Here is a 72,089-nt window from a genome sequence, read left to right as displayed (position 1 = left end):
ACTTTCTTTTTTCAACAACAAGGTCAAAGGTTTTGAAACCTTTGCATAGTCATTCATAAATCTCCTGTAGTAACCTGACAATCCAAGAAATGACTGAAGCTGTTTTCCTGTTTTTGGAAGTTTTTGAATGGTTTCAACCTTGCTTGGATCGGATTTAACGCCTTCTTTTGTAATGATATGTCCTAAGTAGGCTACTTTTTTTAAAAAAAAATTGCATCTCCTTGGTTGCAATTGTAATCTTGCCTATCGTAATCGTTCAAATACTTCCCGTAATCGACACATGTGTTCCTCCAAGTTTTGACTAAAAACCACGATATCATCCAAGTATACCAGACATTTTAAACCCTGTAATCCAGTCAAAACGGAGTCAATTGCACGTTGAAAATGTGTAAGACCGCCTCGTACTCCAAAGGACATGAAATTGTACTCATAATGACAATACGGTGTGGAAAAGCCGTTCTACATTTGTCTTCTTTTTGTAACGGGATCTGGTAGAAACCAGATGCTAAATCCATTGTAGAAAAGCTTTGCTTAATCGGTCTAATATATCTGAAATATTTGGTAATGATAATGAATCACTTATGGTGATCTCATTTAGGCGCCTAAAATCTACCACTGCTCTCAATTTTCTTTGACCGTCTGGACCTGGCTTTTTAGGCCCGACTCATAATGGTGCATTCCACTGACTTTTCCTTGGACGAATAATACTATTTTTAAGCATCTCCTTGACTTGCTTGGAAACTTTTTCTCCATGAGCAGGAGCTACATCAGCTTCGCCATGAAGTAGATCTCCTGGCAGAAAAAATATGCTATAATTAGCTAGTAATTCAGATAACGGTGCCTCTTCTTCTCTGTTTAAAGTTTGCGTATCTAAGTTTTCCCGCAGCACAGCCACTCTTTGCTTTCCGGCAACTTCAGGGCTCAATTGCAACTTTTCACTATTGTAGGGTTAAACTGTTACCTTGACTCCATTAATTGTTACATCATTTTCAGTAGTATTAACTATACATACGATAGCCTTTTGCTCAAGCTTTATCTGTGTCAAACACTCACCTAAAAACACGCCATCAACAAGTTCTTTCTTTTCTACAAACCCTTTTTGTTGTCCAGAAGCTTGAACAAAAAATAAGGACTCGGTTCTAGCTGGTATGTAAACACTATGCTTTGAAAAGTATTTTATTTTTCTCCCATTAATTTTCACATATTTGCCGGAATGCATGCTCACATCCAAGTTTTTAGCTTCGAAAAAATCACCCCCAAGAATTCCTCCATCACATGGAAAGTCGTTAGATACAGAAAAAAACACTTCCCTAACGGTACGGTCCAACCCCTCATGAACCGTTATCAAACGGTTGTCTCGAGGTTGGAATGTGCGCAAAAAAAACCGAAAACAAACCCTTCTTAAACCTAAAAATAACCAAATGAGAACTAACTGTTAGTTAACTGTTGATAAACCTTGTTCAAACCCGAATATTTTGGATTCAAATAACTCACCAAAAACTAGCCAGAAACTAACTCTTTTGGGTCACCATTTATGGTTTACTCATAGTTTATTTAGGGTTCGTTGGCGGTTAATTAAACTTAGTTTATTTGTAAATGGTTAGCGGTTCGTTAACGGTAATTATATGAAAAGTAGTTACGGTGAGCAGTGGGGGTGGTATTTCTCAGCGGCCGTCCGCCGCGGAAGGAAACCTAGAACACCTATGTAACAAGCGGTGATCAAAAATGCGTAGGATTATAAATGTGTGAATGAACTGGACAATTTTTTTTTTTTAATTAAGCATGTGTATGTGCGAGTTTGTATGTGGTTCTCCATGAGCCAAAAGAACACAAAAGAATACATAGATTGTCATATCATGAAAATATTCAAGCGATGAATAAATACTTCTAGTTTGTCTGCTCAAAAATAGTCAAACAGATGATCTATTAATAACAATTATTATATTTTCTCCGTCACCGATCCCATGCCGGAAAAATTTCTCCGCCATCAATCTCACGCTGGAATAATTTCGCCGGAAATGGGCCAACAACGGAATAATGCCGGAGAAAGCCGGAGTAATGGCGGAGAAATAATTCTACTAGGGATAGGTCGTCTGACATTAGTAGATGTAATTCAACCACAAACAAACCCTATAAAAACTTCAAACCTCAGAATAACCTGATTCTAACCCACGAGACTGATTGGGTCATATCGTTGCGGCAACCTCGAAGCAAACGAAATCCAACCGAAGTTATTGAACGGTTAAATAACGGTTACAGCAAACTGGTCTTCGGTTCATATAACCTTAGAATAACCATTATACAACGCGGTTAAAGACGGTTGTTTTTGCGCACATTACAACCGTCAGGTAACAGTCTTTAACAAACCTTAGAAAAACTTAACCCTAAAATAATCCGATTCGAACTGACGAAACGGGTTGGGTCGTACCGTTAGGGTTGTCGTAAAATTTCTTTCTCAATTTTTAATCCCACCACGACACGCTCTAATGTCTTTATTTCTCGATTCCCAATTCCTTTCAATTTTTATTTGATGGCAAACGTTTTATCCCTTCTTTTAAACATCCTTCCTTGATAACTGAGACTTCCTTGCTCCCGTATAAACCAAAAATATAGTAGGTTCGATAAGTTCTTCAACTGTTAACATAATTTTATTTTTCAACTCGTTAGGCTGAGTTATCTCAGAATCATCATTGTGGTAACTCCACGTTTATTATAATATTTTCCTTTTTTTCGCTCATCATTATTTGATGAGCTCCAACCAGACATTCGGCTTCATTAAAATTCATATTACTACCTTCATTATGATCCTTAGTCGTGTCACTCATCACCATATTAACGGGAATTAAGTGGAATTTATATATGCAATGTCAGGACGGTTATTAAAATAAAGAACAATAACATTAGCAGACGACAGTGATTATGAAGTAAAATAAAATTTAAATGAAAAAAAGTTTGATTAAACTAAACAAAGATAATAAATTTACCAAAGGAAATATATTTTAGATTGAACTAACTTTATGGAATGAAGAGGCAGAAAATTTCTAGGGAAAAAAGGGTGATGTGATAGCATTAAAGGAATTGAAAATAAATGAATATAAAAAAATTTAAAATATAACGACGACTTCAGCAACAACTAAAATGTTAAATCCTGATTCATCCGAGAGAAAAAAGTAAATAAAATAAATACAATCGAACTCGACAATTTTGTAATAAATATTTAACATTGACAGGCTAAAATCATAGTACAACAAAATGAATAAAAACGGAGAGTTTATAAGGTTAGAAGAAAGCGATTCTGGACATGGAGATGACCCATTAGAAGGAACAAGAAAAATGAATGAAAATTAAATAAATTTTAGTTGTAACAATAATCATTGTAACGATAGAGAATGAAATAAATTTGTAGTCACGAATTTCGATATATATTAAAGAAGAAATTAAAATCCCCCCTGCAGGGAAGGCACAGTTACTTCAGCAACTGTATGATCATTTTTTTTTTACTTTTAGAATTGCACGAGCGATGTCATCAAGGGTAATGTGTATGAGGTAATTATTATTTGAGTAAGTGGACATGAGCCGATCAAAGCTGGAATAGTTATTACTATTATCAATTGCCATACTATTATAATTATTGCTATTGTCACTAAGAGTACCTATATTACCATTATTATCAACATTATTATTAATAGTAAATACTTCAGCAAAGAGTGAAGCAAATGAGTTTGAGATAGTTGATGAATCATAAATTACATTATCATTAATTAGCAGACAGTTCATTGTCGAGAATTGATTTTTTTTTGCGTTTATAAAGTTCCAGAATAATTCATGGTTAAGTTTGAGGTTGGACTCAATACTATTGTTGTAAGACAAAAGATCTCTATGAGTTATACGTTTAATAGACTTAATAATTGCTTGTAATCTTAGATTATTAGTGACTGATGCATTGCGTTTATATAATTTATAATATTTATGTTTAGATAAAATGAGGTTAATAAGTTCAGTTGAGTACCAGCATGGATAAGATAATGACTTGTGATTGGGTGATTTAGGGTGGTAACAACTGTTCAATATACCAAAAAGTGTGTTGTAAAAAATATCACAAAGATCATCAGCTGTTGCCATGCTGTCACCCAAGACATTATGCCAATTAACAGATCTTAAAATATTCTTAAAATTATCTATATGAACATATTTAAGATTATATTTTTTGATTTGATTATATTGATTGATTTGATTTATATTCTCAGTAATTTCATCTGTTGTATGCACAGAGAGAATTTGTGTATGGCCGCTGGCAAACGTTTCCCTGCTAGAGTACTTAGGCGTAATAGGATTGTACGCTGTCATGAAGCTGATCGACTTATTCGTGAAAAATCAAGGTTTTTTTTACAGCTTTTCAGGAGATGATCACATTTTTTTGGATCATTAATTGCAGTTTATAATGAATTAATTGAAAAGTAAATATATATTCGTTTTATTTAATTATTGATGATATATTTAATTTGTACTTCTTGACATTTTGTTTTTTATTTAAAGCCATACAAACATGATGCAAGCAGTACCTTTTGCCGATCTTCAGTCAAGGATGATGCGTTTGGAAAATACTATCAGACCATCTGAAATAAGACAATATGAGAGACTGTCCAATATTGTTCAATCACCTGAATGGAATGAATTATTACTTCATGAGAGAGGTGTTATTATTTGTCTACAGTAACTGCAGCAAATGGTCAAACAGCTGTTGTATATGGTGACATACAATTTGTTGATCGTATTGACGTTCTTGATAATCTACACTGAAAAAAAAAACTTCTGTCAGATAGAAGTTTTCTTCTTGCAAAAAAATGGATTTGGATTAAGAAAAAGTTGATTTGGATTGAGACAAAGACTTCTTAATCCAAATCATAAAAAACTTCTTGAATCATGAAAAAAACGTCTTGGATCAAAACAAATTGTTCATGTTTTTAGAAGTATACTTCTTGGATTATGAACAAAAGTGTCTCGGTCCAAGGCAAATTGTTCATGTTTTTAGAAGTATACTTCTTGGATTATGGATAAATGTGTCTTGGACCGAGACAAACTGTTCATGTTTTTAGAAGTATACTTCTTGGATTATGGATAAATGTGTCTTGGACCGAGACAAACTGTTCATGTTTTTAGAAGTATACTTCTTGGATTATGGATAAATGTGTCTTGGACCGAGACAAACTGTTCATGTTTTTAGAAGTATTCTTCTTGAATTATGAATCGATATGTCTCGGTTCAAGGCAATATTGTTTTTATTTATGAACATTTATTCTCAATAGGATTGAAAATAAAAAAAATAAAAAAAATTTTTCAATTACAAACTTGTAATTTGTAATTTTTTTTTTCCTGCAATTTTTATTTTATAATTTTTTTTCCTACAATTTTTTTTTTTTTTACCTAACGCGGGACCCGAACCTATGACCGTAAAACCTATCTAATCTAAACCTGTGCCTTAGCTCGCTTAACCACGGGCGCGATATGGAAACGGAAAGTTATTTGTATTACTTTAGTGACAAGATATTTTTTTTTAAATTTATTATACAAATGAACTGAAACTACACGTATATATATATTTTTTTATAATTAATTATTAAATTACTATAATATCATTCTTTTGTTATATCGAAACATTTTATGTTTTCCAAATAATTGTGAAACATATAAATAACATTATCATTATTATTATTTAAGAATATAAACAACAATAATATAATAGTTAGAATTATTGAAAGATTTAAGATTTACTGACTGTAAAGAAAAACTAAATTATAATCGAAAATTGAAAAAAAATGTATTATTTTTTTTTTAAGTTTTATATCAGTACATTCTAAAAATAAATTAAATCAAATAAATGTTAAATTTAATTTATTAAAATACAAAATGTGTCAATATTGAATCGACTCAAAATACTAGCATTTAAATTGTTTATATTCTTAAATAATAATAATGATAAAATGTTATCTAAATGTTTAATAAAATTTAGAAAACAAAATAATACAATAGTACACTAAAGTAATACAAATTGATACGTGGTAGTTTTAGTTCATTTGTTCATGTAATAAATTTAAAAAAAAAAAAATATCTTGTCACTAAAGTAATACAAATAACTTTCCGTTTCCATATCGCGCCCGTGGTTAAGCGAGCTAAGGCACAGGTTTAGATTAGATAGGTTTTACGGTCACAGGGTCCCGCGTTAGGTAAAAAAAAAAGAAAAATTGTAGGAAAAAAAATTATAAAATAAAAATTGCAGGAAAAAAAAAATTACAAATTACAAGTTTGTAAATGAAAAATTTTTTTTATTTTTTTTATTTTCAATCCTATTGAGAATAAATGTTCATAAATAAAAACAATATTGCCTTGAACCGAGACATATCGATTCATAATTCAAGAAGAATACTAAAACATGAACAGTTGTCTCGGTCCAAGACATTTATCCATAATCCAAGAAGCTTCTAAAATAATGAAAAGTTTGTCTTGGACCAAGACACATTTATCCATAATCCAAGAAGTATACTTCTAAAAACATGAACAGTTTGTCTCGGTCCAAGACACATTTATCCATAATCCAAGAAGCATACTTCTAAAAACATGAACAGTTTGTCTCGGTCCAAGACGCATTTGTTCATAATCCAAGAAGTATACTTCTAAAAACATGAACAATTTGTTTTATGATTTGGATTAAGAAGTCTTTGTCTCAATCCAAATCAACTTTTTCTTAATCCAAATCCATTTTTTTGCAAGAAGAAAACTTCTATTATTAAGAACTTTTTGTCTTAAAAATAGAAAAAATTTTTTTCAGTGTAGACTTGACATTATCAACACATGTACTTCCTAAACTTCACGGAAAACAAATGATACTCTACATTACTGCTCAGTACAGAAAAATTGTAAGTATTTTATTTAAAAAAAAAAAATAGGCTTTTATGTTTAAAATTTCTTGTTTATCGATTCATTCTTTATTATTAAGAGGCATTTGTATTTAGATATGACTTAATAAAGAAATCATCCTTGGATAATTCTCAAGAAATAATGAGATTTACTCATCGGAAATTTCTTATTAATATTTTACCTGCATCATCAATAAGTTATTTACCTGTTTATTTACTTTTATTATATACTATTCTTTTTAATATCGACCCAATTAATTTACAATACGAAAATTAAGAGAAAGTAAAAATCCTTTTTTTTCTTGTTGTTATTTATTTTTATATTATACATTCAATAATTTATGTATTTTTTTCGATAATCAAGATAGTTTAGTAATTATTTATAATTTATTCAATGAATTTATTGTTATAAACGTACGTGAAAAAAAAGTATGTTTTCAGCAATATTTATTCCTTAGCTGCATCTTTTTCTTAGCTACTGGTCGTCATTGGGACTTTCATTTTAAAAAAATAAAATGACATGTACCTTATCGATTAAATAAATAAATAAAATTTTTTTTGGTACCAATATTATTGTGGCAACCCGTATTAGATTTTCTGTAATTATAAAAACTGAAATATCGTAGCCGGATTATTTATTAGACAATCAATATTGCCCTATAAAATAATCCAACTAGATATGTAATTAAATTTAACCCTGTTAATCCTGCCCAGTGAAGGTACATTAGAAGGGTAGGGAGACGATTTTAAGTAATGTAGGGAGAGGTAAAAAGGAACCTGAAAAATACGCGAGAATGGTACACAAATTAAACACAAATAATTTATAAAAAACTTGAGTCAAACACAAAAATTATAATGTTAAATAAAATGGTAAATTTATTATTAAAATACCACAACTTTACCAATGGTATTGATGTTCAGTAACAGATAGTTAAATTTGGACCGACGTGGACCTTGAGTTAATTGATGCACTTGTGTAACACTGAATTTACAATAAAAATTATAACGAAGATCACTTTTAAATTTGTTTGATTTAATAATTACATAAACTCTTAATATACTTTGCAGGTCGTAGCTAAAACCAAATTCATGACCACGAGGTCGTTGATTGTTATATTTAAAATAATTAAATATTTTTAACAAGCAAAATCTCGCTTAAATCTGCCAACTATAATTTACTTTATTCAATATTTATTTGATTAAATAATTTAACACAAAACTTGCACTCGAATTTAAATTCAAAAGAACAAGCCAACTTAGACCATGTGGTCGGAACTTATTACAAGTTAAATCCAGGATGATTTTAATGAGTTTAATTTAATAATTCATGTAACCAAATATTATGTGAATTTAAGTGAGAATATTTAAGCAAAATAAATCAATGAAATATTGGATAAATATAACTTACAGTTTTCGGCTGGTGATTCTTAAAATTATTCTAAGACTTTTTAAAGCACTTATTAAAGCAGTTAGAGCAGTTAAAGCAATTAGAGCTGGTAGTCACGGGATCAGAGATCCCAGTGAACTGATCGATATATTGGGTCAGTGGCACAAGCTAACCGTAGGGTAGGTCGGAAATATTCGGGGGTGCTCGGGGTTGCGTTTGCTCCCTTGAATGTTACCCTTATAATTCATAAGATGGAGCTAGGGGTATCCAATTGGACCCTGAATATATAATTTTATAAAATACAATTTATATGAAATAAAAAAAAGTTCTGCGCTTACCGCAGGACATTACACCCCCACAGTAAAACCTTTCGTTCAGGGAACGCAGTGTACGTAAACGAAAGGCTTATCGTCCGATTCCGTAATTATTTACGTCCATATTTTACCTTAATTCTAGGTTACATTTTTACTTAGTATCTATAGTTGAGTCTAGAAGTTCTCGAAGTTCTGGACGTTCTTGAAGTTATTTTCTTTTTTTTTTTTTTTATATTAATTCATTAGAGGTCACGAATTCCATGGTGCAGATTTTACAGTGATTAGAATTGCTTTTCTTGGTGATTCTTTGGCAGTTGAATGGTAAATAGTTGTTCCACTTTTCTTGCCCCTTGACTTGTTGGATGGCTATTTCACGATTACAAGTTGTGCTGTTCCAGCAAAATTGGATTCATAGGCATTTGCTACGTTGTTGGCCTACTCTCTGGGTAATAACTTTTTTTTGTAAAATTTTTTTTTTTTGGGTTGATTTGTGGTTTGCTTAATATTTAACAGCTGCTGTTCATATTTAGCAGTATGATCAGCACCACAGAGTTGACAGTTAATGTTTGATTTGGCTTATATTCGATCTCCAATCATTATTTTCATACACAAATTTATACATAAATTTGCCCAGTGAAATTTTGCCACTACCTTTTTATAGCTTACACAATGCATGTCCACCTTGTCGTGATTGATCGCCTACCAAGTCAGGTTGTGGATGACATCGTGTTTTTCCTTTGACGATGTCTTGCTTCACTCGAAAGTTCTTCCCCTCTGGTGCATAGACTAAATCGCCGTCTGCAACCGATTGTACCTGTGTTACGAGGTAGCACTTGACGTATTTTGTTGACGTCATCTTGTTGTCACCTCGTTCTTGGTGTTTGATGAATTGTTGACTGATGCTGATGATCTCCATTAAACATACATATAAATTTTATTATCCTACTTAACGACTATTTCTTGTCTTTAGAATTATGATTTCCCGATACTTATTTCTACATGCTTAAGCTTTTTATTGCGTAACATTACCCCACTTGAAGGGATAAATAATTCAGAAATTATTTATTCCTCCAATTTGGTTCTTACTCTGTTTCTAATTCAGTTATCAATTTATCTTCATGTTTTGCCTATTTATCTAATTATTTCCGAATATTCTTTTTTAGTTTCTTCGTAGTTTCACTATTCTTTTAATTGTTCAATTGTTTACTTGGCCACTATCATTATTATTTACCTATTTCTTATTTATTTATTTAATATATAGAAAAAAAAATTTCGAAGATCAGGGAGTTTATCAAACCTGATTACCGTTCATATTTGTTGTTACTGCATTCCTAAGAAAGCAGTAACTATTCGAGAGACCACAAAAAAAATTTTCAGAAAGATTATTTCTAATAGTAAACACCCGAGACGAAATTTGAGTTCTCAACTTGGCCTTATAGGACTGCTTTCTATTGTTCTCTAGATAAAATTTTAAATATTAGTCCTCAATTTGGCCTTCTATACCTTATGTTAGGACGAGGAGGACAAAATGTGAGTTATTTTGTGTTTTTTTTTTTATTTTTAAAATTTTTTTGAAATAAAAAAAAAAATAAAACCTCATTTCGACCTGAAAAGCCTCATACTGAAAATTTTTGAAGTATTGAAAAAAAATATGTCCTCAGAAAAATTCAATTAAAAATATATATAATTTTTCAAATAAAAGTTATTCAGTTAATTATAAATTATAAATAAATTTATTCCTTAATATTAATATTCGTTTTATTACAACGAATAAATATATTACTGATGATAAATAAATTTATTGTAATGTATTATTAAAGCCATAGTTATTTCAGTCAATTTTAGTTGAGTAACATAAATAAACTTAAATTAAAATAATCGAAAAAATTATGAAAATTTTAAATAATATTTTCTTTATTCAGTTGACTTTCATACAAAAAATCGTATTTGGTTTATTGTAGAACTTGTTTTTATTCTTTCTCTTTTTCATTTACTGGAATTCCTAAGTACAAAGTGTTTCCAACATTAACTTGAACACATACAGCTTGAAGTCTTGATACTCTGATGGCCATATATCTTTCTTGTTTAGTGCATTCAAACAAAATTGGAATATTACTTGTTACTCCTTGATCACCAACAACATTAAAAGCTTCTTTATATTCAAACAATCGTCCCACAGCATAGTGGATTGGATCACATTGACAATTGATTTCTTGACATTGACATTTTGTTACTTTCCAAAAGCATACAATTGAACAGAAAGAATTCTGTAAGGCATTTTTTTTGAACATTGCACATGAAGAAGATGTTTTAGTATTTCGTTTATACAACTCAGATATATAAAGTTTATCTTTTTTCAATAACCTGAAGTACCTTTCAAGTTTCTGAATAGGCTGCAAGTGGTTGATACACTGAATATAAGCAGGAACAGGATCTCTGTTAGTGTATGAACTATACGTACCAACACTGTAAGTGTTGTCAAATATTTTTTCATTTAGTTTAACACCATGTCGTCGGCTAAAACAATAATCTCGTACTGGCCCTTCAGGAAGATTATTGAAAAAACGCTGAACTCTCAAAATACGATAATGAGCATTGGCAATTTGTGATTCAATATGACGAGTACCATGAACTAATCGTAAAAATTGTCCATTTAAATCTTCATAGTTATAACATGAGTAAGCCCACAAAGGCCCTATTAATCTAACGCAATGAGAGAGATGAAGGAGTACATGTATGTTTACTGAACAATATCTTAGACCATATTTTAATTCAAATTCATTCACAAACTTGTGCAAATAGTTTTCAGCCATGTTGATATCAGCATGTGTCATTATATCTGAATCTAAAATTGTAATTCCAGCAACAAGTAAAATAAAATGTTGAAAATACTCTTCTCTCATAATTCCTTTCAATAAAGTCAAAGCATAATAATAAAACCACATTTTAAATTGTGATGTTTTCCAATGTAAAAGTTCATCAATTGTACTTGGCATACGATGAACAAAATGTGGTGGTTTAATTTTTTTCAATCGTTCATCTACAAGATTTTTGGCATAAACCAATGAGTATGGTTCATTTTGATATTTATTATCAAACCATAATGTGACAAGTTTTTTTACTGTCCCAGCATCAACAGCATGCATCCTGTCACTTGCCATACCTTTTATATGATCATACATTATTGATGCCAAAATGCAGTGACCTTTTACCCCTTTGTGAGGTAAATTTGGCAATGCTCGTTGAGCATATTTAATTGTATTTTTTTTTGTTCTTAACTTTGGAGATTTAATATAAGGGTAAACGTGAGTATGTGATGTAGGTGTTAAATTATATGTTTCTCCAGGCCATATATAGGTTGGACAACCATAAAGTCCATTATAAGACACTAAATTCCAAAAATGAACTTTAGCAGGAATGTCACACGTACCAATCAACAAAAAACCTTTCACTAGAAGTCTAGACCCATCATACAAGTTAAGATTAATTCCTCGTTTGAGTTTTTTAAATTGTGCACGAGTTTGATAAATAAAATTATCAGCTGTTGGTTTGCCTGTTCCAGACCATAATGCCAACAATAATAAATTTTCACGTTTAGTTCTTTCTTTAAATGGCAATTCATTTATAATTAAATAAATAGGCCACAAACTGATACGTGAACTCTGAAAAACAGGGATCCCATCCGTATACCATGTAAAAGAAATATTTTTTTTATCTGCCAAGAGACCTTTGTTAACCAACGACTTATATAACATTCCATCATAAATATCAGAAATTGTGTCTGGTACCACAGTCCTTTCAAATCGATGATTTAAATTATCATAGAAATTTTGTCTTTTATACAATTCTTTTAGCTGACTTTTTAGTGGTAGCTCAATGAAATATGATTTTTCTTTTTTCCCCAGTTGTGTACATTCAATGCAATTATCATTTTCATTTTGAAGAGCTTTTTCACATGTCATGCAATAAAAATGTTTAATAATATCATTTTTTACATTCGTTGTCAAGCCAAAAAATTTTTGAAATTTAAATAGACTATTTTTATGATGTCCTTCTGGTATACAATGACAATTAATAGCTTTGATTATAGCTTCTAAACACGTTTGTGTAACATTTTGTTCCATTAAAATAGAAAAAATAACAGCCATACTTTGTGCAACAGTTATTGGTGCACCTACATATAAGGGCTGATTGTAGTTACATGCATTTAATGGTTCTTCGTCATCACTATTTTCAAAATCCTCTTCATTTACAGTTTGGTTGTCTTCATTCTCACTTTCAGAACCATCTTCACAATCTTCTGTTTCAGCTTCATCACTGTTTTCGTCACTTTCAGTATCACTACTTGTATTGTCATTATTTTGATTCTAAATCCAAAAAAAAAAAATGATTGTAATAATTTATAAAAAAAAGTTTAAAAAATAAATTAATTAAATAGAGTATTGAAAATTCTAAGAAGACAACACATACTTGAATTACTCTTTCCAGAATTACATTTTCAATTTCATGGTTTAGATATTCAGGATCTGGTGGTATTTGATGATTTAGTCTTTCCTATGAAATAAAAATTAAGTCAAAATTTCTACACATAAAAAATGTTATTAAAAATAAACTATTACGTTTTCATGTTGATCATGTTCTTGGTCATCAGGTTCCAGTATTTGCTCATTGTGTACTTCAGCCATAACCTATGTAAATGAAAGTTTTATAATTGTAGTAAAAGAGAAATTTCAATGTTGTACATAATTATTCATAAATAATCTTCAATTTTAAAATATTAATGGTATTAGTGACATATAATGTTTGATATAACAAACATTAAATTATGATAATAATAATAATAAAACAACAAATATTTAAGGTTCATACTTACATGTTGTTGATTTATCATATTTAAATATTTTCTGCGTCGAGCACGTTTGCCGTTTGTAGTAAGATCATCATACTTCTTGCCAACTCTCCCCATGATTGATCAGATATAATATTTAATTGTAAATTTATAAATTTATTTGTTTACTAAATTATTCATTTACTCCTTTTATTGACATGTGATCTATAATGTCGGTAAAAAAAAAAACACGATTACCATCATGATCACATGACACATTTCCAAAATGGCCGTGTACTACCTGACCACGTTTAAGAAATAATAAATTACATCAGCTTTTACATTGAGCACATGTGAATATAGGTTTACATCGCGGATTTTTGTAAAAATAATTAATAAATAAACATGTCAACAAAAAATAAAATAAGTGACGATATGTACGCACTTGTGCAATATATAAGTGATTCCACAGTGGACGTTATAAAATGTGAAAACATAGCAATCACACGAAGAAAAGTGGGAAATATAGTGAAGGTTATGAATGTGAATTCAACCACTGGTGATAAATCTTTTAAAAGAGGAAAAATAATTGAAATTGATGGTAAGTAATATTGTCATTTTCTATAAATAAATTCATCATGTCTAAAACAATTAGGTTATTACTTCGAAATATTTTTTTCAGGCAACAAAGAGCTTCTTCTCCAAAATGAGACAGTCAATCAAAATACTGACTCAGGTTCACAGAAGACAAGTAAAGCCAAATCTTTTGCACTTGTTTGGTACGTAGATGAGCCATATAAAGATGTATTGGACATTAAAAAAATTCCAAAATCACAACGTGAAGTGGGTAAAATAGTAAAAATTAAATGGCATAATGCATCAAGTGGAAAAGATTCAATTGTACATGACAAAATTATACGGATCAGTGGTAAATAGAACTTTTATATCCAATTATTAGTCAGTGAAATAAATTAATACATACCTATATATTTATAAATCAGTATATTGATACAAATATTAAAGTAATAATTTTTTATTGGGTGTTTTTTTTCAGATAATGAAAAAGAGCTAAATGAATTAGCTCTCGATGAAAATGGTATTATAAGAAGTAATGCTGTTCAACTTCACTCATCTGAGGTAATTGATGATATAGCAGAACTAAAAAAAAATAAAAAACTGTTGACTGTGAATATTAAAAAAAATAAAATAAATTCAAATTCCATGATTGGTCAAGTATCACCATTGTTTACTCGAACCAATGGGCCTAAAAATTCATTATTAAAAACGAAAAATCATATTGCAATCAATAGCTTGGTAGAGTTTGTTCCACCACCACCACCAGGATTTAATGATGATTCCTGTCGTGAAGCAGAATTGAACTTGTCACAAATTAAAACTTTTACAAATGATTTTTGTGTTGAAACATCATCAAACTTGCAACAAATTAACACGTTTGAAGATAATTTTTGTGTTGAAGAATTAAACTTAAAACAAATTAATACATTCCAAAGCAATGAAGAACCACCTTGTACTCATGTGGAACAGCCTATTTTGTTGGGCTCATTATTATCAGATACAAATACGATTATCTCTGATCAACAAGATTTTCCAGCTTCTTCACAACTGCTTGAAAGCTTGATTATCCAAGAAAATCCTTGTTATTTAACAGGTTCTTGGGATCAATATGATGTATATGATCATCATGTAAAGGATACGTCATCAAATAGAAAACCATGTATTAGTGATGAAAATGAAAAGACTCTGTATACATGTGATTCATCAAAACATAGCTATACAGAATGTCAGACACCAAGTTCTTCAAAAGTGATGGACTCAAAGATACAGTCAGAAATTAAGAGACAATTACTGGATGATAATGATGAACCTGAAGAAGAACAATTACTGAATGAAATTGATAAACCTGAAGAAGAACTTGATAATTTAACTTCTGATGAAGAAACAATATCAGAATTATGTAATCAAGAAATTGAACCAAGAGAATTATGCATGTTGCTAAATCACGAGAGTAAGTACTTTTATTTTTTATATTGAGACTTGTTTTAAAACGTATATATATATATATATCTATTTACAGTACAAGAGTATGAATTGGATACTCTTAAAAAATTTTCATCATTCATAGAAGCTGTATATGAATCTCAAAAAAAAAGTAAAACTGAGGAAAAAAAGGTAAAAATAATCAAATAAACTTTTTAATTTTTAAGCTAATTTTCGTTTGAATTATTAACCTTACACAATATGTTTTTTTCTTGTTTTTAGATAGAACACTTTTTTTCACCAGTAGAGGATAACTGGGTAACTATTTATTTTATAATTAAATTAAAATATATTTTATAAATTTATTTGATCACATAATAATAAAATGCATTCTTTCCAATTAAATTTTCAGAAAGAAATATCTCCAGGCAGTGGTGTTTTTTTGCCACATGAAAAAATTTCATACATTGAAAAAAAATTTCTATTAAACAAAAATAACTTTGTCAAATGGTTGTAAAAATAATCTACACTGCAAATTTATTTATTCTGCAACTTCCTTTCCTTAGAAAAGTTTGCCAATAGCTAAATAGCTAATTATGGCAAATGTTTTTAAGGAAACATAGTTGCTGAATAAATAAATTCGCAGTGTAGATTATTTTTACAGCATTTAAGGGGACATGAAACTCGATTTTGATATATGTCGGGTCGCCGTGCGCTCCATCTATAGATTCTCAGTCGTATGACTAAAAATCTATACTTCGATAGGTAAGACCAAGTACCGATCGGAAAATGTAGTTGTCATGCAAATTGAAAATTAAATTCATCAATTTGAATTGTTTTCCAATTTTATTATTTAAAATGATAATTTATCATGTTATTTATGAAAATGGATTTTTTAATTCAGTAATTAACAAAAAACTGTTTTGTTACAACAATTAAAATGTTGATTACGAATTAAGAGTCACTTTTGTTTTTTTATATTAGGAGAACCAGTGTTTATCTCACAATTATAATAAATTTGATTAACAAATATTTTTTAGGTTTGATTTACCATTCTGTTTCATCACTTCGTCATAATTCAGACTTGTCTAGGTACTCGGTGTGTCTAGTTAAAAATAGTGTACTATTATTTTCTGTTGAATTAACCCTTTTAACATAAACTTTTATAAAAAAACTTTACAAATTTCATTTACTTTACAAAACATTTTTTATGTTTACTATTTTGTTCCATCACTTTATCATAATTCAAACTTGTGTAGGCCCTCTATGGGACTAGCTAAAAATATTGTACTATTATTTTCCTTCAAATCAACCCAATTAGCATACAAATTCAAAAAAAAAAACATCACAAATTTTAGTCACAAGTATTTATTAAGATTATTTTTAAAACAGCAAAATGTACCATTTTGTTCCATCAATTTGACATAATTCAAACTTGTCTAGGCCCTCTATGCGTCTAGCTAAAAATATTGTACTTTTATTTCCTGTTGAATTAACCCTTTTAACATACAAATTCAAAAAAAAAACATCACAAAAAACATCGCGTATACTTTGGCGTTTACTCTGGCGTTTACTCTGGCGTTTACTCTGGCGTTTACTCTCGCGTTTACTCTCTCGTATACTCTCTTGTAGACGTTCTCTCGTATACTTTCTGCTATACTCTCTGCTATACGCTCGGTTGCAAGCGGATAAAGAGATGAGAATTACATAGAGAGAAGGGAAGCCGGCAAGCATTATACATGCACTATATATAGCGTATAAACTTGGAGGGTCAGCTGCAATGTGTGTATGCGTGTGCGACTTTTTGTTTGTTTATTTATTTAAATATTATTAAACAGTTTAACTGAGTTTAATACTTAAATAATTGATTTTTAAAAAAAATTCATTTGAACGTATCAAGCAATAGTTATCTCGCGGGTTTAAAGAATCATTATTATGATAACAATAAAATTATTATAAATATATATAAATGATAATTATAACAACAATAATTTTGATAATATTACCAATTATTCACAATAGTATTGATATCAATAATAATATCTATAATAATAATATTTTTAATATCAATACTAATAATTATCAATATTTATATATGAATGTTATTGTCAATATAAAATATTATTATTCATATTATTAATATCACTGATATTATTATAAATCGATAATATTATTGTTATTATTACTAATATTATATTGATATTATTATTATCGATGATATTTTTGAAATTATTATTTTATTTATACTATGGTTATATATGAATAATATTATTATAAATAATAATAACTCCAATAATATTATGATTAACAATAAGATCAATATAATATTAGTAATAATATCGATAGTATCAATTATATCGTCGCATTAAAGAATGAAGGGCGTAAGTGCCAAAAACGTCAATTTTAAAGGAAAAAGGGCGTAAGTGCAAATTTATAAATTTTCGGGTTTTTCATCTAATTTTAATACTTAAAAAAAAGCGAAAATGGGCGTAACAACCTTTGATAAAGGATAAAGAGCGTATGTCCAAGGATTTACGCCTTTTTTCCCGTTATCAAAATAATTTTTGATAAAAGATGAAGGGCATACTTTCAATTTTATTTGAAATTCATTTAATGGCAGGATTTTTTAAATTATTGATTGTTTACTGATAATTATACATAATTTATTATCAATAAGAAAAACATAAAAATAATTACAAATCTTCATCTTTTATTAAAAATGATTTTGAGAATGGAAGAAAGGCGTAAGTCCCTGAACATACGCACTTTTTTTTTTCCTTTAAGCCTTAAAATTGGATGCAAAGCCCGAAAATTTATAAATTCGCACTCACGCCCTTTTTCTTTTGGAAAAAAAAAAATTCCTAAAAATGGCACTTACGCCCTTTTTCCATTAATGTGACGATATAAATAATAAAATTTATAATAATAATATTCGAAATATAAATACTAATAATTATTATTAACTAATAATATTTATATTTGAATATTATTGTCAGTATTAATATTATTATTATTATTATTATTATTATTATTATTATTATTATTAATATTCAGCGTGACATTACTCTGAAAGAAGTTTCACTTCCCCCGCGCGTACTCGCAACACGCTAATTTTCTTTTGCTAAATTACACAACCGGTCCACCAGTTGTATGATGATTCACCAACTATTCAGCAATATGTCAAACCCAAGAATCAAGACTTGAAAATTATTTATTTTGTGAACTCCCTCATGTACAATTTCGTTATTGTTATTTTTAATAATAGTATTGTTATTTTGAATCTGAAATAAATCAAGTATATTAATTAGACTAACACACACAAGAATAATAAATGGACAAAAAGTTGCCAACTTGCCTGAAACTTCATGAGCTGATTTGATAAATTATTATGGCAATCGTTTTGAATAAAAAATAATAAAAACAATCTATTTATTGAGCAAATTATTTACACTTTATCTGTATATTATTTTGCCATTAATTTATCACGACTGTATTACGCAAGGTTCTCAATTATGAGTGTATACATGACATTATTATTGAAAACGCAATTAAAACTAATCTCGATCTAACCTCAATATTGAATGAACAAAAAGTGGTTTATTTTTTTTATCAAATATGGTGACGCAGTGAGGGAGTGCGCTCATGCAGTGGGGAAGTGGCGCTCATGCTGGTCAAATACATATTTTTTTTTTCCAATCATATCCAAAAAACTTTTCAATAAAAATATGTAAATAAAAATATGTAGATTATATATTTTTACCATAAAAATAAAGTAATTATGTGACAATTGTTGGATCTAAATGTTTTTGTAAAAATGTTAAAATTGCTGAAACATGTCTTCCCAAAATGTGTAAGACACATTGGGTTGAAGCAGTAAATAAAATACTTGTTGTTAAATGTAATGCAAGTGCAACATCTTGACTTTGATTTAATTGTTCAATAAGAGCTTGTCTATGTCCAAGAACAATTGATTTTTCATGTTTTTTATCAAATTTACGATAAACTCAACAACAACTTGACAATGCCATTTCAACACTATCCAAAAAATTATTAATTAAATTTTTAATATCAGCTTTGTGAACATTACCAAGTGACTCATTAACATCTTGTGGTAATTCTTGTAGTAATTTTTGACGTGTTTCAGTTTAATTTAGAAATTGTATCATATTTTGTTTGTGCTAATTTTTCAGCCAATGAATAAGCAATTTTATAAAATTTTGGCTGATAGTAAATACAAATTCATCAATAAAACCATCAATGTCATTTAAATTATCTTCATTTGATAATTTTTTTTTTAAATCATCAACTGTTATAAATATAAGCTCATTTTTTTTATTATTTTTTCATAACTCATTATCATTATGTGAATCATAATCATTATTTTTTCCATGTAAATAGTTTTTTTGGTTTCAGGCCCTTGTCCACCACCACCAGCTTTTCCACTTGATGCTTTTTTTCTACGTTCATCTTTTTTATCAATTTTCATTGATTCAATATTACGTGATGAACCATCACGTATTTTATTATAAGCAATTTATTGTAACCATTTACCATTACCCTGGCGAAACTCTGCACGGTGGTACGAATAACGTATATGGCGCGGCGCATTAACGAACAGGGTGGTATAAAAATGTTGCAGCATTGGAGAAGCAGCCAGCCTGTGGCGAGCGTTGGAGGCTGAAAATGTTATAGGCAACGTAAAGCCAACGTACGGTGGACGTTCGTGGTTGAACTGTAACACCGCATTGGCCAATGGCTTTACCGTAGCATTGTTAACCGTACGGTCAATGTACAGTGGCTAATGATTATTCACTCTTGTTGCGTGGTATCAACAACGTACGGTGGCATATACAGTGCCTCCGAGGTTCTCAATCGACCGTTTGGCTGTAATTTAAATTATGATATAATGAAATATTCAATTTCTAATATTTTATCTATCTACATCTTTTCCTTAGATACTGCTTGTCCTTGGACATTTTTATATATTGAATAAATAAAATACAAGTATTTTTAATTTAAAAAAAAAAAAATGGCCAACGAAAAGCAGTAGCTAAAAAAAAGATGTAGTGAAGGAAAAGATGTAGCTAAGGAAAAGCAGTAGCTAAGGAAAAGATGTAGCTATGAATTATGTGACTAGGAATTATTTCCTTGAAGATAATTCTTTGCAGCCCCTCAATTCCTTAGCTAGTTTCTGTTACTTGGGATTACTTGTATTTTTGAAAAATTTACATGTATTTTATATATAAAATAAATAAAAAATATCCAAGGAAAAGCAGTATTAAGGAAAAGATAGCTATGAATTGAGGCTGCCAAAGAATTATGTTTCGTTGAAATAATTCCTTAGTCACATTAATTCCTTAGCTACATCTTTTCCTTAGCTACTGCTTTTCCTTGGACATTTGTATTTTTGAAAAATAAATTTACATGTATTTTATTTATAAAATAAATAAAAAATGTCCAAGGAAAAGCAGTAGCTAAGGAAAAGATGTAGCTAAGGAATTGAGGCTGCCAAAGAATTATGTTTCAAGGAAATAATTCCTTAGTCACATTAATTCCTTAGCTACATCTTTTCCTTAGCTACTGCTTTTCCTTGGACATTTTTTATTTATTTTATAAATAAAATACATGTAAATTTTTTTTCCAAAAATACAAATGTCCAAGGAAAAGCAGTAGCTAAGGAAAAGATGTAGCTAAGGAATTGAGGCTGCCAAAGAATTATGTTTCAAGGAAATAATTTCTTAGTCACATTAATTCCTTAGCTGCATCTTTTCCTTAGCTACTGCTTTTCCTTGGACATTTTTTATTTATTTTATAAATGAAATACATGTAAATTTATTTTTCAAAAATACAAATGTCCAAGGAAAAGCAGTAGCTAAGGAAAAGATGTAGCTAAGGAATTGAGGCTGCCAAAGAATTATGTTTCAAGGAAATAATTCCTTAGTCACATTAATTCCTTAGCTACATCTTTTCCTTAGCTACTGCTTTTCTTTGGACATTTGTATTTTTGAAAAAAAAATTTACATGTATTTTATATATAAAATAAATAAAAAATATCCGAAGAAAAGCAGTAGCTAAGGAAAAGATGTAGCTAAGGAATTGAGGCTGCCAAAGAATTATGTTTCAAGGAAATAATTCCTTAGTCACATTAATTCCTTAGCTACATCTTTTCCTTAGCTACTGCTTTTCCTTGGACATTTGTATTTTTGAAAAATAAATTTACATGTATTTTATTTATAAAATAAATAAAAAATATCCAAGGAAAAGCAGTAGCTAAGGAAGAGATGTAGCTAAGGAATTGAGGCTGCCAAAGAATTATGTTTCAAGGAAATAATTCCTTAGTCACATTAATTCCTTAGCTGCATCTTTTCCTTAGCTACTGCTTTTCCTTGGACATTTTTTATTTATTTTATAAATGAAATACATGTAAATTTATTTTTCAAAAATACAAATGTCCAAGGAAAAGCAGTAGCTAAGGAAAAGATGTAGCTAAAGAATTGAGGCTGCCAAAGAATTATGTTTCAAGGAAATAATTCCTTAGTCACATTAATTCCTTAGCTGCATCTTTTCCTTAGCTACTACTTTTCCTTAGCTACATCTTTTCCTTCACTACATCTTTTTTTTAGCTACTGCTTTTGCTACTTATTTTTTTTAAATTAAAAATACTTGTATTTTATTTATTCAATATATAAAATGTCCGGCAAAGCAGTATCTAAGGAAAAGATGTAGATAGATAAAATATTAGAAATTGAATATTTCATTATATCATAATTTAAATTACAGCCAAACGGTCGATTGAGAACCTCGGAGGCACTGTATATGCCACCGTACGTTGTTGATACCACGCGACAAGAGTGAATAATCATTAGCCACTGTACATTGACCGTACGGTTAATGCAATGCCCACGGTAAAGCCATTGTACAATGCGGTGTTACAGTTCAACCACGAACGTCCACCGTACGTTGGGCTTTACGTTGCCTCTCATATCTTACATTTTTTCAGCCTCCAACGTACGCTCATCGTACAGGCAACAAGCTCATACTCAATCTCACTGTACAATAATTGTACGGTGAGCAATTTTCTTTTTTTATACAACACCGTACAATGCTTGTACAACGATTTTCTGTCCATTGTACGTTCAACGTAATGTCAAAATTTACCGCGCCGTACCATTCCGCCAGGGTATCAACAAATTCTTTATCTTTTATTTCAGCTATTGATCCAAGTGTGTATCGCACCACGTATCCAAATATACCACGATAATTTCACAAGGGTTGTAAGGCCTTATGTTTGATACAGGGCTATCAAAAGGATGTGGAGGATAGGTTGTAACTTGAAATAATAGGAATAATACTTTAAATAAATCCAAACACTGTGGCTTAAATTCTATTAATATTCACTTTATTATTTCACTAAAATTATAATTAACTCTATTATATATTGTTTATTGAGTTGACTCTAAAAAGTGTTGTCATGGACAGACACTACTATTTTATATTGTAAGTATAAAGAAATTCCGTTGTACGCAAATCAATATGAATTAGAGATGTTACGTAAACGAGTGTTGAAGAGCAACTGATTTCTCAGTTTGTTGAAAATTGTTAAGTCCAAAAAATGGGTGTATACTTAGTTAAAAAATTAGTTTCAATTGGTCAAAAATTAGTTCAAGAGACGGTAAAAAACTAGGTGTAGGTGGTGGGATTTTTAGACATAAAATTGGGCCTTGTGTGGTCCAAAGGGTGACATAAAAAATACCATGTGTAAACAAAAAATATAGATTTTACGACCGGAAAGTCCAAGACGTTTTCATGAATTTAGTTTATTTTAAAAAGTTATAAATTTACTTTTTTATTGTCGATTTTACGATCATTCTGTGTATCGAAAATACGTTAGTGCAGTTGTTTGACAGATGTGAGATTTTCTCTAATTTTTGACAAATAATGTTTTAAAAAATATGTTCTAATAGTACCAAAGAGAAACTTGAGTTTATGGTTTTATTTGTTACGTGATTTTTGATCAAAAATCTATGCATGAGTTGACCATGTGTGGGAATATTCGAGTTTGTAAAAAGCTATTAAAAGTACATAAATTAAATCGTTGTTTAAAATATTTTAGAAAAAATATAAACCAAAATTGTTAGTCATATGTTATTTGAAATTGTATGATCTCGTGATCTAGCCATAAAAAAACAGAGTAATGTTTAAAACTTATCAACTTATTGTATTTTGTTTAAAAAATAAAAAGAATAAAAATCCGGTCAGTCCGGGACCGACAGACATATGGTTCGACCCGGAACAAAGTGTTTTCTTTTATATTTTTAAATATTCATCAGAAACAATAAATGGTGCAAATACTGATGGTAAAAGTCGATATATATCAATTAATGGATTTGTTTCAATAACATCTTCAATATTTGCACCAATTTGATTGATTATTGATTGTCCAATAGCAACTGTATCAAGTAATGCCAATTCATCTTGAGGAAAATAACGTTTTATATAATTTTTTGAATCAGATATACCAAGTCGAGTTGATGTATCATATTCTAAAATTTAAATTAAAAATACAATAATTATTAATCAGTTAATTGTTTTTTTGTTTATATCAACTTACCAAGATAACCATTTTGTTTATAAAAATTATCAATCCATTCTGATTGACTTTTTGATATATTGTTAGTACATAAATACCATTATTTCCATGTTTACCAGTTACACCTGGTACTTCAACTGCACCATGTAAATTATCAAGTATTGCTGTTATAGATAAATTAATTATTTTACCTAATTATCATTACTTTTTCAATCATATAAAAAAAAAACTCACAAAAAAAATATTCTTTCTGGTACATTGCATTGCCCTAATATTACTGTTGATGGTGTAGGTTATATTATTGCTGTTAATGCACCTCTAATTTTAGCACGATTTTTAGCAATAAAATTTTCAGTATAAAACATTCTTGAATCTTGTTTGTCTTGTTTTCCATGTACTGTATAACTGAGTTTTTTTTCAACAAGATTTTGTATAGATTCATTTGGTAAATCATATTGTAATGTCAATTCAGATACATCAATATGACCAATTTGATTGAATTTATCATTAACTTCAAAAGATATTTTTTTGTTTTATAATTATTATTAATTACTTGTCCAAGTATAATATTAATATTTTTATTATGTTTTTCAATATTTGATACAATTGATTTAACATGTGATAAATCAACATTTAATATTTTTGATAATTCAACTAAATTAATACGTCCACCACAAACATATAATTCATCATAATTTCTTTTTCAAGGTGGTGTGGTGTTATATATTCTTTTCCATCAGCAGTACATATAACATCAAGTAAACATGTCTCAATTAATTGTAATATTATTTCAATGCAATTACTCTCTGATAGATCTGGTTAATCTAAAAACTGGAGTCCGTCAAGCAGTCAACACTTTTCATTTGTGGCGTCATCATATTTATAAATAAAGAGATACAAAGATTATAAATAAATCTTTGTGTGTTTATAAATTGAGGGTTTTTTTTTTTTTTTTTTATCTATAATAATAACCACAAGGCAATGAAAACTGTTACATTTAACCTAACAAATAATTATTGCTAATAATAGCTATCTGTTAATACCTATAATTAAATAAACTGTAGTTAATTAGTAAATAGTAAATAAACCGTAGAAAAATAAAAACAAGTATAATTGCTAGACAAGATTTTTACATACAATTAAATTTTATTGATATTGATCAGCGGTAACTCCAATATTTTCTTGCTTGTGTGAGATTTTGGGCTTGTCCATTTGCCACCTTGTTATCCAGAAACATTTTCCATTGAGAATAATTTGATGAATGTTGTTGTTGTTGTTGTTGTTGTTGTTGTTGTTGTTGTTGTTGTTGTTATTGTTGTTGTTGTTGTTTGTATGATTGACCAGGGGGATATGGTGCATGAGATATGGGATGATGTTGGTAAACGTTCGTAGCTGATGGGATGAGTTGATGATAATGGGCAGGTGGTGGATGGAGTACAGAATAATTGACGTTTGATAGATATGGTTGATGATAAGGGACAGGCGGTGGGACTGGTTGCAGATAATTATTAGGGTGGATATTTGACTCCAGGTGGAAAAAATTGTGGATAATCGACAGGTGGGGGAACTGATGAAGTTGTGTGAGGTTGTAATGCTGATGGAGTTGGTTCGAGAATATGGGCAGGTGGTGGTGGTGGTGGTTGAGATTCTGGAAGTGGTGCAGCAGTTTGAGGTTGTTCAACTGGTGAAGCAGGTTGAGCTTGTTTAACTGGTGGAGCAGGTTGAGCTTGTTCAACTGGTGGAGCAGGTTGAGCTTGTTGACTAATATCCATGGCCTTTAAATTTGATAATAAAATTTTTAAATGGTATTACGATATCAAGATATTTATGGTCCAGTTGAAGGATCATTTGATGAGTTGTTAAATTATGAAAGAAATAAAAGTAACAGACAACTCGAGGACAAGTTAAAAAAACACTGACACAGAAAAATTTATTCTCTTGATGGGTAAAGTATGGTAAATAATATTATGATTAAGACAAATATGCCAAGGTGAAGGTTGACTTTGATTAACAATTAATCATAAATAATATAAATATTAAAAATATTTATGTAATTGTCTAACCGAAATTCGAAAATCCCATGAGTTGTATAGATTGGTGACAGTAAAAAAACAGAAATCGAGTGAATCGGCTTTGAAACTGCGAAGATTTGTTCTTGGACACTGGTTTTAAGATTTTTTGATACTAACCCGAGCAATAATTGAAAAAAAAGTCAAAAACTATGAAAAACTAAAGTTTCGGATATTCGTACGTTACTATGAAAAACTTACAACAAAAACTGAGAATGAACGACTTTCGTTGACTAGAACGGGATGTTTTCTTTCATATATCATACGACAGATCCGAATATAATTTGCCTGGAAGCATTGAGTTTCTTAGACCGTTAGTTATTAAAGAGTTTCTGTTTCACAGTTTGACTAGACGAAACTTAAAAATCCTGTTAAGTGGCTAGATTGGTGACAGTGAAAAAATAAGAATCACGTCAATCAGCTTGAAAACTGCTTAGATTTTTTCTAAGTCACAGGTCTCAACATTTCTTGACCCTGACCTGCGCAATAATTGAGAAAAAGAATCAGAAACTATGGAAAAATAACGTTTCAGAAATTCGTACGTTACTATGGAAGACATACGACGAAAACAAAGAATACAAGACGATCATTGACAAGAATTAGATATTTTATGTCATTTTCCATACGGCTGATCCGAATACAACTTGTCTAAAAGCTTGACGTTACGTGGACAGTTAGTAATCAGGTGGTTTCTGTTTTTTAGTTCGACTGGACGAAACTTAAAAATCCTGTCAAGTAGCTGGATTGGTGACAGTGAAAAAATAGGAATCGCGTCAATCAGCTTAAAAACTGCTGAGATTCTTCCTAAGTCGCTGGTCTTAACATTTCTTGACCCTGACCTGACCAATAATTGAGAAAAGAATTCAGAAACTATGGAAAATTGACGTTTCGGAAATTCGTACGTTACTATGGACAACATACGACAATAACAAAGAATAAGCGACGTTCATTGACTGGAACTAGACATTATCTGTCATATTCCATACCCCGATCCTAATATAACTTTTCTGGGAGCTTTAATTTTTTTATAGACAGTTAGTTATTAGGGAGTTTCTGTTTCACAGTTTGACTGGACGAAACTTAAAAATCATGTCAAGTGGCTAGATTGGTGACAGTGAAAAAACAAGAATCACGTCAATCAGCTTAAAAACAGCTTAGATTCATTCTAAGTCACAGGTCTCAACATTTCTTGACCCTGACCTGCGCAATAATTGTGAAAAAAAATCAGAAACTATGGAAAAATAACGTTTCGGAAATTCGGACGTTACTATGGAAAACATACGACGAAAACAAAGAATACAAGACGATCATTGACTAGAATTAGATATTTTATGTCATATTCCATACGGCTGATCCGAATACAACTTGTCTAGAAGCTTTACGTTACGTGGACAGTTAGTATTCAGGTGGTTTCTGTTTTTTAGTTCGACTGGACGAAACTTAAAAATCCAGTCAAGTGGCTGGATTAGTGACAGTGAAAAAACAGGAATCGCGTCAATCAGCTGAAAAACTGCTGAGATTCTTTCCAAGTCACTGGTCTTAACATTTCTTGATCCCGCCCTGAGCAATAATTGAGAAAAAATTCAGAAACTGTGGAAAATTAACGTTTCGGAAATTCGTACGTTAGTATGGACAACATACGACAATAACAAAGAATAAGCAACGTTCATTGACTAGAACTAGACATTTTCTGTCATATTCCATACGTCTGATCCGAATACAACTTGTCTAGAAGCTCGACGTTTCTTGGACAGTTAGTAATCAGGTGGTTTCTGTTTTTTAGTTCGACTGGACGAAACTTAAAAATCCAGTCAAGTGGCTGGATTGGTGACAGTGAAAAAACAGGAATCGCGTGGATCAGCTGAAAAACTGCTGAGATTCTTTCCAAGTCACTGGTCTTTACTTTTCTTGACCCCGACCTGAGCAATAATATAGAAAAAAAACCAGGAACTATGGAAAATTAACGTTTCGGAAATTCGTACGTTACTATGGACAACATACGACAATAACAAAGAATAAGCGACGTTCATTGACTAGAACTAGACATTTTCTGTCATATTCCATACGCCTGATCCGAATACAACTTGTCTAGAAGCTCTACGTTTCTTGGACAGTTAGTAATCAGGTGGTTTCTGTTTTTTAGTTCGACTGGACGAAACTTAAAAATCCAGTCAAGTGGCTGGATTGGTGACAGTGAAAAAACAGGAATCGCGTGGATCAGCTGAAAAACTGCTGAGATTCTTTGCAAGTCACTGGTCTTTACTTTTCTTGACCCCGACCTGAGCAATAATTGAGAAAAAAAACCAGAAACTATGGAAAATCAACGTTTCGGAAATTCGTACGTTACTATGGACAACATACGACAATAACATAGAATAAGCGACGTTCATTGACTAGAACTAGACATTTTCTGTCATATTCCATACGCCTGATCCGAATATAACTTGTCTAGAAGCTTTACGTTTCTTGGACAGTTAGTAATCAGGTGGATTCTGTTTGTTAGTTCGACTGGACGAAACTTAAAAATCCAGTCAAGTGGCTGGATCGGTGACAGTGAAAAAACAAGAATCGCGTCAATCAGCTGAAAAACTGCTGAGATTCTTTCCAAGTCACTGGTCTTAACATTTCTTGACCCCGACCTGAGCAATAATTGAGAAAAAAAACCAGAAACTATGGAAAATTAACGTTTCGGAAATTCGTACGTTACTATGGAAAACATACGACGAAAACAAAGAATACGAGACGTTCAATGGCTAGAATTAGATATTTTATGTCTGATCCCATACGCCTGATCCGAATACAACTTGTCTAAAAGCTTTACGTTTCTTGGACAGTTAGTAATCAGGTGGATTCTGTTTTTTAGTTCGACCAGACGAAACTTAAAAATCCTGTCAAGTGGCTGGATTGGTGACAGTGAAAAAACAGGAATCGCGTCAATCAGCTCAAAAACTGCTGAGATTCTTCCTAAGTCACTGGTCTCAACATTTTTTGACCCTGACCTGACCAATAATTGAGAAAAAAAAACGCGATACTATGGAAAATTAACGTTTCGGAAATTCGTACGTTACTATGGAAAACATACGACAAAACCAAGAATACAAGACGTTCATTGACTAGAATTAGATATTTTATGTCTGATTCTATACGCCTGATCCGAATACAACTTGTCTAAAAGCTTGACGTTACGTGGACAGTTAGTAATCAGGTGGTTTCTGTTTCTTAGTTCGACTGGACGAAACTTTAAAATCCTGTCAAGTGACTGGATTTGTGACAGTGAAAAAACAGGAATCGCGTCAATCAGCTGAAAAACTGCTGAGATTCTTTCTAATTCACTGATTTTAACATTTCTTGACCCTTACCCGAGCAATAATTGAGAAAATAAACGTGAAACTATGGGAAATTAACGTTTCGGAAATCCGTACGTTACTATGGAAAACATACGACGAAAACAAAAATTACACGACGTTCGTTGACTAGAACTAGATGTTTTCTATCATATTTTATACGACAGATCCGTATATAACTTACTTGGAAGCATTAAGTTTTTGAGACCGTTAGTTATTAGGAAGCTTCTGTTTTACAGATTGATTCGACGAAACTTAAAAATCCTGTCAAGTGGCTAGATTGGTGACATTGAAAAAATAGGAACCACGTCAATCAGCTTAAAAGCTGCTTAGATTCTTTCTAAGTCACTGGTCTTAACATTTCTTGACCGTGACTCGCGCAATAATTGAGAAAAAAAATCAGAAACTATGGAAAAATAACGTTTCAGAACGTTACTATAAAAAACTTACGACAAAAACGAAGACTACACCACAGTTATTGGCTCGAATTAGATATTCTCTGTCATATTCCATACGCTCGATTCGAATGTAACCTGTCTGGAATCTTCAAGTCTCTCGGACAGTTAGTTATGAGAAAGTTTCTATTTTTCAGTTTGACGAGACGAAACTAAAAATTTCTGTTAAGTGGATAGATTGGTGACAGTAGAAAAACTGAAATCACATGAATAAGCTTCAAAAATGCTTAGATTCGTTCCGAGACACTGGTTTTAACATTATCTGACCCTGACCCATGCAATAATTGAGAAAAAAAGTAAAAAACCATAGAAAATAGATGTTCGGAAACTCGTACGTTACTACGGAAAACATACGACAAATACAAGACAAAATTTGAAGATAATACGTATTTTTCGTCAAACACTAGTTTTAACGTTTTTCAAATCAATACTAGTAAAATTCATTCACCTAAACTTCAATTATATAAATCTGAACATAATTTCGTGGACTGTGATGTTTTGTATAAAAAAAGTCACGAATCTAGACAATTAATATATTTATTCGTATAAACTCATTATTATATAACATGTGGCTTCTTTCGTGACATCAGTATGTATATGTAATAGGAGAATTGGCTTGATTGGTGACATAGAAAATGTTACCAAAGTAGCCACACCACTTACTGACTAGTGTCACCAAAGTAGACACATTATGCTTTATTGCCCGTATCTCTAGAAAAAATGAGTATATTTAATTTTTTTCGAAAAGACACTATTCATTGTGATGTCCTTCATTGATTTCAGAAAAAAAAAAAAGATGTCACCAAAGTAGCCATTCAACAAATATATATATATATAATATTTACCTCGTTCTTGGTGTTTAAGGCCTGGTGAAAGAAGGCTCAACCCCATCATAGTCAAAAAAAATAAAACAGTTTTTTTTTAACGATTGTAACGAGCGCGACTTTTTTACATTTACTTTAGGCGAATAAATCAAAATCGCGTTAGGCAGGTTCAGGGAACATCGAGTTTCCAGAGGAATTCGTCAGAAGAATCAGCAGCAAGTAATGGTAAAGTAAGTAATAGTAATATTTTATTTAAAATACGTGATGAATCATCAGCATTGCAAAATGTTGATGAAGCGAAAAATGTTGCTTTTGAAAATGAAAGTAATAATGGTGAAATTACAATATCATTGAATACTCCAACTATTGATTATTCAATAGAAAATCAGTGTTATTGTATAAACCTTTGTACATGCGACGAAAAACATAATTTAAATAGTTACAAAGCATCTCTAAAACATGAAAGTGTCAATATTAAATCAATGTCGAGCATTGAGAATAATATCAATATTTCAATGGGAATCAAATGTTTTTGTATAAACGTTTGCAGATGTGATGAAAAACAAAATTCAAATTTTTATGAAGCATCACTAAAAGATGAAAGTAATAATACCGTCAATATAAAATCGATGTTAAGCATTGAAAGCGACATTATACACATGAAACCGAGTGATATAGTCGAAAATAATAACGTCGAAATATGTATACATAAATCTTCAAATTTGGAGCAATCAGTAATTTTTGATTCATCTTCCAATAATAACTCGAATAAAATATCAAACAGTAATCATTCTAATCAATGTACAAAGACCATTGATGACTGTGTAAACGTATTATCAAATGATACATGTAGTGACTTGAATACATCTCGTGATGTTTTTGATAACGAAAGTAGTTTTGATTCATTAGTTTCACCATTACCGTATGATTTTGACGATTACGATAACACGAGAAAAGTAAAAGAAAGCTTTAATTTATCAGAAAAGTCGGTATCAGACGATATTAATTTTTGTACTGTTGATAAATTCGATAATGATGTGAATACTGTAAAAGAATGCAAGAATGTATTGATAGAAGATAGAAAACTAATTCACATCAACTATTTTATGACTGAGTTGCACCAAAAATTTGATAATCATGATAATGAGTGCCCATGCGCACTTAAAGATATGCGAGTATATAAATATCATGACAAAGGCTTACGATCAAGACTTTATATACAGTGCAACCATTGCGGATATACAGATAATGCTTGGACTGACTCGCTTGATGATACAAAAATTCCACTCGATGAAAGTGCTGTTTTAGCAACTGTAACATCAGGGATCGGTTATAATACACTGCAAAAATTTTTATCAGGCATAGGTGTATGACCTATGTCCCATAAAACTTATGAAAGTATTCGTATAAAGCGAATCAATGATCTTATTCATAAAGCATCAGCAGCTAGCATGAAAGCAGCCATTGCTGAAGAAATTGAATGGGCAACAATAACGAAAAGCGCGTCAATAAGGTCGTATATTTAAAAAAAAATCTCTTGTAAATAAATTCGCAGTGTAAATTATTTTTACAGCATTAAATTATGTTTAATAATAATTCTCTTGTCAAATCGCTGTAAAAATAATCTACTCTGCAAATTTATTTAATTAGCAACTATATTTCCTTAAAATCATTTGCCATAATTAATTATTTAGCTATTGGCAAATTTTTCTAAGAAAAAGAAGTTGCAGAATGAATAAATTCGCAGTGAGGATTATGTTCACAACATTAATTCATATTAAAAAACAATTCTTTTGTCAAATCGCTGTAAAAATACAATACTCTGCGAATTTATTTATTTAGCAACTATATTTCCTTAGAAAAATTTGCCATAATTAATTATATAGCTATTGGCAAATTTTTCTAAAGAAAGAAAGTTGACAAATGAATAACTTCGCAGTGTGAATTGGTTTTACAGCATTTATTTGTATTAATAAAAAAATAACTTTGTCAAATGGTTGTAAAAATAATCTACACTGCGAATTTATTTACTTAGCAACTATATTTACTTAAAATCATTTGCCATAATTAATTATTTAGCTATTGGCAAATTTTTCTAAAAAAAGGAAATTGCCGAATAAATAAATTCGCAGTGAGGATTATTTTCACAGCATTAATTTATATTAAAAAAAAAAAAAGTTCCTTGTCAAATGGCTGTGAAAATAATCGAATTTGCGAATTAATTTATTTGTCAAAATCCTTTCCTTAGAAAAATTTGTCAATAGCTAAATAATTAATTATGGCAAATATTTTCAAGGAAATATAGTTGCTAAAGGAATAAATTCGAAGAGTAGATTATATTTACAGCGATTTGACAAGAGAATTTTTTTTCAATATAATTTAATGCTGTAAAAATAATTTACACTGCGAATTTATTTATTCAGCAACTATATTTTCTTAAAAACATTTGCCATAATTAGTTATTTAGCTATTGACAAATTTTTCTGAGGAAAGGAAGTTGCCGAATAAATAAATTCGCAGTGTAGATTTTTTTTAAAGCGATTTGACAAAGTAATTTTTTTTTTTAATAGAAATTAAAGTGGTAAAATAATTCACACAACGAATTTATTCATTTGGCAACTTCCTTTTTTTAGAAAAAATTTGCTAATAGCTAAATAACTAATTATGGCAAATGTTTATAAGGAAATATAGTTGCCAAATAAATAAATCCGCATTGTAGATCATTTTTACACCATTATTTTCTATTAAAAAAAATTTACTCTGTCAAATTGCTTTATAAAAAATCTACTCTGTAAATTAATTCATTCGGCAACATTATTTCCTTAGAATAATTTGCCAATGCCTATTTAAGTTATTAAGAGTGGATACAAGAAGAATAAAAATCGGTTTTCGTCAGTTGCGTTCGTGGTTAAGTCGGTTAAAGCATACGTTTAGTGATAGGTAGAATTATATAGCGTTTTAGGGCACAGGGGTTTCGAATCCGATCGATGTTCGAATAAGACAAAAAAAAAAAAAAAATTCATTCACAATGGAATAAATTATTTATTTATTTTTTTTTATTTTTCATTTAAAAAAAAAACAAAGAAATTTCAAGGACTCATCAGGACAATCGTCTTTCTAATGAAAAGCGATCCGCTTTCTTTAAAGAAATCCATTTATTTAAGAAAGAAGGACTAGGAAAGACGATCGTCCTAAAAATGAAAGAGAATCATCGAAGAAAGAAGCGTCCTGGAGCGAAGCAAAGTGGACGTATAAAGACGATTCCAGAACAAAGAAATCAAAGAAGTCTTAAAATTTTTTAACACGGGTTAACGCACTACCAAGAAGCAGTCAATAGATGGATCAGAACAGAAGCAAGAAGAATAGAAAAAGAAGAAAACCTACCAGTTGAAAAAATATTCCTGGGGTATGTAATAGAAAATCACGAGTGGTGATGGGATTACCTAAAAGAAGATATGTCTGATCAGCCCTTTCGGAGCAACAGCACACGCACCCAAAGGAATTCAAATCATACTTTGGAATGTAGCGGGTGCACACAAAATTAAAAAAGCAGAAAGTTTCCTAAAAAATTTTGACATCGGCATTTATCAAGAGACATGGGCAACAAAACAAGATATAGACAAAAATCTAAAAAAATCAGACAGAGAGTCCAGGTGGTGGGCTAAGCCAGCAACCAAAAAAAGCGGCACAGCCGGAGGCAGAGCAGTGGATGGACATCTTGTGAATGTGAAAAAAGAACAAATGAATGAATGCGAGGTGAGTGAATGGGAAAACGGAATGAAAATTAAAATCAATAGTGAAGAAAATCAAATATGTATAATATCTGTATACAACAACGTAGGCATGAAAAAGGTATGCAAAGAATCAAAAAATGTGATAGGAGAAGCAACACTAGAGTGTGAAAACGTATTCATTATGGGAGATTTAAATGCAAGAACCGGCGAAAAGGAAGGATACATAGAGGACGAGTCAGAAGACTACGCTCTCGCTAAAACAAGACAATCTCAAGATAAAATCATAAACACGACAGGGAAAAAATTATTGAAAATGTGCGAGAGTCTAGGTATAAGCATAATAAACGGAAGAATAAAAGATGATGAGGCTGGTAAAATGACATACACGGGCACGAAATTAAACGAAAGTGGATCAGTACTCGACTACGCACTAACATGCGGGAACAATCCGAACATAAAAATAAAAAGCCTAGAAATAGCCGAAAGAATAAAATTGGATCACCTTCCCATCATACTGACCATTGAATACACTACACTAAACGCACAGAGAGAAGACTTAGACGAGATCTCGACAACTAACGGAATGATAAACAAGAGAGAAAGCAAAAAATACATATGGAACGGGGAATACCTGGATGAATACCAAAAACCATATGAACAAATGATGGAAGTAAAAGAAAACGAAAAGGAGGAGATAAAATGGGATGACCACTGTGAAATTATAAAAAAAGTTGCGACCAAATGCAAATTCACACGGAACAGAAAAAAAATGACACAGAATATACAACATGCCAGATGGTATAATAAAGAGTGTAATCTACAAAGAAAAGAAGTATGAAGAAAACTGAAAGCATACACAAAAGATAGGACTCTAGAAAACCACAAAAAGTTGATACAAGAAAAACGAAAGTACAGAGAAAAATGCAGAGAAGAAAGAAAAAAATGGTTTGAAAACAAATGGAAAGAAATAGACGAAAGCAAAGATCAGATTGAATGGTGGAAAAACATCAACAGCCTTTGTGCATCAAAAAGAGAAAGAGCAAGTGAAAAAATAAGTGAAGAACAGTGGACTGAACACTTTAAAAAATTATTAACACAAGAAGAAGAAGATGAAGAAAACGAGGAAGAAGATAATTCCGTAATAGTCAACGACCCCCTGGCAGAAAGATTAATGAACATGAAAATTTCAAAAGACCAAGTATAAGAAGCACTCAAAAGAATGAAAAATAATAAAGCGGCAGGAGAAGATGGCATGCTGACAGAATACATTAAAGCAATACCTACAAATCGAAAAGAATTATTATGCAAAAACATGAATGATATCTGGAACTCAGGAGAAATGCCTGAGGGTTGGAAAAAAGCAGTAATTATGCCAATCTACAAAAGTGGGAACCCTGACGAAGCAAAAAACTATAGAGGGGTATCACTACTAGATGCCAGGTACAAAGTCCTAACCAATATAATGGCGAAAAGACCAAACGGATGGCTCGAAGCAAGAGGAAAAATAAACGAAAACCAAGCTGGTTTTAGATGGGAACGCAGCACCAGAGACCACATATTCACACTGAACACCTGCATTGGCAATGCCCTAAAAACAAAAAGAGGTAAACTGTATGCAGCGTTCGACACAATCAATAGAAACATCATGATAAAAAAACTTAAGAAGATAGGGGTATTATCACAAACATTTACGCAAAAACCGAATGCCAAGTGATCGACAAACTCACTAAAGAATTTAAAACAAACACTGACGTAAGGCAAGGGAGTGCACTAAGCTCCTCACTATTTAACATCTTCATCGATCACATGGATGAAGAATGGGAAGCAAGAGAGTGTGGAGGAACAGTAATAGGCACAAATAAAAAATATACGCCCTAAAATATGCTGACGACATCGTACTCTTAGCAGAGGAACCCAAAGAATTACAAAAAATGCTGCAAAGATTAGAAAAATATTCTGAAAAAAATAAACTAACAGTAAACACAGAAAAAACCAAGATAATGAGATTCGCGAAAGGAAGAAAATCAGAAAGAAATCTGAAATGGATATACCGCGGGCAGAGATTACAACAAGTGGACAACTTCAAATATCTTGGATGCTGGTTTACAACAAATAGAAGTTTGAAGAGACACACACAATGGATTGCAGCAAGAGCAAGAAGGGCAAGTAATACCACCTGGGAACTAATAAAAAAAGCAGGAAGAAACTCACTTAAAAAAAGATTATAGCTGTATAATACCCTAGCCTTGCTAAACACCGAAATACATATGGAGGAGAGAAACAGGAATAGAGCCCATGAATATAGAAGCAAGAAAAAGAGCAATAAAATATATCATCGAAATAACAAAAATGAAAGAATCAAGACTCCCATACATATGTCTAAAAGAGGAGTGCAGAAGCATAATGAACGGTAACCCAACAAAGTGGGGAAAACAAATGCACGAAACGCTGCAAGAATAATAGGAGATACATTAGAAAGAGGGTACATAAAGTTATATGAAATGGTAGAAGAAGACGAAGGAGAAAAAATAAGAAAATCAAGTTTCGCCAAAATATACCAATATATCTTTCCGGACTTCACCGAGATGTACAAACCTTTTTGGGACAACAACAAAATCCCGATAAAAAACAAAATCACATGGTCCAAAGCGAGATGCGGAAATATAGGAAGAGCATACAAAAAGGGTTACAAAGACTGGGAGTGCAGATTATGCGGCTTCGAACTCGGAACAATAGAACACATCTTTGACTGTCAAACACTAAAAATGGCATGCAAAGAAAATCTACATAACGAAATCGACGAATTTCTAGGCACAAGCAAAGATGAAGAATTAACAGAAAAAATAATAATGACACTACAGGGTGACCCAAAACAGGAGGTCTGTAAATATCTTCAGCTGTTTGAAGACCTAATACAAAGGAACATAAGCCAGATAGAATAAGAAAGTATGAATGTGTGAGTGAAACTGATGTAGATGATGGAATAGGTGAAAGAAAGATGTATATGGGGCATTCCATGTCAACTCACAGGGCTTTTTCCCTCACCCTCACAGATTTGAAAACGAATATTTTTTTTGGGTTAGTCATCGACTCAGATGTACCTCTGATTTTTTTTTTACTTTTACCATTATTAACCGCCGAGCCAGAATCAAAAAACACCTCCTTCACAAGAGTAAAGTACGATTTCGCCATTTTTTAAAAATCTGATTTTTTTACTGTGAGTAGTAGAGCACAAGATGAGCTTATTTTCCAAATCTCATCATGGGATAACGATGGGTTCATTATAAAAAATTTTTTTTTCCATGACAAAATCACTAAAATCAGACAAGATCATATGCCCAAACAACAGGTTTTTTTTTTTTGTTTCTTATAGGAAATTTCCTCACGATTACAGGAAAAATACGAAAAAAAATTCCCACGCATGCGCAAAGTGGTTAAAAATCAAGCTCAATTATCGAAAAAATGGCTATTTATCGGTTATATATCGTACAGTTATTAAAATAACGATTGATGTTGAAATTCAATAATAGTGATCGATAAAACTCGTCAAGGAAAAAAAAATGTCATAATAAAAATTTCGATATCTCGAATAGTTTTCGAAGTATCGATATTTTTTCAAAACATGTCTACGATTTACTTAGCCGTTAGATTTTTTACTATAGCTGTAATTATAGCTAAACAATCAATATTTATTCGAGATGTCAAATTTTTATTATGACATTTTTTTTTCCTCGACGAGTTTTATCGATCACAAAAAAAATGTACAGTGACAATTTAGAGTTATTTTCATGAGCTAAAAAATGAGACTAATATCAACTCTCTAAGATCAAAACTGACTGAGTTATGCAAAGTCAAAGATATACAGCCATACGCGCGCGTGTTAATCAAATGGGAAATACAAAAACCCGATGAGCAGGCTCAAAAAAAATCCCAAAAAAAAATTTTTTTATTTTTTTTTTTGTGTCATCATTAAGAACAAATTTAGACCTCAGGAGGGTACAAAAAAAAAAATTTTTTTGATCTAATATACATGTATATAAAAAAAAAAAAGAGATTAAAATGTGTTTAATACTTGTAAAAGGATGTACACAATAAGCACTTACATAAATAAATAAATAATAAATAAATAATAAAGAAAGAGTGAAAAAGTAGATGAAAAATAATAATAATTATTGAAAATCGCAATAACAATACTTCTCAAAATGTTTTAAATAAAAAAAAAAATTCGATACCCAAAAATATCAAATTATTTAGTGAATATTACCAGGATCTAAGCCAGCAACAAGAAAAGTTGATATTGTACTACTTGATTGGATTATCGTAGATTCACGAGTTGGGAAAAATATTATTTAAAGTTACTATCCTCCACAATCGTACACTGATGTGGATATATTAATTATCAATGGAGCAAAGTATGACAAGTCATGGCCAAAACCAGTGTCAATAAATGTTGTTGGTGAAGCTGGTAAGTACTTTTTTCGATGTTGCATATATATAAATTTAAAATAAAAAAAAGACCTGGTAACGTTTGTTGGGGCGTGTTGCCCGCGTTACCCGTTGAAAATTAAAAATTTTCAATACTCCGGCTAGGGCCATGGTTATCTTAACTTTTTCAGATATAATAAAATTATGGTTTTTAAATAATTTTATGGTTTATTGATAATAAAATTATTCAAAAATGAATTTTTATGTTTATTTTTTTTTTTTCTCAATAAATATTGGAGATAGCAGAAAGAACCCACAATGCGGGCGATAGAGTTTTTTGAGACGCAAAATGAGAGCCGATTACAAAGTTTTTAATCCAATTCTACGTTGAGTTATTTATTGCCTAATTTTTCGAAATTATTAAAAAATTGATTGAAAATGCTATAACTTTCAGGATATTAAAGATAGAAACATTGTATTAGGCTCAATTGAAAGTTATTACTGCTGGCGAATGGCTAAGGAATCGGTGTGTTTTACCTGTTAATTTCTGAGCAATTAATGTAGCTAAAGAAATTAACAGGTCAGTCACATATTTTTTTCAGCCATTGGTCGTATATATATCTTTTATTATATATCTTTTATATATCTTTTTTTTTCAAATTTCAAGGTTTTTATTTTCTGCTACAAAAACTATTGTTCAGAGTAGAAAAAGTCCATGTTGCGGGCGATAGAGTTTGCAAAAACGCATTTTTTAAGCCTAAAACGAAGTCTCTAGCTTGATTTTTTTACGAGTTATTGATGGTGCCATTTTGCCATTTTTTTGGACCGCCATAATGAGTTATTATCAACATGGAGACTTCGTATTAAGCTTAAAAGAAGCGCCTTCAAAAGATTTAGTGCTTTTTAAAAAATGTTTGTTCTATGATGCATACTTTTTAAGAAAAAAAAAAAATTGTCTTTTTTTTTTTTTAAATTTCAAGGTTTTTTTTGTTTGGTTCGGAGCAGACAAAGTCGATCATGCGGGCGATAGAGTTTTTATAGACGCATTATTTGAGCCTAAAACGAAGTCTATATTTTCATTTTTTAACGAGTTATTGTTGGCGCCGTTTTTCGTTTCTTTTTTCAGACCGCCATATTTGGAGTTATTATCATCTTAGAGACCCCGAGTGGAAATTTAGTTAAGGTTCTGATCAGAACCGGATCAGGAAACCTGGCCAGATTGTAGGGTTAGAGCCAGGATACCTGAACAGGAATGGATCAGGATTCCTGACTAGAATATAACCAGGAATCCTGTTCAGGAACGGATCAGAATGTAACGCTTTTTTTTAGGATTCTGATCAGAATCGGATCAGGAAACCTGACCAGGATACCTGATCAGGAATGGAACAGGATTCCTGATCTGAAACGGATCAAGTAATTTTTAAAAAAAAATTGTTTTTTTATTAATTGATGTTTTGTAACTAATTTACTATAGCAATGTTATTAATGAAACAGATTGAACGATAAGATTGTATATACCTAACATAACTTAAATTACCTAACCACTAGCGGGACGCGAACTCGGAACTTTCAGATTACAACTACGGGCCTTAACACGCGCGGCCATGCCGTCTATCGATGATCTGATGTGATTTTTTGCTTTCATAAATTACATCAGCTAAAAAAAACTTAAATTGGAATTTGCGACGCTAATTTAACGTAAAAATAAAATATAACAATTTGTTAAATTGTCTCTTGTCATTTTGTTTTAGAATTAAAATTATAATAATAAATAAATATTTATTATAATAATAAATATTTTTCCTGATAATATTCTGGTCAGAATCTGTTCAGGAAACGTTATTCAGGATACGTTCAGGTTTCCTGTTCCTTTCCTGAACAGGAAAACTGAATAAAAAAAATTAAATTATTTGATAATCTTTTCCTGATAATATCCTGGTCAGAATCTGTTCAGGAAACCTTATTCAGGTAACGTTCAGGTTTCCTGTTCCTTTCCTGAACAGGAAAACTGAATAAAAAAAATTAATTTATTTGATAAATTTTTCGTGATAATATCCTGGTCAGAATTTGTTCAGGAAACCTTATTCAAGATACGTTCAGGTTTCCTGTTCCTTTCCTGAACAGGAAAACTGAATAAAAAAAATTAATTTATTTGATAAATTTTTCCTGATAGTATCCTGGTCAGAATCTGTTCAGGAAACCTTATTCAGGTAACGTTCAGGTTTCCTGTTCCTTTCCTGAACAGGAAAACTGAATAAAAAAAATTAATTTATTTGATAAATTTTTCCTGATAGTATCCTGGTCAGAATCTGTTCAGGAAACCTTATTCAGGTAACGTTCAGGTTTCCTGTTCCTTTCCTGAACAGGAAAACTGAATAAAAAAAATTAAATTATTTGATAAATTTTTCCTGATAATATCCTGGTCAGAATCTGTTCAGGAAACCTTATTCAGGATACGTCAAGGTTTCCTGTTCTTTTCCTGAACAGGATTGGATAAGGTTACCTGACTTAAGGAAATCGTAAGGTGTCCTGACCAGGTTCGGGTCAGGAATGAGTCAGGTTCCCTGAATAAGGAATCCTGATCCGTTTCTGATCAGGGTTTGTGGTCAAATAGGGCATCCTGAAAATTTTTCCACTCGGGACTTTGTATTAGGCTCAAAAGTAGCTCCTTCAAAAGATCTAGTGCTATTCAAAGAATTTTTGCTCTATGATGCATACTTTTCTAAGAAAAGAATAATGTCTTTTTTGTTTTTTTTTAATTTTAAGGTTTTTTTTTTGGTGCGAAAACTATTGCTTATGGCGGAAAAAGTCCATGATGCGGGCTCTAGAGTTTTTGTAGACGCATTTTTTGAGCCTAAAACGAAGTCTCTACCTTGATTTTTTTTTACGAGTTATTGCTGGCGCCGTTTTTTTCAACAATTAAAAATTTTTGTATAAACGTCTGTCTTTTTCTCATTTGGTTGCTAATCCACTTTAAAGAAATAGAATATGATAGAGAAATTTCTAAAGGTTATATCAACTCTCGTAACTTATACTCTCAGATTCATAGTTTAGATGGTATTAAATACCGAAAAAAACAAACATTTTCCAAAAATCGATACTTTATTTTTTTTTTCAAAAAATATTAATCACAGGAGAAAAGTTTACGATGGTCTTTGAAGAGTTTTTTGAGGCGCTTCTTTTGAGCTACAAACGAACTCTCTAAGTTCAGTGGTTCAAAAGTTTTAGACTTTTTTTTTTTTTCGTTGATAAATCCAATACTGCGGCTGAGCCTATGGCTCCTTGCCTCCGTAAAATATTAAAAATTTTCTTTTATAGTTAAAAAAATAAAAAAATGATTATTATTATTATTATTATTAATGAATCAAGTAAAAGAACTATTTTTCAATATAATGATTTGGCTTTAAATAATCTAATAATTTGTTGTTTTTAGCTACTTATAATGAGGTACTTATTCACTGGGAAAAAATAAATAATAGTGGAGATTATGGTTTTTCATCTGGAGATGAAAATGAACAAAAAGAAAGGGCTCAACATCTTACTGACTTTTTTCAAAAATCAAAAATTAAGGATAAAGAAAAAGAAACTGCTCAAAAACAAAAAAAAATTATATTTTTCATTTGAAAATAACAAAAAAAAAAAAAAACAAATAATTAATTTAGATAATTTTATTTCTTTGTAGTTTTAAGACCTTTGACAAATGTTATATTATAAAAAAAATTGTCAGGAATATGAAAAATACTATAGAAAAATCCAGCATTTCACTTAACTGATGCAATGATGATTATTTTATTATCTGCCAACCTCGATTACAACCTCGGCACTACCTCGGTCCAATATTACACACGAGATAGAAACCTCGGGTAATACCTCGGGAGATAACGAAATATTTCTACCTGGGTGGTTAAGGAGGTTATGCAGAAATTACTTTTTTTTTTAAGGAATTTTAATTTCCTATTGTTTTCGCTTTTCTTCTGGACCCCCCCCCCCCCAACTATGGTAGACACCCCCCTAAAAAAGTTTCTAAGTCCTTTAATCTCAACCATGGTAGACACCCCCCCAAAAAATTTTCTAAGTCCCTTAATCTTAACCAATACGATATATATGGAAAATATAAAGAAAAATATAGAAAACTCACTGAATATAAAGAAAAAAAAGATAAATATGGAAAAATATCAGTAAATATAAAAAAAAATAAAGGAAAGTGACTGAATATAAAGAAAAAAACGATAAATATGGGAAAATATCAGTAAATATAAAGGAGAATATAGGAAAATATCAAAGAAAAATCGGTAAATATAAAAGGAAATATAGAAAAATGACTGAATATGAAGAAAAAAATGATAAATATGGGAAAATATCAGTAAATATAAAGGAGAATATAGGAAAGTGTCTGAATATAAAGAAAAAAACGATAAATATAGGAAAATCTCAGTAAATATAAAGGAGAATATAGGAAAATATCAAAGAAAAGTCGGTAAATATAAAAGAAAATATAGAAAAGTGACTGAATATAAAGAACAAAACGATAAATAAGGGAGCATATCAATTATGCCCCCCCCCCCCCCGAAAATTTTCTAAGTCTCTTAATTAATTTAAACAAGATGAATATGGAAAATGAAGAAAAATATAGAAAAATAAAGAATATATAAACGAATAAACGAAAATATAGAAAAATCACTGAATATAAAGAAAAATACGATAATTATAGGAAAATATTAGGAAAATATGGGTAAACAAAAAAGAAAAGTATAGCAGAATATCATGGAAAAATCATATTTAACAACAAGATTTTTCAACAAAAAGATTTAAAAAAAAATTATTAACATGATAAATTATTAAATATTCAAGTTAAACAAAATATATACGATCACTGGAGGATTAGTGAGAAAAATTAATGAACAATACCCATCAATAAATAATAAAGAAATAATGATACCAGTAGAAGCTAATATAAAATTCGATGACGATGAGGAAAATGAAAATATACCAAAAATTAATTTCGAGATTGAAAAAATACAAGAAGTTGTACATTAGACCTGTCCAAAAAAAAAGAATTTTTTTTTTTGTACCCTCCTGAGGTCTAAATTTGTTCTTTATGATGACATAAAAAAAAAATAAAAAAATTTTTTTTTAGGATTTTTTTTGAGCCTGCTCATCGGGTTTTTGTATTTCCCGTTTGATTAACACGCGCGCGTATGGCTGTATATCTTTGATACACCAGTCAGTTTTAATCCTAGAGAGTTGATGTTAGTCTCATTTTTTAGCTCATGAAAATACCTTCAAATTGTCACTGTACATTTTTTTTGTACTGTTAATAGTTTTGTTTCAAGAAAACCTCAAAAACCATGACTTTATAGGTATATGCAATTTAACTTGTAAACGTATTTTATTATTATTATTAGTAGGATAAGTATTATTATTCGAAAGTATAAAATTGTTGAGCTTCATAAAGAAAAAAATTTTTATGTTAAATAAAATATGTTTAGTAGTTAAATTGCAAATCATGATTTTCAAGCTTTTTTTGAGACGAAAAAAAAAAAAAACAGTACAAAAAAAATGTACAGTGACAATTTGAAGGTATTTTCATAAGCTACAAAATGAGACTAATATCAACTTTCTAGGATTAAAACTGACTGAGTTATGCAAAGTCAAAGATATACAGCCATACGCGCGCGTGTTAATCAAATGGGAAATACAAAAACCCGATGAGCAGGCTCAAAAAAAATCCTAAAAAAAAAATTTTTTTATTTTTTTTTTGTGTCATCATAAAGAACAAATTTAGACCTTAGGAAGGTACAAAAAAAAAAATTCTTTTTTTTTGGACAGGTCTATTGTACATCTACCAATTAAATCATTTGCAGGCAAAATAATTTTAGCGAAAAAAAAAAAAAAAAAAAGAAAACTATTCAATAATAATAATGACATTATTTAGATGACATCGCAATCATAATAGCAATAAATAAAGTGGAATATATATATGCAATGTCAGGACGGTTATTAAAATAAAGAACAATAACATTAGAAGACGACAGTGATTATGAAGTAAAATAAAATTTAAATGAAAAAAAGTTTGATTAAACTAAACAAAGATAATGAATTTACCAAAGGAAATATATTTTAGATTGGACTAACTTTATGGAATGAAGAGGCAGAAAATTTCTAGGGAAAAAAGGGTGATGTGATAGCATCAAAGGAATTGAAAATAAATGGATATAAAAAAAATAAAAATTTAACGACGACTTCAGCAACAACTAAAATGTTAAATCTTGATTCAACCGAGAGAAAAAAGTAAATAAAATAAATACAATCGAACTCGACAATTTTGTAATAAATATTTAACATTGACAGGCTAAAATCATAGTACAACAAAATGAATAAAAACGGAGAGTTTAAAAGGTTAGAAGAAAGCGATTCTGGACATGGAGATGACCCATTAGAAGGAACAAGCAAAATGAATAAAAATTAAATAAATTTCAGTTGTAACAATAATCATTGTAACGATAGAGAATGAAATAAATTTGTAGTCACGAATTTCGATATATATTAAAGAAGAAATTAAAATTCCCCCCGCAGGGAAGACACAGTTGCTTCAGCAACTGTATGATCATTTTTTTTTAATAATAATGAGAATGTTCTGAAATTTTGTACACAAGTAGATCTTTTCATTCTGAATACAACGGTATAATTATTTTCTTATGTTGATCGGTTAAATTTTTTGTAATTAATTATTGAAAATAATATTTAACATTGGCTCTTATGGATAGAAAAAATGATGAAAAAGTCTTGAAAAAAATCACACATATACTAGAAACCGAGTTTTATTAATTGCGCGAAAAATTTTCATATGTTGATCGGTCACTTAATAAGAAATTAATTATAAACTTTACAAAAATTAGATGTGGCAACGTATGGCATGTTCAAACACACACACATACCCGCAATCCCATATATTGTATACGGGGCGCGTGCGCTTTTCACTTTATTTTTTCACAGTGTAGCCAGATTTCAGTTTTGTCTGTGACGTCAGAAGCGCCCCGCAACACCCGCAATGAATTTGTGCATAACCTTCTTAAGTAAGTAAGGCTCAGGAGTTTTAACTAGGAGATGCCGTGTTCAAGTTCTGGTGATGTCAAGTATTTATGGTTTAATTTTTTCGGTCAAATAAATCATCAGTTATATAAATAATAAAATTAAATTGTTCAAACAATTAAATAATTTTTTTTTTTTTATTAAGGTTGCTTCCCAGTCGCATCACCGAACCAATATTTATGCCACGAAGGGCCCGTATATTAATAACGCTATTTTTTATTCCCGTGTCCTGAAATTTTTGTGGCGCCACTGATTAAAAAAGCAAGTTCTTTAGTAGTATGTGTGTGCGCGGCAACACACTAGCAAACAAAGTTTACGTCGTACGCCAAAACCATGGAGGTGTGCATGTCAGTGTGCCGCGCAACTAGCAAAGTTTTAATATTTTAAAGTTATTTATTTTTCAAAATCCACGTCAGAAAAAATTCAAAATTTTTTATCGTATGTATCTTTGTAATCACTAAAATTTTGTAGTAAATGAAAGGTTTTTTAATAGACAACGAATATGCTAAAAATCAAAATGTGAGGTTCCGCCCTATCCTCATGTATAAAAGTTATCAACTTTGAGACTAATTATCTCAAAAGATCCACGTCAGAAAAAATTGAAAAAAATTTACCAGATAGATAATTATTTCATTTACAAAATAAGCCAAAAAAAAAAAAAATTCAATAGAAATTCAATCTCTGGGAAGCAACCTTAAATTTTTCCCGCGATGATTTAAATATTTTATGATATATCTAAATATATTATTAAATTTTCTTTGATATAAAAAGATAGCACCATAATTGATATATTTGGTTATCTCTCGATATGTTTTGATATTAAGATATCCTGAGATCTCTGATAGATTCTTATATGTAAAAAGATCTTTTCATTTTTCCGGGTATACATGTTCATCATTATTTGATATATAAATTTACTTACCGGTAAAATTTAGTAAAATCATTACAACACTTTATTATTTAAATGTTCACTAAAAAATATAAATAGATGAATCCCTCAGTAGGTCCCATCGTAAAAGTATAAGTTTAGACTAGGAATCAAACTCTGTATGAATTTACAGTCAACCTGATGTTAAGCACTCAACTGCAGGATTATCTGATAATTTTTTTTGTTTTTTTTTTAAAGAAAGAACTGGTCGTTTATTAGAATTATTTGATTTGAACTCAGAATATATTTTTTGCATAGAAAATTTGAGTTTCTCAAAACGACATTCGTTTTTCTTGATAGAAGAAATAAACGCTTCGTAACAAACTGCATGCAGCTGCATTAGAACTCACAGTCACTGAAATCAATTTTTAATTATCTCTGTCAAAGTAAAAATTTCAAGCAATTAGAAGAATTACGAGATTTACTTCAAATTTGTTATTTATTTTATGAAATAAAAGCAAACAGAATTGAAAAATTAAATATTTTTATCGAAAATAAATACTCGTGAATAAAAGAATTTAAAAGTTTGTTTGTCGAAAAATATTATGCAAATAACGGTTTTATTTTCTTCAATCAAGAAAACATAAGATTTTTTAAAACTGGACTTTACTTACTTCAAAAAAATCTTTGTATCATTCAGGTATATTTTATACTATTGTAAATACAGTCAGTTTTATAAAAAAAAACTGCTTTCGTGAAAAAATCTAATAACTTCTTAATTTAAAATAAATTTCTTCCATCAAGAACTAAATCAAAAACATTAAGTTAAAATTTTCTCGAGTGAAGAAAAAGCGGTCGAAAATCAGTTTTTTTCTGCATTTACCTGTTACTTTTGTTACTTCTCACGAGAAAATTATTTTGATATTTAAGAATATATAATTTCAAAATAAAGTAGATTAAATTTTATTTATCAAAACTTTAATATTATTATAGCCGTTTGTTACTTTATATAAAAATAAGTTAATTTGACAGAATAAGTCAAAAACTTTGAAAAACTTGAAGGTTTCTTAGTTCAAATAGAACTCTCTTTCTAAGAACCAAATGCGAAAAATTGGACTAGCATTTTCTCAAAACAAGAAATTATTTACGAGACTTAATTTTTTGCGAGTACGAATTTCCATTAGTTTTACTGTTGTGGAGATCATATATTCAGCATAAATAAAAGTTAAGGCTTCAACTAATACACATTTTTCTTCATCGGAGAAAGTCATATCCTTACTACAGTAAAATATTCTGTAGCTCTATATTTATGTATTTTGACCTGAGTTAAAATTGCAAAAATAGAAGTAATTTTTAACTAAGAATTCAATATTCTTTCTCAATGGAAGCCGCAAGTATTTACGAGAAGTTAATATTTTCTTAATTTCCGAATCCTGTGTTTTCTTCAATCAAGTAACTTTTTGGTGGGTAAAACCTTAAATTTTTTTCAGTGTAGGCTCATTGAACTTGACGAGAAAACATAAGCAAAAATAACATGTGACCACGGACCACTGCATCACTAGCGTCATCATCAGTGAAAACGTACTGATTTGCTCCATTCCGTGAGCTGCAAAAGCTCCCTATGCTAATACACAAAGTGACGTCACTGCATACCCCCCTTATAAAACTCCATGTATTAGTCATATTGTTGCGGGTATTCTTATTGATATTAGTTATCATCATCGATAATCAACCACCAGATCAGGCACAATAGTTGCCGTTTTTTAGCCGGTCTCTCAACCAGGTTGAATCTGACAATCGTATTTCAGTTATTATAAGTCAATTATGAATACTGTACCATATGAACAAAATTGAAGTCAATCGTTATCAATAATATAATTATAATTTTAATAATGGAAAATGAATATCTAATTTTGACGAACGACTTCTTTTTCTTAATAAATAAATCCAATTTTTATGCATGCATTTTACTAATATGAAATAATTAAGAGATAAGGCTTCGGACAATAAAAATACTCAATGTTTCGAACTCATAAATATTACTCGACAACGCAAAAAAAAAAAAAGTTCTTATTTTTAAATTTTTTTTTTCAATAAAATAGAATGAAAAAAATATTCTCAAGGAATACTAAGGGTATGTCCAGCACTTGACTATATTTTCATTTTGTTATTGATTCGCTATTGAAATATTGAATTCTAGTTGATTAATCTTTTGACAAATTTTTTGTTTTTGCATATTAAAATATCAACATATTCTTTAGAATCGATAATACATTATAAAAACAGAAAAAAAAATTTCCATTTGAATCGAAAAATTATCAATGATAAAATTTAGTTAAGGCAATATTATTGTGTTTAAATTGCATAATTGATTTATTCTAGAGTATTATTATCTAATTTATCAGTTCACACTCGAATTAGAGGCTATATATAATATTTTTTTTCTTTTATTGTGATATCAAACAATCCGACTGCTCTTTAAATTGCGCTCAATATACGATGACTTGACAAGAACGCATGAATATTAGTTTGTTGATGGGACGTAAAATCAATTTTAAACTCATTACGTGCAAATAATAGGATCATTGATACTGATAAATTTACTTTGTTCCATTGTTTTTGTTAGATACATTCCAAATTTTATCCGACCATGGAATTTTTTGCCTAATAATTGAAGTGGTTCAATTGTTTTTACACCAGTTTCTTGATCAATACATATCATTTGACATCGAGTACATGCTCCCTCAACCTGAAATTCAATTAATTCAAAAATTTCAAAAGAAATGATGATAGGATGATACCTTGAAATCAATTTTAATTTATTTTTACCTCAAAGATATTTTTTCCGATAGTAATTTTACTCCAATTTATCTCATTAAATGGTTCAGCTCCTTCAACAATAATATTACCTCTAAATCTATGCAATATCGTTTCTTTGTTACAGTCGGAATCATTTGGTAATTGTTCAATCAACCATTCAATACTCGCTTCATTTATCATTAAAAATTGTGCTTGGCTAGAAAATGATAGCTTTGATGTTTTTTCATTATCAAGAAATTCAGTTATTTTTTTTTGTCGTATCAAACGTAAATTCGGTCGACCAATCGCAAGGCTAAGCCATTCAGATATTTCTGATCCACAATCAGTGCCTTCAACTATGTGGCCACAAACTCGACTTATACACAATTTATCTGTATTTATGTTTATGTTTAATGGTACTATCGCTGTTGGCATGCCTGAAATGATGAATAAGAATATTTATGCATTTCATTGGTGAAAGGCGTAGTTTACTAACACTACCTGGATAATCGAGTTTCATTGCGTTTTTATCGGGGCATAGGGTCGGTTTTATTTTACAAAGATTTACATTGTGCTTTTGTGTTAAGCATTCTCCCGTTGACGTCATTATCATCCATTCACGATCATATTCAAGTCCCTTTGAATTTAATATCCATGACTTCTTTATTTCCCAAGCACCACATGATTTTATTGGATAAATAAATAATCTTGATAATTTTAGTTCATTTCGTATGTCACAGTCATGTTTTTTTTCATTTATTAGTAACTTTTTTTCATTACTTTTTTTTGTTACTAATTTACTTGTATCCTTTTGCATGTTGATTTTCTGCTTAATTACTTTTTGATCGTACTGCTTCAACAACAAGGATGTGTTGTTTTCGGAACTTTGCGGTATCTGTCTAATTTCTGGACGATCTACAAAGCATTCTTTTAACATTAACATGAGTGTTTCAATATCAAGAACTTGCGACATAAAACCGAAAGATACTCTAATAGCCCCAGTTGGTTTCCCATTAATTAAATCTTTATCACCACCACATTTATATCCAGCATTATAATTTTTCATAACATCTTCGCTCGATAAATTTAAATGTCTTTGACAAGCACCAGGATTACAAAAACATCCAGTTCGTAATTGAATTTTGTATAATTCTGCCATATGTAGGGCTTCCATATAACCAACATAATCACCATTTGATCGTAACAAATTAAATGTCACAATTCCACCTTGAAATTTTTGGTCTTTATAATCACTGTCCGCGTATATTTTAACAACGGGATTGCCATTGAAATGGCGAAGGCTTGATAATAAGCGATACAAATATTTTGACAGTGAAAAAACATGATTTGATATCTTATCAATCGTCAATGTCGAAATAATATCTAGACCAAATTGAAGAGCAATTATCGAATGGAATGGGAGTGTACCATCTTCGTATCTGAAATGAAAGATAGAAAATGAATACAACAAAAATTGTTGAAACTCCTTGCGTATATTATTTCTCAATTACCTTTGATATAAACTTTCTTTTTTGATATGAAAATTTTCTACACTGTGAGCCATATTGACCGTTCCACCTCCATAATACACTTTACCCAAAACATTCGCACTTGTATTTTTAACAATCAATGCTCCAATACCACTTGGATATCCAAACATTTTATAAAATGATAAACAAATAAAATCTGGCTTATAAATAGAAAGATCTAATGAATTAGTACCAACAAAACCTGCAGCATCGACCAAAATATACCAATTCGTCGAACCACTTGTTGTTTTATCTAAAGCACCATTTTTTATTTTATTAATCCACTCCAATGGATATTTAAAACCCGAAAAATTACTTTGGGCAGGATACACAAATAAAGAATTACTCGCCGATTCTTTTTCATTTATTACATGACTCGTGTTGTTGAATATTTCTTTGACTTGTTTGTCTACAAGACATGTTAATTTCGCTCCATTACGAACAACAAGATCTCGCATTCCCAAAACTGATGTATGGTTGTCTTGGAGATAAATAAAATGACCATTTTCAGTTGTATTTGTGTTAAAGGAACTATTATTAGAAAATTTGAATGTTTCAGCAATGATTTTCAATGAAGATGTTGCTCCTGATGTGAAAATAAGACTGTACTCATCAGATGTGGCTTTGAAAAAATCCAAAATTCTATAAAAAAAAGTGAAGTATAATTATAGAACTAAAAATAAATACATACAATGAACGAATTTATGAACCAACCTGTGACGAGTTCTTTCAATAATATCTAGTGTTTCATTACCAGCTCCAGTTGCTGTATGTGGATTCGGAAAAACACTATTCATTAACTTTTCACAATTTTTTTTAATCTGAGAATTACTGTACAATGTTGTTCCAGCATGATCTAAATAACATTTATGATTTGATCTTGAAAATTCCTTGTTTAAAAATTTTACTGTTTTACTGTCGTAAACTTGGTTGAAACTGATTTCATGTATGTGATCCATTCTCTTTGGCGATTGGATATACTTTGACGCATCAACTATAAGGCTTGCTATCTTAAGTTATGTAAAATGATAACCCCTACTTTCTTTTAGTATCGTTAAACAAGTTTTCACTAACTATATATAAAGTTATATAGAAGATATTACGTTGAAAGTTTAAATCAACTGTTATTCTTTATATCCGTGGTGAAAAATTTCTCCGAAAAGTATTTTCCCAACTCCTCCAGATTTACCGTACTGTTGTAATGACTATTGAATGTGGAAAAAAGTACACAGATTGCACGTTAACCGAGACGAAGAGTTCGTTAACTGGAAAAAAGTAGTCGTCGTCGTAGACGTAACAAATATTCAAAATTATAAAAAAAAAATATTTTTTTATCTTTGTTTGTTGTTTAGTTTATCGATCTTATCTTATCAATCCAAACTTACTGACTATATATTGTGTAGCGTATCAGAGTTATAAGTTATAACATATTACCAAACAATCTAAATATTTACCGCTAGCAAAGCCCGGTCTCCTGATTTTTCGATTACTGCGATGGACCTTAGCATGCTCTACTATTTTTTTGCATCAATAAAATACGTGAGTTGAAACGGACATTTAGTTCTTGAAATTTTCGTTCTAATGACTAAAGTGTTGTTACGCAAATAAAAAAAAAAAATAAATAAATAATATACCAAATTGTCAAGTCGTTTATTGTGACTTTTTTTTTTTTTGAACAATTATAGATAATAATTATTTAAAGTGATAATCGGATAATCATAATAATGAGATCTGATAAAAATGAATTTATAACATAGTAAACCTGAAAAAGAAAATCATTTATTTAGCCTAGGTAAGCATTGACGATAAAGATGAGATTAATTACCCGGCTCTCAAGCTTGTGTTCCAGGCTAGTGGAAAAAATTTGAAAAAAAATATAATTAGTTTGTTATTAATATTCGATCAATTTGGTTTTACAAATTCGAAACTTTTATTCGACAATAATTATTTACCAAAAATATATGACTTGTCAAGGATTTGAAACCAAGTCTCTCAGGTAAAATTCTCACACGCTATCCTTTTCAGCATCGAGTTTCCAAACGATTAAAGCTGATTTTATTCTCAAGTGCTCTATGAATATACAAAAATAAAGTTTTCTATATATATATATATATTATTTTTTATCGAAAAAGACTTTAAAGTTAATAAAAAAAAATATTAATATAAAAAAACATAATAATTCATTTGTAATAATTTATTTATTTGTGGCTTAAAAATTCAAATGCACAATTCGAGGGTAAACATGGTGTACATAGGCGTTCAACAACTGAGTCAAGCATTGATTTTCAAGGCCCAGTTCCTGAATTTGATATATTCAATAATAAACGTAATCAAAAACAAAAATAATAATAAATAATAAAAAAAATTTTTTTTTCAAATCTATTATATTTTATATATATATTTATATATTATACTTGCTTGATATCATATTTTACCGTTCATGTCATGACATGACTGAAAAAAGGCGTCACTTGTTTTGCCCAGTTATTTTATTTTTTTTGAGACAGTAATAAGAGTTGAGTTGAAAACTTGATTTTTTTCCAAGAAAAAGAATAAGAAGTTTTTCTTTTTAATAAAATTTTTCTGATATAATATATTGAAAATAATCAAGTAATATATAATGAATATACGATATCGTTTAGAAACAGGGCCGCGTTCGATAAGTGGGCTTATATCCTTACAACACATTTAAACGTTTACGAAATTTAATGAATATGAATTTTTCTTTTTCATTCAATTTATGCACGGGTCAAGTCTTCGGTCAAGCTTAGTAGAAGGCCTGGCACGGTCGTTTAAGTCGGGGAATTTTTACCTGGAAAAATAATTTGAGACATCCTGTTTCAGTCTGAATCGGCATTCCTAAAAAAGGCCGTTTGAGATTATTTCAAGTAGTGTTGGATATATTGCCTGTTAAGGGATTTATATCTAGTAAGGAGTTTAGGATAGTTAATTTAAATAATCAACACAACAATTTTGTTTGTTACTGTTCTAGTTTAATAATTATCATGTAAATTACTCTTTAATTTTTATATTATTATTCAATTTATTTGTGACATTATTTAAGTTGATTTTTTTTGTAATAGCAAGTGACAAGAGAGAGTTCCGTAGGCTACGGGATTGCGAATGCAACTGATGCTAGAAAAAAGGTCCAGGACGCTAACCAGCTTCTGGGCCTTAGTAATGAAAAATCTGGAAAATTCTAGAAGGCCAAACGACGCTTGTATAACCAAGCGTCGCTTGGACCCGACAAAATTTCCAAATGTTTGAAATGTATTTTATGGTATTCCTCGAAAGACTGGACATATATTTTTACTCTAGTAGTGTTACGGAATTTTTTCTCTTTAATAAAAAAAGGGCCACAATAATCGACACCCACAATTTTAAAGACATTTCTTGCGTTTACTCTATCTTCGGGTAAGTCAGCCATTTTGAATTTTTCTGCTTCAGCGACAAAGCGAAAACAAGTCATGCATTTTCGTACTTGATTTCTTCCGTCAAGTACCCAGAAACGTTGACGCATTGCATTCAGAGTGGTCTGTATTCCTGAATGAAGTTGCCGAAGATGGATGTCTTTTATAATTAAATCGGTAAAATAATTTTTTGACGGTAATAAAATAGGATGCTTTTGATTATAAGTAATATTAGCTCGTTTCAGACGACCTCCAACACGAAGTAGGCCCTTGTCATCAAGAAAGGGACACATATTATTGAAACGTGATTTTTTATTTTGTATTTGAGAATTACAAATTTTAATTTCCGTCTCAAAATGCACGCCTTGAATGAAAATTAAAAGATCGAGCTCTGCTTGAGCAACTTCTTGACTCGAGAGGAATAATTCTTGCGGTAAGACAGGTGACTCATTGGTCGCCCTTAAACGACGCCATTTAAGGGCCTGAATAAATCTTTTAACGTATGCATAAGTTCTCAATAATTTTTGATACGATGAACAATTCTATATTAGAGTATTGATAATTGAAAAATGCGGTTCAGAAATCAAAAGACAGACGTTCTTTTTATACTCTAACTTGGTTTTGTCGAGAATTTCAATTGGCTCAGGCCATTGAGATTCGGCTTCTGGTAGCCACGAGGGGCCGAAGCTCCATTGTTTATTTTCGACTAAAGCTTCAGGCAGCTGACCTCTCGATAGTGCATCAGCTGGATTATCTTCAGATTTGACATGTCGCCAACAAGCTTTTCCAGAAAGCTCTTGAATATTTGCTACTCGGTTGGCAACGTATATATTCAATAAATTAGGAGGAGTCTTCAACCAGTGTAAAACAATGGTGGAGTCGCACCAGAAGATTATTTTTGAAGGCACAAATTTAAATGAGCTGGAAGCTTCATTATACAATTGAGCCAATACCTGAGCTCCACAAAGCTCGAGACGAGGTATTGTTATTAATTTTAAGGGGGCTACTCTGAATTTAGCACAAAGTAGCCGACAATGCACTGACTGGTCTGGTAACGTGGCTCTCAAAAAAAGGCATGCGCCGTAACCGATGTTACTGGCGTCACAAAAACCATGGACCTGAACGTCACAACATATGTCAGTCAAAATATGACGATCAAAGGAAATATTATTTAAATAATTCAATTCCTTGACAAAAGTCTGTCATAGTGTATATAGATGAATAGGGACTGATTCATCCCACTCAACCTTGGCCTGCCAGATGTCTTGCATAATCTTTTTTGCGTGCAAGACAACTGGTCCAACTAGGCCTAGTGGATCAAATATTTTGGCAATTTCTGATAAAATATTTCTTTTAGTAACCTTTTCCGGTATCTGAATGGAATTGACTGAGTATCGAATCACATCAGGCTTAGTTTCCCATGCGATTCCAAGAGTTTTTAATGTACAGTCTGTATCAAGTGAAAAATTGGAATTAATATTAACATTTGACAAATCTGACACGATTTTTGAGTCATTGGAGGCCCATTGACGAATATTAAATTGACCACATTTCAATAAACTGATTATTTCATCTCGGAGCTGACGCGTTTCTTCGAGCGTACTAGCACCAGTTAAAAGATCGTCCACATATAAATCATTTTTTAAAATATGAGCAGCCCGTGGAAAACGGTCTGACTCGTCATTTGCTAATTGATGAATGACACGAATGGCAAGGAAAGGAGAAGACGTCACTCCGAAAGTGACTGTATTTAATTCGAAAATTTTTATTTGATCATCTACGCGCCAAAGTATTCTTTGGTACGCGCGGTCATCTTTATGCAATAAAATTTGGCGATACATTTTCTCAATGTCAGCAGTAATGACGTATCTGTGAGAACGAAATTTGAGCAGCTGATTGAAAATCGTGTCTTGAATGGTCGGGCCAGCCATCAATATGTCATTTAATGATTTATTATTGTTCGATTTTGCGGACGCATCGAAGACCACTCTAACCTTGGTGGTCGAGCTTGATGCCTTAATGACCGCATGATGTGGTAAAAAATAATTATGATCAGAGTCATCTGAGACAGGTGACATATGACCGAGATCAATATACTCCTGCATGACCATATAATATTCGAATTTTAATTCTTTGTTGGATCGAAATTTATTTTCTAGGGTATGGAAACGCCTATAGGCAGCTGACCTCGAATCGCCAAGAGTGTGATCACCCTTGATAAATGGTAACCTCACGATATATCTACCGCTAGGGTCCCGTGAAATATTATTAATAAAATGGTTCTCGCATAACATATCTTGTTCAGCCTTCGGTTTTTCAAAACTGATTTCTTCTAACCTCCAAAAGTCGGTTAATTGCTTCTCAAGCCGAGTTAGCTGACAAGATAGGGACTCAGGTTGATCTGTAGTCCTCGAGGTCCCTGCCACAATCCAACCTAATAAAGTTTTTTGTACACAAATTTGTTAATTTTCAGTTGATAATTTATGTTGACCGACCGACATCAAAGATAGAGTCGGCTCGGCTCCTATCAACATATCTATTGGCTGTGGCATATAAAATTTAGGATCTGCTAATCTTATATTTTTTGGTATTTTTAAATTTGTGTCATGAAAAAGTTCGGGGGGTGACATACTTACAATTTCTGGTATGGAGAAAAATGTAAGAGTTTGATGAAAGTCACTAGAGTGCGCATAAATTGTCAACTCTAACGTACCTTGTGTCATGGTTGTCATTGAATTTAGACCGTTGATAGGGATAGAGCATTTTTTCATCGGTAAATTCAAACGAGAGGCTAGCCTATGAGTTATAAAATTAGCGGTCGAGCAGGTGTCTAGAAGAGTTCGACAAAAGATGAATTTTTGTGAACTGCCCTTGGCTCTCACTACAGCACTAGTCAGCAGAGGAACAGCTGGTTTTAGTGATCGCGTCATTAGACATGTGCCCTGCTCGTTAGGAATTTCTCCGGCTAGTCACTCTTTCTTTTTCTCTGCATTTTTGGACTTAGTCTCTCTCTTTAAAGAGACTGGGATATCTTCATGCAAATGGATGTTATGTTTTTTGTTACATAACCTGCAATTTTTTAGATAGCATTCACCTCTGTGATAGCGAAGACAAACTTCACATAGATTAGCTTTTTTTACGATCTCACGTCTTTCCGGCACAGATAATTTTTTAAAATTTTCGCACGTGTATAGAGGATGTTGCCGGTCGTTACAAATGACGCAATTATTGGACGTGCTGATTGCAAATGTCGAATGAGTATTAGTATTATTTGGTTTAATTGTTGGTTTATTATTAAAACGCCTCTTCTTAGACGGAGGCTGAACTTTTTTACTTGATTCGGTAATATCGGATTCTTTTCTCTTGAATTGCGCTAAACAGATTGCTTCGTTAGTCAAAAAATCACAGAGAGAATCCAGAGTGGGAAATGTGTCTCGTTTGAGTGTGTTGACCCACTTTTGACCAGTGGATCTATGCAATTTACACTCTAGAATGCCGATGAGCATTTCCGGACCAACATGTACGTTCAAAGCTTCGAGACATGTTACGTTAAGTCTTAATTGATCAACAAGATTGTTTAAACCTTCGGTAGATGCTTTATCTTGGGCGGGCAAATTAATCAACGATGCTATATGGCGCGAGATAATTATTCTTTTGACTTCATAAGCCCGTTCTAAAGTCGCCCAAGCCTTTTCGAAACTTGATTCGGCAATTGGGTAATTTGCAATTTTCTTTTTTGCCTCACCAATTATGGCATCATCAAGAAGACGGAATTTATCGATTTTGTCTAATTCTGTATGTGTTCTAATTATAGCTTGAAAGGCATTTTTAAATGACAACCAATTCTCAAATTCTCCATTGAACTTTGGGATCTGAGTTTGTGGTAATTTGATTTTGCTTTTCTTTTGAATGTTTTCTGGAGGAACGGAGGTTGCTTCGATTGATTGCGAGATTAATTCTACCTTAGTTGCTAACGTAAAGTATCGTTCAAGTATTATGTCATATTCGACTTGATGGTTTTCGTTATCCGGCTCCACGAACGTTGCCTCATCGTGGAGTATTTCGTATTCTTTGTATAATTCGGTAATTCGATTCATGCGTAATCGAATGTTTGTCTCTTCGATAAACTCGGTGTCCATTAAATTCCGGAGGGTCGTCATCTGAGTTTTCAAAGTTGCCCTTTTTTGGGCGATGTTCCTTATATTCACCATATTCGATTATTTTATTGACAATACGATAACGGACGTCAAAAACCAACGCACTCAACTTGATACAATTTCAAATATATTTTATCAATTGCTCGATATTAAATTTGATTAATGAAATTTAAATTGTTTCCTGTATATAAAAAAATTTTTTTTTGAATTTATTACGATACTTTATTAATTGTGTTTCTTTAATTTTTCGTACAATCGTTAGACATTTAACTTACGTAAAAGGCAACTAAGTTTAACTGTAAACGATTGATCAATTAATTTAGTTTTTTAAAACGGATAGCAAAATTGTAATTCTATCGAAGAATTGAATGCGATGATGTTCCGAGCGCCAGTATCGATCGTATCAATAATCGATTGCTCGATTATCGATTAATTATTTATGATCTCTCGATTATCGATTGATCACGGTTATTCGTCGATATATTTTTTTTTTGAATTCTTTAATAATTTATTTATTTTTTAATTCCTCGATTATGTTCGATTTTCAATTACGTAATTGTTACTATTTGGTTATTTTAATTATTCGATTATTTAATTGTTCAATTGATCATTCACTTATTATCTATTAATTTTATAATTTGATTGATAATTCAATTATTTAATTGGATTATCTGACATTTAATTTTCCTAAATATTTAATTTTTTAAGCAATAATTGTTGACTTTAATTTTTTAATTTATTCGATTTTTACTAAACAAATGATCAACTGAGCACTTCGATAATTGTAATAATTTCAGGCTGTAATCATCAAATTGATTATAGCGGTTATTTAAAAAACATCTCAAACGTATTAATTCGATTATTTAATAATTAATTGATTATTTGGGGTTATCGCACATATATTCTAATCGATAAAAATTCAAAAGACTTGCCGTTTGTTGATCCTTGATTCGAGCTGGTAGAACTTGACCGTCTGCAGGTTTGCTGACTCAATGACCTCTGGCTGGATGGATCACGTTGTTGTTTATCTTTTTAATTATTTTTTTACACAAATATAATTACTGAAAATTATATTATTCAATTATGATTTATGCACAAATGTTTATGTGTGAATTTTATAATAATGTTTCATAGTTATATTTAACACAAATATAATTATTAAGTTATATTGATCACTTTTTATTTTTATATTTATTTTATCTAAATTGTTCTTTAGATTTATTGTTCATTATTTATAATAGTTGACAACAATTATCTATCACTTGAGTTTTGTGCGTAGTTCCGTCTATGCGCACGTATACATTGAGTGTATATGTGTCTATGCACACGTATATGTTGAGTGTATACGTGTCAGTGCATATATGCATGTATGTGTCTGTATATACGTATTTATAATTCAAGTTTTGATAATCGTTTGTGGCACTTGTCACTTGTCTTAATGTTTATAATAAATATATTATATATATTTTAATTGTTAGTTTAATATTATTTGCGCAAAAATGAAATGCTGTCACTTTAAATTTAATTAATTTGTATTGTTTGAATATAATTATTCAAATTGTTTATAGTAACAATTGTTATAATAAATATATTTTGTATATATATTTATTATGAGTGTATAAGTTACACAAATGTACGCACTTGTCACTCGGTTTAATTAAATTACTTCACTTAATTTGTATATTTATTTTTTGTTTTTTGATAAATATATTATTTTATTTAATTTATTTAATCTAAATGTCCCTGGTTTCGGCACCAAAAAATGTTGGATATATTGCCCGTTAAGGGATTTATATCTAGTAAGGAGTTTAGGATAGTTAATTTAAATAATCAACACAACAATTTTGTTTGTTACTGTTCTAGTTTAATAATTATCATGTAAATTACTCTTTAATTTTTATATTATTATTCAATTTATTTGTGACATTATTTGAGTTGATTTTTTTTGTAATAGCAAGTGACAAGAGAGAGTTTCGTAGGCTACGGGATTGCGAATGCAACTGATGCTAGAAAAAAGGTCCAGGACGCTAACCAGCTTCTGGGCCTTAGTAATGAAAAATCTGGAAAATTCTAGAAGGCCAAACGACGCTTGTATAACCAAGCGTCGCTTGGACCCGACAAAATTTCCAAATGTTTTAAATGTATTTTATGGTATTCCTCGAAAGACTGGGTGGTCTTCGAGGTCAGCGGCCTAATCCTCATTGTCCTCAAACTGCAACATTTTTCTAATGGCAAACGTTGTCAGTTTGAGGGATTAGTCGGCATCGGCTCTCGCCGTCAGAGGATTAGACTCGCTAGCTCAATGTGTTGTATGTTTTATATATTTTTTTTATTTTATTTTACAATTTCAAACTTATTTTTTTTCAAATAAAATTTATCTTTTTCTTTCTCTCTCTCTTCTCGCTTACCTCTCTTTCCAGAGACAAAGTAGTGATAATTAATTCTCGAAATAATTTTATTATAAAATTATCACAATTAGTGATGCCGCGAGACGAGACTCTTCTCGAGATGAAATTTTGTTTCTGAAAACAGCCTCTAATAGTCTCTTCAAGCCTCTAACTGTCTCCAACTAGCCTCTCTTTGACTCTGCGAACTCTGAAATGGCCTCTGCTTAATCTCTGTAGCCTCTACAAAAAATTTTTTCAGAGACAGTCAATTTGTGCAAGACTCTAGAACAGAGAGAGATGTCTCTGCAATCTCTGGCAATCTCTGAAAAATCTCTAATCTGTCTCTAAAAGTGTCTACGATTTTTAACTTTGAAAATAATTAATTTTTTTCAAAGTTTAAAAATTACAGAGACTCGGAGAGGCGAATTTCTCGGGCAAGGTAGCAACAACTTTAACTTTGAAAATCACAGAGCCTCTCATAGACAAATGAGAGAGAAGAACTATATAAGCTAAATACAAATTAAACAGCCATGTCACCTAAAGTTGAAATAGCTGAGTGTGTTAAGGCCCTTGTTTAGTAATCGAAAGGTTGAGGGTTCGCGTCCGATTAGATGTAGTTAATTAGGTTTCGTTTTCTGTGTAATTATTTCTTCCAATTCATTGAATCAGTCTCACCAACATTTATAGTATCAATAAAATCAAGTCTAAAAAATTAGGTTTTTTTTTTTTTTTTAATTTATAATAATATTTAATAATCAGTTATAGACCAAGCATAATGCTTAACTATAAATAGTTATACTTTTTACATAGTCTAACAAAGTGATCACTGGCCAGGATTGAATCCAAAATAGAGACTCGATTGCAGAGGGAATCATTTCCGTATCACGCAGATAATATTTTAGAATTTTTCAGAGGCTATTGCCTCTGAACTACCTCTAATTTGGCCACTTTAGAGACAGTGTTTCGAGGCTGCAGAGTTTTCAGAGACTGTTTTCAGAGACAAAATTTCATCTCGGGTTATCTCGAATATTCTCGTCTCTCGTCAGCTATCTCTCGTCTTGCTTCGACTTTTCTTGGTCAATAATTTTCTAGTAGTTTTATTCACAATACAAATAGTATATTCATTACTTTGATTTTTTTATAAATATTTTTTTTCTTCTTCATTACAAATTATTTATTCTTAGATTATTTAGTTATTCCGGTAATTTTTCTGTGAAAAACAAATATCATATGAAGGATAAATATATGTTATACACTATACTACAAAAAAAAAAAAAAAATGTAAATAATATTGAAATCAACATTGATGATTTTTTTTTTCTTTTTCATCAAAGAATCATTAAGTATATTGGAAAATGAAATGAAAGCTATTGATGGTATAAAGTCACCTCAAAAAGTTGTCAATATTGAACAAGATCCAACTGAAGAAGCTGATGGAATATCAACTAAGGTTAAAATATCGTAACCGGATTATTTATTAGACAATAAACAATTGCCCTGTAAAGTAACTTTGCCTGACACAATAATAACAATGATAACATTTGAACCTAACCTCAATATAACATGTATATATTTTTAACTATATACATATTGTGACGAGTCCCGCTCGTCCACCTTAAATTAAAATTATATTTATTTTTCTTTGTTAATTTTTCTATTTTTTATTTGTTATTATTATTATTGTACGGTTGACCAGTATCGCTTTTATTATTTTGTTTTACTTGCGTGAGTAACGAGGGGAAAAACCGGTTTGTACACCTAATAATATCCCCTCTAGTACTACCATTCCCACCGTGTGCCCTACTATGCTTTCGACTGGTCAATTTGGGTAACTCAATTGAGATTGGTCCATATCAGTCATAGTGGGAATAAAATTGGAAAGGGTAGAATCACAGCTATTTAAGCTGTGGCCCAGCACACACATTCTCTTGCCTACAGCCGTAGGGTCCAGGTTCTCTGGCGAGTCATCCCAGAACCTCGGACAACCACTCCCTTGCCCCCTTGGAATTAGAGTCATCCATTCCATAGCTTTAGGAAGTAGAGCCATCCTTTCCACCAAGGTCTAGGAGTAGGAGTCATCCATCCTAAGATTCCCCTTTTACCTTGGTCATTGTTAGTATTGTGTGGTTCTTTTGTCTCCCTTCGTTAGTAAGCGTATTTGGTCAATCATTTATTGTGTTGTACTTGGATATTTGATAGATTTTCGTATTTAATTATTAAACAAACTTGGTTAATTTTGAGTACATTAATTAACGTTTTGTTGAGTGATTTATTTTCCCATTGTTTTATCATTTCAGTGACGTAATTTTAATATTCTTTACCCGTCCTTCTCTCCACGAGGCACGAACCAGCATACTTAGCGACCCAGGCAAACCCCTCAACTTGATTTTAAGATTCACTATTTCAGGTCCGGATCAACATCTTTGGATTATTGTGCGTTATTTAGATCATGTGGATTATTGTGTGCTATTTGGTTATTTGGTGCTATTTAGTTATTTGGATATTTGGTTATTTGGATATTTGGTTATTTGGATATTTGGTTATTTGGTTTATTTGGTTAGTTTTAAGGTAGTTTTGTTGCTTTAGCGGCGTAGAATAAAGCAACTGGCATATTTTAATTGTTGTTTTTGGTGGTTTTATCAGCGTAGAATAAAATCCCGGTAGTTTTAGTGACGTTTTTGGTTTGTTTTAACGTCGTAGAATAAAATTTACTGTCCCCCCTTTGTCTGAAAAATAAGTTGATCCGAGCCTGTAGGTAAAGTCTGAGAATTGAGTGAGAAGGTAACATGTCACGTTACAATATATATATAGTTGTTGTTTCTTTTCTAGTTGTAATTTAATTTCCAAAAAAATTTATAAAAGTTAAGAGTTATCTTATTTTTCTACTTAGATCAAAAACTTTTACTATTTGTTTTTTTTAATTTGAATAATACTATTTATATAAAAGATCGATAAAAAGATATACCGACTTACCGATCGAAATATATTTTTTAATTAGCGCATTCGTACGAACTTTTTATTTAGAAGAAATTGTTGTAAATAATAAATCGGTAATTGTTTGGACACCCGATAACTTTTGAATAAATAAACGCAAAAAAATTATGTTGCATTCAAAAAATTCTTTATAAAAATTTTCACAGCCAAGGATATGATAGAAATTCCAAGTCCAACTTTTTAAAGACCCTTCATTCATTACAAAGTTCGTGATGACACCTATTTATTATAAACAATCGTCTTACAATTGAAAATAGGTGGTTTTAATATTTTCAAATATAGCCTTGGTTGTAGAGATTTTGATGAGGAAAATTTCAAGACCGAATAGAACTCTGTGAGATAATTTTTAAAAAAGTTATGAAGTGTCTGCAAAAACACAAATTCTGATATTCTGTTTATTATTAAATTTCTAGCAACAATAAAAAAAAAAAAATCGTTATCTTGTAGAGTTTAGAAAAAAAACCATCCTGGCAAAAAATTGCATCCATGATTTGTTCTTAGTTTTCATAATATTTCGAGTTTAAAATTTTTTCACTATCTATTTTTATCAACAATTAATTAACTAATAATTAAAATTTTTTTGTTTCATATCCTTGGTTGTAGATCTTTTCAATACCTTCAATTTAAGCCTATTTCGAACTCTCTATATTCAATAGTTTAGAAGATATGAACATTATTTATTTTTTGCGAGTGATTTCAATACGTATGGCTTCGCCTCCGTAATAATACAAAATAATTTTAAACAACACTTTTAATTTACTAAAATCGGAGCACAATTTATTTTGAAATAAAACAGGTTACTTTTTTATAAAAACGATGTACAAAACAACCCGAGTAGAAACTTTTTCAGGATAGCCTGAACACTGAACCAGGCCTGATCAGGATATCGTAAGGCTATCCCTATTCAAGTAACTCTATCACATCCTGATCAAGCCTGGATCAGGCACCTACATCTTTTCCTTAATAGGGATAGCCTGATCCAGTCCGGATCAGGACTTGATCAAGATAAAACTATTAAATTTATTTAATTTTTAAATAATTTCATCTTGATCAAGTCTTGATCCGGACTGGATCAGGCTATCCCTATTAAAGATAGAGTAGGAATGGCCTGATCAAGATAGCATCAGGCTATCTGTATTTTATCCTTAATAGAGTAGCCTGATCCATTCTGGATCAAATCTTGATCAAGAAAAAATTATTGAATTTATTTTTTTTTCAAATAATTTTTCTTGATCAAGATTTGATCCAGCCTTGTTCCGGAATGGATCAGGCTATCCCTATTAAGGATAAAATAGAGATAGCCTGATGCTATCCTGACCATGCAATTTGTAGAACCTATGAGGACAAAAAGTTAGTACGAATTATCGAATGCCTCAATGGCCGAGCGTGTCAAGTACTAGCGTTGCAATCCCGTGTCGAAGGGTTTGAACTCGGGTCGTAGCAATAATTAGTTAGGTAAATTATCAATTAGGTCAGTTTGTAATAATAAAGTTCATCTGTATTCTGTTAAGCGTTAGTTTTCAAATTAAAAAAAAAAAAATTTTGTGAGCCATCTAGACTCGTGGGTTTATCATGAACATCTTCGGCGTGTTTCTACGAAAAATTCCTACAAATGCGCAAAGTGGTTAAAAATGAAGTTGAAATATGAAAAAAACGGCTACTTATCGGTTATATGTCGTATAGTTATTGAAATAACGAATTATTCTCAAATTTAATAATGGCAATCAATAGAAATCGTCGGGGAGAAGAAAATGTTTTTAAAAAAATTTCGATATCTCGAATAGTTTTCGAGTTATAATATTTTTAAAAATTTCGATGTATCGATTTTTTTTTATTTATTTATTTAATAATGGAAGTCGACTGAACTCATCAAGGAGAAAAAAAAATCGAATACAATTTTTTGATCGCGCGAATAGTTTTCGAATTATCGATATCTTTCTAATGTTGATGATAATTTTTTTCATAATTGATAATATAATAGAGCTAAGTAAAAAAATAAAGCTAAGTAAAAAATATAGCTAAGTAAAAAATATAGCTAAGTAAAAGATGTAGCTAAGTAAAAAATATAGCTAAGTAAAAAATATAGCTAAGTTAAAAATATAGCTGGTAAAATTATGTAGATATTGTGTGTTTGGCTATAAATATATAGCTAAGTAAAAAAAATAGCTAAGTAAAAAATATAGCTAAGTAAAAGATATAGCTGGTAAAATTATGTAGGTATTGTGTGTTTGGCTATAAATATAGCTAAGTAAAAAATATAGCTAAGTAAAAAACCTAGCGACCAAGTAAAAAAAACTTGGATATATTTATTATTTTCAAAAATTTCGACTTTTTTTTTTGAGAAAAAAAAATTGTATACATTTTAAAAACAATATCGATAATTTGATAACTATTCGAGATATAAAAATTTTTATTGGGCTTTTTTTTAGCTTGGCGAGTTTTATCGATTGCCTTTATTAATATTAAAAAAAAAAACTTAATATATCGAAATATATAAGTTATTATAACTCGAAAACTATTCGCGATATCGAATTTTTTTATGTTGACTTTTTTTTTTACTTGACGAGATTCATTGATGGCCATTATTAAATTTGAGAATTAATCGTTATTTCAATAACTACACGATATATAACCGATAAATAGCCGTTTTTTCCATATTTCAACTCCATTTTTAACCACTGCGCATTCGTAGGAATTTTTTCCGTATTTTTCCCGTAATCGTGAGAAAATTTTCTATAAAAACCGAATAAAAAAACATGTTGTCTCGGTTATGATAATATCTTCTGAAATTCTTCTGTACAATTACAATAATAATTTTCTCTTTCAAACTAACACATCAGTCATCAATGTCTATTTCTTTTTTTTTAAAACATAAAATTAGTCAATATTAAAAATAAATTATTATTGTATAATAATTCAATATTATGTTTTGTATTTAGGAAATATTATTTTACATAAACAATAAAAATAGGTAGATTAATCTTGTGAATAAAAAATACTTGCATATGCATGTATATATATGTACAATATGAACTTTACTTCGCCTAACAAATGCAAGTATAACTAATAAATACAAATAAAATACTTGTATATTAATATATACAACGGCGCATATATATATATAATAATAAATAAATTAAATATATAAATACGCGCATTTAAATTCATCTATACTGCAGAACGTCTGATGGTAACGGTTACCGACCGATTACCATGGCGCTGCAAGGCGCAATGTAGACTGACAGAAAATGGATTCCTGCCCAGATCCGTTACCGGATCTGACGTCTAAACTCTATGTTTTTTCCTTTTACTCTAACCCAACCTGCGCCTAAAGATGTTTACACATCAAAAATCAAATTTGAAATTATTAATTTTTTTTTTTTTTTTTTTGAATAAATCATGCATCCTGATCCAGTTTCGATCCGGAATCTGGATCCATTATGGATCACGTATCTTTACTACAGCCTGATCAGGTATCCTGATCCATTCTGGATCCAGATTGGATTTGAAATCAGGCAAGCCTGATCAGAGCTTGATCCGAACCTGACCTGAATTTCTACTCGGGAATACTTAATTATAAGACCCAATTAGAATAATTCGCGCGTCGGTATTGAAAAGAGCGAATTCAAAACAATACGGTCGTCAGGGAGTCAGCAGTTGGAAGTTATTAAATGTAAACGACCCGTCAAATAATGAGATTCGAAGCCCGAATATTAGGCGTTACTTAGATAAATCACTGAGTCTAAAACAACGCAACGATGACGCGTGGTTTTTGTACAAATTAAATTACACAGTTGTTAAAATTTCACGAAACAAATACTAAATTAATTTTTATAAAGGGTGCTTTCATTGGTTGTCAGTATTTTAATTTTTTACAATCTGGCGACGGTGTGTACCTTGACTTGGACCTTGGTTTGTATATGGCAGGTTGTAACGATTATTTTATCACCAATAAAATAATGGTATTGGTATATGTATATTTATATAAATATTATTGTTACATACCAGGCTAATTAATTCGTATTAACTATGAAATAGCAAAAAAAAGAAAGAACGTTTAACAAGAAAAATAATAATATAATAAATTGACAATAATACTAATTAATGAGCCTGATATTTAACGTATTTTAATAAAATCCTCTTGTTTTGTTATTCCCTACAGGGTAACGGGTTAGGAGGGAATGTGTAATTATGTAGATTCTACCTTGTTCTTGTGGTTTATTCAAAATTAAATGGTAGAGAGCGTGTCAATCCGGATGGTCGCCTGATGATGTCGATAATTTAGAATAATCCAATAGGTAACACAAACTCGTAGCACAGAAAAACAACACCCCGGAGAAAATTCACAGTCAATAATTTTTGTATAGGATTAGGAAAGGTTAAATAATTTAGGAAATAATAATTTGTCACTAGCAATTGTTTTGAGTTTTAACTCTACTGGTATTAATTAATTTTATTAATTATTAAAATATTTAATTGATTTTATATTTTATAAAAAAAACAATTTTTAATTTGATTTTATTATTTTGTTTAATTTGATTTATTAAAATTTATTTGATTTAATTTATGATTTGAATAAAACGAAAGTTGTCGCAAGAGTGAAGCTCCTTAAAATTATTAAATCAGAATTCCCATAAAAAAATTATAAATTAAGAAGGAATGATCCCAGGTGGTAACATCTTTGAACGAATAAAAATTGATAGTTCTCATGATAGTCAGCGTTTAATTATTGCTGAGATATTATTCATAATAATTGATAAATTCAACGGATGTTAAATATCGAGTTGCTTGATAAAAGTGCAATTGTGGCTAAGCAAAATAAAAGTTAGAATGAAAAATAATATTGAAAAAGTAAATAATATTTAAATAAAATGTCAATGACACTAAAACTGAAATATAATTATTAAAAATAAAAAGAAAAAATTTATGTGCTACTTGATATTGATTATCAGCATCGAATTTAACAAATATTAATTATTTATTATTCATTTTAAGTACTAAAAATACCAATACGTAACATTATATAATAAAATTATACAAATTATATTGTATAATGCTGATGATGAGAATGCCCGAAATTTCATGCACTCGTGTAGCACTAATTCTATAATAAAATTACAATAAATTGTCACTTTTATTTGTATTTAATAAAACAATTATATGAACGTTTTTGCTGTATTTTACAGATCGTAATCAAGACAAAATTATTGACCACGAGGTCGTGAATTTTTATAATTAAATATTTAATTATTTTTAATAAATAATTTTACTACTTAATTCAGCCAATTATAATTTATGTTATTCAATATTTATTTGATTAGTTAAATTAACACAACAAATGTGTACTTGAATTTCATTTACAAGAGCAAAAAAATTCAGACCATGCGGTCGGCGTTTATTACAAGTTGAATTTTAAAATGATTTTAATGAGTTCAAATTACTAATTTATGCAACCAAATGTTATTGGTTAAAACTACTGAAGTACAATGTAACTTTTATACCGTGTAGTACTAATTTGTTTTGACGTTGACTGTACAAGATTTTATGTGCGCATGCGTGAGTGAGAAGGAAAGCCATCCAATATATTGCTATCTCTAGCGACACTCCGTGCATTGGCTAAGCATAGGTGTTCTTCCAGTTTTATTATATTTCAGTGAATATATCATTTGATGGTGTGAATTCTCAATCACCATGTGTCGGTACTACAGACTTGACGGGGAAAAAAATAAATTTTGTCATTTTAACGTGCGATTTCTTATGTCTCATGTCTCATATCTCATGCCTCATGTATTATGTCTTGGATCTTATGTCCTATATTGTTTGATGGTGTAAATTCCCACTTGCCATGCGTCAGTAATACAGACTTGACCGGGAAAAATTGAATGTTGTCATTTCAACGTACAATTTCTCATGTCCCATGTCCTATGGCATAGCTGAAGTCTTTAGTCTTATGTCTCATGTCCTACATACATATGAGCAGAAACGCCAATTCGAAACGTTGGTTTGGATAACCAATCTTTAGACCTTCTTGAAATTTTGACCGATTATAGTCCTCGATAAAATACACTTACGTATTTTTTTTTTTTATTTTTTCGTCGATTATTTTAGCAGTTATTGTATGGGGCATTTTATCAAAATTGAAATTTATTTTTTTTTTGGTTCATTTTTTTAGTATTTTTGCGGCAAATGAAAATATAGAGAGAAATTGTTTTTTATGTGAAATTCTCTCAGCTTTTCATAAAAAATATTACTTTTCTTTTTTGACATTTATAACACATTTAAAATTAAGATTTTCGCAAAAAAACTGTTTAGTCGCGTTGCGCCAAAATTGACATGTTTGAAAATATTTTTTTCGGAAAGCTGAGAAAATTTCACTAAACATATGTAAAAATCAAGTTGGGTTCTCTATAAAAACGAACGGAATCAACGAAAAAACGATAAACTTAAATTTTCAATTTTTTTAAACTTGAAATTTAAAATTCATGGCAACGTTACGATATCCGTGGAGACAAATTTTAATAACTGATGGTATTATGTCATTTCGAGCGAAAAATAATGGCCTAACAGAATTTCGATATCTCGAATACTTTTATCAATATTTTTTTTTGTTGAATTTATTATTAGTTAAAAATCCTAAAATAATTAAAAATTAACAAATAATCATTATCTCAAAAACTATCCTAGATATAGTATTGCTGTTTAATCTATAACATTCCTCGTAAAATTCACTATAAGAACCGATTAATAAATTAATTATTTCCTATCCATTTGTTTATAACAAAAATAACAAAACAAAAAAAAATTTGAAAACACTTCCGGTTTTTATATTGCATTAAAAATATTCTCCAAGCTATTCCATTCTACTCTGTCATGCAATGTTGGTTCATCATGATGAGTGCTCATGCCAGCACCATGGTGTAATTTTTTTCCTCTTTTCACTTTCAACTTTTCAATTATTGTTGTAAGTGTAACTACCACTAATTGTATTCTTTTCTTTACACACTGAATCAGTTGAATTTTTCAGAAATTTGTTCGATAATTTTACATTTGCACTACCCTATTTGATCCATCGATCAATTTTCTAAATAATATTTGCAGATGAATAACCCGCACTCAAAATGTTGACTCTCACACCTTTCCGAACTCAAAATGAAGATTCTTACACCTTTCGATGGATTATTTAAATATATATATGTCATTTTTAAATATATAATTTTTTTAATAATCAGAAAAAAGTAGTTGTCATGAGATCAACTGACCACTGACTAATGAAAGATTAATGATTTACCATGCAATCAACATAGAATGTATTCAAGAAAATAAAAAGAACAATACATTTGTCTTGAAAAGAAAAATAAAAAAAGATACAATAAATTTTTTTTATTTTCATTTTAACTTTTTCCTAGTTACAGCAATATCTCATTTAAGAATATATATGTATGTAGGACATGAGAGATGAGACTCAAGTCTGTATTACCGACCCAGGATAATTGAGAATGACAAATTTTTTTACCATCTCTGCATAACCGACACATGACGATTGGGAAATCTCACGTTAAAATGACACATTAAAATTTTTTTTAATTTCTGTTTTATCGACTGAGTTGCAGTCCCCTGTCCCCTCGCCGATCTACTTTTTTTTTACCGCCCTCTGTCATAGAACTCTCCCTGATACACTGCTTTCCTTCGACCAAAGTATTTTTGAATTCTACTTATTATTTGTTATAAAAATAAATATACATAGTGATTTCGATAAAGTCTATTAAATTTTATTGTGAATAAAAAGTTCTATAAATTATGTATGTTTAACTGAACATTAATGATATACAATAATGCACTGTCTTCTTAAAATTATGCGTATCATAAACGTTTTTTGAAACGTATCTCAAATATTAATGCATACACAGTAAAAAAAAGTTGGTAATTCGTTTGTAATTTGTAGACTTCAGTCGTTTGTCAAATTTTTGTTTG

General features: G+C 30.5%; 2 protein-coding genes and 1 pseudogene across 2 annotated transcripts; 1 reads left to right on the top strand and 2 right to left on the bottom strand.

The window, feature by feature from the left end:
- Positions 1-23,748: 23,748 nt before the first annotated feature.
- Positions 23,749-24,906, bottom strand: LOC122850520 (annotated as a pseudogene).
- A 927-nt stretch (positions 24,907-25,833) lies between these two features.
- On the top strand, positions 25,834-32,096 carry LOC122850519 (ras guanine nucleotide exchange factor Q-like). The gene is made up of 2 exons (XM_044149652.1): positions 25,834-25,934; positions 30,863-32,096. Exons 1-2 carry the CDS (start codon positions 25,834-25,836, stop codon positions 32,094-32,096), a joined length of 1,335 nt encoding a protein of 444 aa, XP_044005587.1.
- Positions 32,097-49,166: 17,070 nt separating this feature from the next.
- On the bottom strand, positions 49,167-52,704 carry LOC122849501 (molybdenum cofactor sulfurase 3). The gene is made up of 5 exons (XM_044148210.1): positions 51,885-52,704; positions 51,153-51,812; positions 50,143-51,080; positions 49,672-50,078; positions 49,167-49,591 (listed from the first exon to the last, which is right to left on the bottom strand). The coding sequence occupies exons 1-5, from the start codon at positions 52,127-52,129 to the stop codon at positions 49,406-49,408; spliced, it is 2,436 nt and encodes an 811-aa protein (XP_044004145.1). The 5' UTR covers positions 52,130-52,704; the 3' UTR covers positions 49,167-49,405.
- Positions 52,705-72,089: the final 19,385 nt, after the last annotated feature.

This window comes from Aphidius gifuensis, linkage group LG2 (assembly GCF_014905175.1).
Source record: "Aphidius gifuensis isolate YNYX2018 linkage group LG2, ASM1490517v1, whole genome shotgun sequence".
Lineage (NCBI taxonomy): Eukaryota > Metazoa > Arthropoda > Insecta > Hymenoptera > Braconidae > Aphidius > Aphidius gifuensis.
The sequence above is the reverse complement of the archived record's forward strand: the minus strand, read 5'-3'. Positions and strand labels throughout refer to the sequence as shown.

Coding starts and splice junctions, on each gene's coding strand:
- LOC122849501 (XM_044148210.1), bottom strand. CDS start 52,129: ATGGATCACATACATGAAATCAGTTTCAACCAAGTTTACGACAGTAAA. Junction 51,813..51,884: donor ATTGAAAGAACTCGTCACAG/GTTGGTTCATAA, acceptor TTTTTTTTATAG/AATTTTGGATTTTTTCAAAG. Junction 51,081..51,152: donor AAAGAAAGTTTATATCAAAG/GTAATTGAGAAA, acceptor CTTTCATTTCAG/ATACGAAGATGGTACACTCC.
- LOC122850519 (XM_044149652.1), top strand. CDS start 25,834: ATGGTATTACGATATCAAGATATTTATGGTCCAGTTGAAGGATCATTT. Junction 25,935..30,862: donor AACAGACAACTCGAGGACAA/GTTAAAAAAACA, acceptor CATTTACTTTAG/GCGAATAAATCAAAATCGCG.